Source organism: Argiope bruennichi, chromosome 6 (genome assembly GCF_947563725.1).
Source record: "Argiope bruennichi chromosome 6, qqArgBrue1.1, whole genome shotgun sequence".
In the NCBI taxonomy this organism is placed as follows: domain Eukaryota; kingdom Metazoa; phylum Arthropoda; class Arachnida; order Araneae; family Araneidae; genus Argiope; species Argiope bruennichi.
This window is the reverse complement of record NC_079156.1, coordinates 17,624,961-17,697,049: the sequence shown is the minus strand read 5'-3', so window position 1 is coordinate 17,697,049 and position 72,089 is coordinate 17,624,961. Positions and strand designations below refer to the sequence as shown.

The 72,089-nt window shown below is 41.3% G+C and overlaps 6 protein-coding genes across 6 annotated transcripts; 4 read left to right on the top strand and 2 right to left on the bottom strand.

Moving 5' to 3' along the window:
- Positions 1 to 5,783: 5,783 nt before the first annotated feature.
- Positions 5,784 to 6,962, bottom strand: LOC129971297 (uncharacterized). The gene has a single exon (XM_056084922.1). It carries the CDS (start codon positions 6,960 to 6,962, stop codon positions 5,784 to 5,786), a length of 1,179 nt encoding a protein of 392 aa, XP_055940897.1.
- A 21,624-nt stretch (positions 6,963 to 28,586) lies between these two features.
- LOC129971296 (uncharacterized) lies at positions 28,587 to 29,873 on the bottom strand. Its single transcript, XM_056084921.1, has one exon. The coding sequence runs from the start codon at positions 29,871 to 29,873 to the stop codon at positions 28,587 to 28,589; it is 1,287 nt and encodes a 428-aa protein (XP_055940896.1).
- A 5,935-nt stretch (positions 29,874 to 35,808) lies between these two features.
- LOC129971295 (uncharacterized) lies at positions 35,809 to 36,882 on the top strand. The gene has a single exon (XM_056084920.1). It carries the CDS (start codon positions 35,809 to 35,811, stop codon positions 36,880 to 36,882), a length of 1,074 nt encoding a protein of 357 aa, XP_055940895.1.
- Positions 36,883 to 44,599: 7,717 nt separating this feature from the next.
- LOC129971293 (uncharacterized) lies at positions 44,600 to 45,871 on the top strand. Its single transcript, XM_056084914.1, has one exon. The coding sequence runs from the start codon at positions 44,600 to 44,602 to the stop codon at positions 45,869 to 45,871; it is 1,272 nt and encodes a 423-aa protein (XP_055940889.1).
- A 5,625-nt stretch (positions 45,872 to 51,496) lies between these two features.
- On the top strand, positions 51,497 to 52,567 carry LOC129971292 (uncharacterized). The gene has a single exon (XM_056084913.1). The coding sequence runs from the start codon at positions 51,497 to 51,499 to the stop codon at positions 52,565 to 52,567; it is 1,071 nt and encodes a 356-aa protein (XP_055940888.1).
- Positions 52,568 to 57,743: 5,176 nt separating this feature from the next.
- On the top strand, positions 57,744 to 59,012 carry LOC129971291 (uncharacterized). Its single transcript, XM_056084912.1, has one exon. The coding sequence runs from the start codon at positions 57,744 to 57,746 to the stop codon at positions 59,010 to 59,012; it is 1,269 nt and encodes a 422-aa protein (XP_055940887.1).
- The last annotated feature ends 13,077 nt before the right edge of the window (positions 59,013 to 72,089 follow it).

Sequence of the window (72,089 nt, the reverse complement as noted above, 5' to 3'; positions counted from 1 at the left end):
AACCGTTCCGCGCGATTCTTAATTGCCAGAAAATCAGGGCTGTAAGAATCAGTTGCGGAAACTTGTGCAAACGCTTGGCCAAGAATGTTAGCAACGTCTAATGGGTCCGAATACATCATATTACCGGTTTTTAAAACTGGAATAGAAGTTTCATTATAGATCCCATTAGCAGCCTTTACCTTTTTCCATAAAAGTTTACTGGTAGTAGAGGACGTGATGGATGAAACAAATTTAGTCCATGATTCTCTCTGACTGCGGCGGCGAATGCAACGAGCAAGCGCTTTGGCTTTTTTAAAAGCGACCAAGTTCTCAGTCGTCGGGTACCTTCTAAATAGATTCCATGATTTTTTCTGTTTCTTATGGCTGTCGCGACAGGCTTTATTCCACCACGGTCTACGAAATTTTCTTAAACGTGGGGATGTTTTCGGAATGGTGGCGTTTGCGGCATTTATTATCGTATCAATCACATTTTGTATTGCTTTTGAAATATCTGTATCACTGACCATAGCCTCATTGATAACCGCTAGTTGTGAAAATGTATTCCAGTCTGCCCGCTGGAATAGAAAACGCGGGGGACAAATAGCCGCACTACCGCTATCAGTGTGGGAGATTATTAGGGGAAAGTGATCGCTATTGTGCAGATCCTCTCCAACTGTCAAATTCAACATCGGTAGCAGTTCAGGAGAGCATATGGCCAGGTCAAGACAGTGGAAGCTACGTGTGGGCGCATGGAAGTACGTTTGCTCATCATTATTGAGCAGACAGAGACAGTTATTAGCAATAAACTGTTCAATCTGCTGCCCACGAGAGTTTGTACTAACCGAGCCCCACAAAGTACTATGTCCGTTGAAATCGCCGATTATAATAAAAGGCGAAGGAAGTTGGTCCACTAATGTGTCAAGGTCTTGTTGACGTATTATATCATGTGGCGGAAGATAAATACAGCAGACTGTGACCAAAGATCGTATATGGACCTGCACAGCCACAGCCTGAAGAGATGTATGCAACATAAGAGGAGTGCTCGGATAAAGGTTTGAAGTAAAGATGCAGACACCTCCAGAACCATGAGATTCAGTGCCTGCATCTTTCCGAACACAGTTATATCCGCGTAATTTTAGTGGAATGTTGGGTGTCAAGAAGGTTTCCTGAACACCGAAACAGACAGGATGAAAATTGTTAATAATGGACTTGATATCCTGCAATTTGGACCGGATGCCGCGACAATTCCAAGAAACGAAGGTACCCATTAAGAGAGATGTTTGGCTGGAGAAAGAACAGAGGCATTAGTCTGAGTTGCCGGATCATCGCAACTCATATCAAGCTCATCTTCATCCTCAGAGGGATGTAATTTTATATCAGGGCTATGCAACTTATCCCCAAAGATCGTTGTTAAATCCTTGTGGACATTACCCTGCATCGCCATTCCCAAAGCGACGGAATTTTTGGAGGTTGATTTTTTTAATTTCAGAGGTAAATCTTTTTGAGAAAGACCGCGTTTTGCAAGTTTTAATGTTAGTGAGCTTTGTTTTTTGCGTTTAGACTTTGTTTTTACAACCTTAAGAGTGTCAGAAGTATCATTAATTGATTTTTCAGAAGTATCATTAATTGATTTTTCAGAATCGGAATCTGTAAGTTTTTCAGGTGGTTTGTATTTTTTAGAGTTTTTCACACAATTTGCACAGGAGCAGTTTGAACAATAGGTGTTTTGAAGTACAGAAGCATAACTCTTACCAGGAGTAGGCGTTTGCGCTTGAACCTTACGCCTGGCTTCGGGATACGTAATATCTTCTTTGAACTTAACAGTAGTGATTTGTTTCTCTAGTATCCAGCGCTGGCATGATCGAGAATAAGAAGGGTGGTTTGGTTTGGTTTGGTTATTTAGGGTTTTTGGCACAAAAGCCAAATCTGGCTATGCTGCGCCACTCGAATGGTGAGATAAATAAAATTCATATAAAAAGTAATACTAAGAAATTTATTAATAAAAATTCAAATTTTGTAGGGCAACGTATTAAAATTAGTACTCTAAAAATATGCTTTTCATAATTTTTAATAAAAGCGTCAAACAAATTAAAGACGAAAATTTAACAAATTTAGAAAGCAAAACTAAATAGAATGTAAAAACCCAATGTTATGTAAAAATTTAAAAATGTTAGGGTGATGACTTTCACCCACAATCTCTCGCAACTCGATGGATAGTGAATTAAAAAACTTTAACCGATGAGGATTAAAATTAGGGCACTCTATTAAAACATGTTTGACTGTTAAAATTACATGGCATTTTGGACATGAAGGGCATTGTTCCCCAAATAAAAGATGCTTGTGGCTAAAGCGGGCATGGCCAATGCGCAGTCGAGTTAATTTAACGTCTAATGCACGTACAGGGATAACAGGCCATAAACTTGTCACTGGATCAACCGAGTGTAGTTTATTTGAAGTTTGCTGTTCCCAGGATTGCTGCCATAAAGCGCGAACATGATCAGCAAAATATTTTTTTGCATCGTCATATGGAAGTTCACGCTGCAACAAAGAACTTGCCGTTTTTGCCGCAATATCTGCCATTTCGTTTCCGGGTATTCCGACATGACTCGGGACCCAACAAAATAAAATGTTTGCTCCTTTTTTTTCAAGGTCGCGAAGAAGAATAAGGATTTCCATAGCAACAGGATGCATCCGATTATTGAAATTGGCAAGAGACCTCAAAGCACTGATACTGTCAGTATAAATGCAGAATGTCCGATTAGAAGAAGCTGAAATCAGTTGAAGAGCGCAAGCTATTGCAATCAATTCAGCAGTAAAAACCGAGAAAGACGTGGGTAGGTGATAGTTATAAGTTTCAGAGGGAAATACTACTCCGCTACCAACATGCTGATTGGATTTCGATCCATCAGTAAAAACTTCTGTGTAAGGGTAGTATTGACAACGGTGATAGTGAAAGAGCTGCTGAAAAACAATCGGTGCTGTTGTAGATTTATCGTAACCAGAAAAAGGGTTCAAAAATGAAAATTGTGGAACATCCCAAGGAGGAAAAGAATAGAAATTTATTGGTTGAATTAAAACCTCGGTGAGTCCCGAATCATGAAGAAAAGCTTTAACCCTCTCATTAAATGGAGGAATGTGAGAGGGGCGAGCATCATAAAGTCTCCGAAGACCAACCGGGAGACACAGGTGACTAACAGGATGCTTCGGAGCCGATAGTATTCGAAAATAGTATTGTGCGGCTATCTTCTTACGTCGAAGATTTAAAGGAAGTTGACTGCATATGGCATACAGGCTTTCTACTGGTGACGTGCGAAAAGCACCAGAGCAAATTCTAAGGGCAGAATGGTGTATCGTATCAAGCTTTCGCAGAACGGAAGGGCGAGCAGATCCATACACCATGCACCCGTAATCAATACGGGATAAAATGACGGCCTGATAGATCCGTAAGAGGGATGTACGATCGGCCCCCCAGGAAGTATTAGATAGCACCTTCAGGATGTTAAGAGATTTCTCACACCTCTCCCGCAGATGCAGGACATGCGGAAGGAAAGTGAGCTTCCTATCAAAAATGACTCCTAAAAACCGTATTTCATCGGCAGAGGGAATGACAGTTCCACGAATATTGATCACAGGTTCTGGATGCAGCTGTCGTTTTCGACAAAAATGAACGCAACGACTCTTTTCCGGAGAAAGAGTGTGCCCATTTTTATCACACCACGAAACTAATTTGTTGACTGCGTTCTGCAGTTGCCGTTCAATTAGGTGCATATTAGAACCTTGAGTGGAGATCTGCAGATCGTCAACATAAAGCGTACCTTGAACAGATGGAGGCAGCTGACTAAGAATTTCGCTAAAATAGGTTATGAAAAGAGTGACACTGAGAACACACCCTTGCGGAACACCCTCAGCTTGATTAAAAATATCGGAATAAAAATTACCAAGACGTACTCGAAAAGTTCGTGAGGTTAAAAAGTTTTGAATAAAAATAGGGAGATTTCCTCTAAAATCTAGGTTAAAGAGAGTTCGTAGAATACCATAGCGCCACGCACGGTCATATGCTTTTTCTATATCGAAAAAGATAGAAACAAGGTGGTTTCTTCGTACAAAAGCATTACGAATTTGTGTTTCCAGGAGGACGATGTTATCGTAAGTTGAACGTCCACGGCGGAAACCACTCTGTAGTGGCAAAATGTAATCATGTTTTTCTAATTCAAATACCAGGCGCGCATTGACCATGCGTTCAAAAGTTTTACACATCGAGCTAGTTAAAGCGATTGGCCTATAGTTTAGAGGGTTTGCAGGATCCTTTCCAGGTTTAAGAATTGGGATAACTATAGCTTCACGCCATTGTAATGGAAACTCATGCTCAGTCCATATTCGATTAAATAGCTTTAATAAATTGGAAAGAGAGACCTCGTCCAAATGGCGAAGCATATTGTAAGTTATACCATCAGGACCAGGGCTACTATCATTAGAGAAAGCCAGTGCACTTTTCAACTCGAACAAACTAAATTCACAATTATATGGAAGAGATCTACGGGAAATAAATTGTAATTTACTTCCTTCCGCTCGCTTCTTAGCCACCAGAAATGATGGACTGTATGAATCTACAGCGGAAACTTTTTGAAAAGTATGCCCGAGATTATTGGCAACTTCAAGAAGCGAAGAGTATACCACATTTCCCGATTTTAACACAGGGAAGGAAAAATCGGGATATATTCCATTGGCTGCTTTGACTTTCTTCCACAATTGTTTGCTAGGAGTAGAATAAGTAATAGTAGAAACATATCTAAGCCAGGATTCCCTCTGACTACGCCGACGGATACTGCGAGCGTAAGCTCTAGCTCGTTTAAAAGCAATGAGATTTTCCGTAGTAGGACACCTACGGAATTTGTTCCAAAGTTGCTTTTGCTTTTTGTAACTATCGTGGCAATCTTTATTCCACCACGGTCTACGAAATTTTCTTAGACGTGGGGAACGCTTGGGAATACTATTATTTGCAGCATTAATAATGCTGTCAAGGACTTGTTGTACCGCTGCCGATATATCTGCTGTATAAACCATAGCTTCAGTGATTTTTGCCTGTTTTGTGAATGCAGACCAATCCGCTCGCTGAAATAGAAAATAAGGCGGACCTTGAATCATACCGCCACTGTCAGCATGGGAAATTATTATAGGGAAATGATCACTACTGTAAAGATCATTTTCAACTGTAAAATTCAAAAGCGGAAAGAGAACTGGCGAACATATTGCAAGATCTAGATTGTGAAAGGAGCGTGTTGGTTCGTGAAAATAAGTTTTCTCGTCATTATTGAGCAAACAGAGACAGTTATTAGAAATAAACTGTTCGATCTGCCGCCCACGAGAATTTGTTCTATCTGAACCCCACAAAGTAGAATGGCCATTAAAGTCACCAAGTAGAATAAACGGAGCTGGAAGTTGATCCACTAAACTGTCAAGATCTTGTTGACTAACAGAAGCATTAGGTGGCAAATAGATACAACAGACTGTAATTAATGCTCGTGCATGCACTTGAACAGCCACAGCTTGCAAATCAGTATGGAGCGAAAGATGTGTGCTCGGAAAGGAATTGGAGGTTAGAATGCAGACACCTCCAGAATTATGGGAGCCGTTTTCTGCATCTTTCCGAACGGTATTATAACCACGTAATTTAAGTGGGATGTTTGTCTTCAAGAAAGTTTCTTGAAGGCAGAGACAAGCGGGATGAAATTTGTTAAGCATTGTCCTAATTTCATTTAATTTGGGACGAATGCCGCGACAGTTCCATGAAATACAAAAACCCATTAAGAAGCGTGTGTTTTAAAAGCAGTGGTAGGAACATTAGATGGAGTTGGCGATAACTCGCAACTCATTTGGAGGTCATTATCATCCTCTTCAGATGGATGAAGCGAAATACTATCGGGACTTTTGGGCACGCCTTTAAAAATGGACGATAAATCCTTGTGGACTATGCCCTGACTCGCAAGTCCCAGAGCGACTGAGTTATTCAAAGTTGACTTTTTCATTTTTTGATGAAGATTATTTTGAGGGATGCCGCGTTTCGAAATCTTAAGCTTCAATGCTTTGTTCGGTTTTACTTTGCGTTGATGCTTTTCCGGTTTACTGGGTTCAGAAGCACTGGTTATAGAAATTTCAGAATCTGTATCAGATACTTTTGGTAGAGGTTTAGTTCTGGGCATATTCTGCACACAATTTGCACAGGAGCAATTTGCACAAAATTGTTTTTTGGTAACAGATGCGTAAGTCACGCCTGGTGTTGGCGTCTGAGCAAGTACTTTTCGCCTGGCCTCAGGATATGGAATATCTTCCTTGAATTTAACCGATACAATCTGTTTTTCCAATGTCCAACGGGGGCAAGATCGAGAAAAGGAACTGTGGTTACCATCACAGTTCACGCACTTTTCCGCTGCAGAACACTGTTGGTTGTCATGGCCTTTTTCTCCACAGCGGGCACAGGTGAGAGTCCCGCGGCAGCTGGCTTTAGAATGCCCAAAGCGTTGGCATTGGAAACATCGAAGTGGGTTTGGAATATATGTCCTAACAGGCAATTTCATATAGCCGACTTTCACAGATTCAGGTAATTTAGGATTGTTAAACGTGAGAATGAAGTGCTTAGTAGGAAGGAGTTGTCCATCCCGTCGGATAGTTATACGGCGTACATGAGTTACTCCTTCAGGTTTCAGTTCTGCAGTAATTTTTTCAATGGAATCATTAAACAACTCGCCACACGTTATTACACCTTTTGAAGAATTTAATGTAGCGTGAGCACTTACGCTTACAGATATTGTTCCCAATGTTTTCAGTTTTAGTATTTGTTGTGATTGCTTTCGGGAACTCACTTCCACAAGCAAATCACCAGATCGTAGTTTCCGGGTCGATGATACAGTACCAAGTGTTCCAGTGATGGCCTTTTCAACAAGAAAAGGTGAAACATTATGGAAGGTTTCATTGTTTGTAGACATGCGCTTTATGATGAAAAATTTGTCAAAATGTATTAAGGAAGTTTGATTCTTTTGTTGCCCACTGAAGGGAGCAAAGTTTTTACGGCCCATACGATATTGATGGGGATTCAGGCCCAGCGGCATCGCCCACCACGGAGCCCTACAAGGGATGGTAGTAACTGGCTCTAGATGTTCCTAGCCTCAGCACTTACCATAATGCTAACTGGTACCTATACGCTGGGAGTTACCCCCGGGGACAGTGACCACCCTTAACGCCAAGCCCAAGGAGTAACCCCTTCGCTTGATCCCTAGCAGACTAACCACTCCGGTGGCTAGGTACCAGCCGATTGATACACTGGGGACCACAGTGCACCACCCGTCTAATGGGTTGCCACGCACGGCAAACACGTGGGGGTATTTGCTGTCCATGAGAAGCAGGAAGCAAGCAGAGCGGCGACAGCTTCTCATGGAGAGCTCCCTCGCCTACCCTCGAGGGAAAGAAAAAAAAGAAGACAGCAGAAGGCGCAGAGGAGAGTAAACCTAAAGGGAGTAAAGATCCCTGGGTACCTCGGGATTGGGACACCCGTACTCACCTGTAGTAGGTGAGCCCCTGAGGGGGAATAAGAAGGGTGATTGCCACTGCAGTTCACACACTTTTCCTGTGCGGAACATTGCTGGCTGTCATGCCCTTTACCTGCACAACGGGCACATGTTAATGACCCGCGGCAATTCATTTTAGAATGTCCAAAGCGCTGGCAATGGAAACATCTCAGAGGGTTTGGTATATATGGACGGACTGGTAGTCTGATGTAGCCGGCATAAGCAAATTCTGGCAGTTTAGGTGTATTGAACGTTAAAATGTGATGTTTTGTCTCCAGAAGTTCTCCATCACGCCGAAGAGTGATGCGGCGAACATTCGTGACACCCTGCGGTTTCATTTCTGCAATAATTACCTCCAAGGGAACATTTAGCAATTCCCCGCAGGTAATCACACCTTTAGAGGTGTTCAAAGATTGATGTGGATTAACAGTAACCGGTATTGTAGCTAAATTTTTAATTTTTTGTATCTGCTGGGCTTGCTTCCGAGAATTAACCTCAACAAGCAAGTCCCCAGAGCGCATTTTTTTTATTGATGTTACATCGCCAACTGTTCCAGTTACAGCCTTCTGAACAAGAATCCCCTCAGGGGCTCACCTACTATAGGTGAGTACGGGTGTCCCAATCCCGAGGTACCCAGGGACCTTTACTCATTTTACGTTTATTCTCCCCTACAACTAGTGCTTTCTGCTTGATCCTTCCATCCCTCGACGGCAAGCGAGGGAGCTCTCCATGAGAAGCTGTCGCCGCTCTGTTTGCTTCTTGCTTCTCATGGACAGCCAAAACCCCACGTGTTGACCGTGCGTGGCAACCCATTAGACGGGTGGTGCACTGTTGGTCCCCAGTGTATCAATTCGGTCGGTAGCTAACCACAAGAGTGGTTAGTCTGCTAGGGATCAAGCGAAGGGGTCACCTTCTGGGGCTCTGCGTTAAGGGTGGTAGACGTTCCTGGAAGTGGCCCTTAGCGTATAGGTTCCAGCTAGCATCAGGGTGGATACTGAGGTTGGGAATTCCCAGAGCCAGCAATCGCCTTCCCTTGTAGGGCTCCGTGGTGGGCGGTGCCGTTGGGACCCGAATTTCTATTCTACTTTGTATGGGCTCTTCCTCCAAACCTTCTTCGTTTTTTCCAATTACTTGTGATACTCGTTTCATTATTGTTCACACGCCTAGGACCTTTCATTCTGTTTCTCCTTTTCTTATACAAAGATTAATTGTTTCCGTTATTGGTGAAGTCAAAGATGTTAAAAAACTTCGTTCTGGTGATCTTCTCATTGAAGCTGCCAACAAAACTCAAATTTCAATCATGAAGAAACTTAAAAAGCTGGGCGATTTTCCCGTAGAAACATCTCCACACAAATCATTAAACTACTCTCGTGGTATAATTTCTGAAAAAGACCTTTTAGCAAATACAGAACACGAGCTTGTGCAGGAACTTAGTTGCTATAAAGTTATTGCAGCGCGTCGCATCCACACCAAACGAGACGGTGTCATGGTGCCTACGCAGCATGTAGTGCTCACTTTTTCTACTCCTAACCTCCCAAAAGCAATACGGGCTGGTTATTTACATTGTAGTGTGCGTCCATACATTCCAAACCCTCTGCGCTGTTTTAAATGCCAGAGGTTCGGCCATTCTCAACAAAGTTGTCGAGGTAATGTTAGATGTGGCAAATGCGCTGAAATCGGACATGATTCAAAAGCATGCACTTCAGAAATCCTAAAATGTTGTAACTGCTTGGCTGCACATCCTGCCTTTACTCGAACTTGCCCAAAATGGTTGATTGAAAAACAAATACAGGCGACAAAAGTAAAACAAAATATATCTTATGCAGAAGCTCGCAGATTAGTTGTCGGACAGACACCAAAGCCAGGTCTATCGTATTCTTCTGTTCTCACACAAAAAACAGAAATTGGTATACAGTACGATCTTAATGATATCAGTCCAGTGAATACATTAACTCCCTCTTCAAATGTAAAAAATAAAGCCACATCTGCCAAGGCTTTAAATTCACCGGAGCAACCCCTTTCTAAGGTGCAACAATACATTACAGTTGCCAAAGGACAAAAAAATGCAAAAGGGAAAAGTCGAAAAAAATCGAAATTCCCGTCTCTACAGCATCCTCCACGTCCTCCCGATTCTTCCAAAATGGAAGTCTCTAATGAGATTTTAAAGTTAACAACATCCTCTTCTGATCTATCGGATGTTGAAATGGATCATTCTACTATTATTTCTGATGCAGGTGCTGGTGTCAGTGGCAACTCTGAACTCCATTCTTAAAATTCAAGTGTCTCGGTATTTCCTGGAATTGTCGCGGGTTTCGTTCTAAAATTCCCGATATTAAAATATTAATTAACTCTTATCAGCCTGCTGTTATTGCCCTTCAAGAAACACTTTTGAAATCAACACATCCAGCAAAAATTCGTGGTTACTCAAGTACTAGAAAAGATGTAGATACAGGTGCAGTCCCAACTGGAGGTGTCTGCATATTGACTTCAAATTTGTATCCCAGTACCGTTCTTCCAATACATACCTCATTGCAGGCTATTGCAATACAAATCCATTTTAAAACCCTTATTACAGTTTGTAACATTTACCTCCCACCAAATGAATCTATCAATCAGGAAGAACTAAATTTGTTAATTGATCAGTTGCCCACACCTTTCATTTTGTTTGGAGATTTTAATGGTCATAGTATGTTATGGGGTAGTGATAAAACTAATTCTCGTGGAAGACAGATCGAGAAACTTATATCCGATCATTGTCTCTGTCTACTTAATAGGGATGAAAAAACTTACTTTCATATGGCAACACGCACATTCCATTCATTGGACTTGGCTATTTGTTCCCCTTCACTTATGACCTCACTGAATTTTATTGTTGAAAATGACCTTCATAATAGCGATCACTTCCCGCTTCTAGTCTCCCATGCTGACAATGTTTGTGCGAATTCATTTCCTCGTAAATACCTTTTCCGGCATGCAGATTGGAAAACATTCAAACAACTCGCTGTGATCACTGAGGAAATGGTCAAATCTTCAGACATTAATGACGCAGTTCGATACGTCACTGATGCAATAATTACTGCTGCTGATGCATCAATACCTAAAAGCTCTTCCCAGCCACACAGATTGCGAAAACCATGGTGGAACGATGCATGCCATGATGCTCTTAAGAAACAGAAAAAAATGTGGGGTATCTTCCGTCGATACCCAACCACACAAAACTTTATTGCCTTTAAAAGCGCCAAAGCACATGCTCGTAGAATCCGTCGTCGAAGTGAACGAGAGTCGTATATACGATTCGCTTCGTCAATAACCTCCTCAACATCGAGTTCCCAATTGTGGCGAAAAGTTAGAGCAGCAAACGGTGTTTACAATGATTTCACATTTCCCATCCTGAAACGTGGTAATACTATTTACTCTTCCCCAGAAGATATCGCTAATGTCCTTGGGGAAACCTTTGCTGAGATTTCCAACTCCCATTCTTACTCTATGGTTTTCCAGGAAATTAAGAGACGCTTTGAACAGTACCCTGTCTCTTTTGACAGCGACAAATATGCTCCCTATAACTGTGAGTTTAAAATGTCCGAATTACAGAAGGCTCTATCCCAGTGTCATAATTCATCTCCAGGACCAGATGGAATAGCATACTGCATGCTTCAAAATTTACACGAAAATTCCCTCTTAAACGTTCTTCTGCTATTTAACCGAATCTGGAATGAGCATGTCTATCCAAGACAATGGCAAAATGCTATAGTTATTCCAATATTAAAACCTGGGAAAGATAGCGCTGACCCACTAAGTTACCGACCTATAGCACTTACAAGCTGTCTATCAAAAACACTTGAGAGAATGATCAACTCCAGATTAATTTATGAACTGGAAATGAATAATTTTATACCAATGTATCAGAGCGGATTCCGTAGAGGACGCTCAACATTAGACAATATTGTTTATTTAGAAACTCAGATCCGTAATGCATTTGTCAAAAAATATCATTTAGTTTCTGTTTTCTTCGACGTTGATAAAGCGTATGACCGCACTTGGCGTTACGGTATCCTACGTACTTTATCAGATTATGGATTTTATGGAAATTTACCAATTTTTATAAGAAACTTTTTATCTCATCGTTCTTTTAACGTCCGTGTTGGTGGTATACTTTCAAACTCTTTCATTCAATCTGAGGGCGTCCCTCAGGGAAGCGTTTTGAGTGTAACACTTTTCATCCTTCACATTTCAAAAGTACTTTTACGTTTGCCTCAATCAATTCAAAGCAGTCTCTACGTAGATGACTTGCAGATATCTTGTCAGGGAGTGAACATGAATGAAATCGAGAGAAGACTTCAAACTGCTATCAATAGTGTCCTTTCATGGTGCGAACAAAATGGCCACACCATCTCCTCAAGCAAAAGCTGTATTGTACATTTTTGCAGAAAAAGGAATTTGCATCCTGAACCAGAACTTTATATTCACAATCAACCTATTCCAGTCGTTCAAGAAGTTCGTTTCCTAGGAGTTATTTTAGACAGTAAACTGACTTTTTTATCGCACATTCTCTATTTACGTAAAAAGTGCGAAAGGCTATTGAATATTTTGAAAGTTTTATCAAACACTACTTGGGGCGCGGATCGTGTGTCTCTCCTTAGGATATATCAGGCTGTAATACTTTCTCGCATTGATTATGGCTGTATTGTTTATGGTTCTGCACGCAAATTTGTCTTACGGAAACTTGACACGGTTCATCATTCAGCTTTAAGAATATGCTCTGGAGCTTTCCGGACATCCCCCATTGAGAGCCTTTATGCTGAATGTAACCAAATACCACTAATTTTGAGGCGTCAGAAATTGTCACTTATTTATTATTTTAAAGTAATGTCGAACTCGAACCATCCTTTGAGACAACCGCTTTCCAATTGTTCAATCAGCAGGCTTTATAATGCTCGACCATCATGTATCCGTCCTTTCTTTGACCGCACGAAACTTTTGATTAAAGATCCCCTCAGGGGCTCACCTACTATAGGTGAGTACGGGTGTCCCAATCCCGAGGTACCCAGGGATCTATACTCCCTTTATGTTTCCACTCCCCTACGCCTTCTGCTTTCTGCTGTCTTTCCTTCCCTCGACGGCAAGCGAGGGAGCTCTCCATGAGAAGCTGTCGCCGCTCTGTTTGCTTCTTGCTTCTCATGGACAGCCAAAACCCCACGTGTTGGCCGTGCGTGGCAACCCACTAGAAAGACGGGTGGTGCACTGTGGTCCCCGGTGTATCAATCGGCTGGTACCTAGTCACCTGAGTGGCTAGTCTGCTAGGGATCAAGCAAAGGGGTTACTCCTTGGGCTTGGCGTTAAGGGTGGTCACTGTCCCCGGGGGTAACTCCGAGCGTATAGGTTCCGGCTAGCACCAAGGTAAGCGCCGAGGCTGGGAATGGCCAGAGCCGGTGGCTGCCTTCCCTTGTTGGGCTCCGTGGTGGGCGGTGCCGTCGGGCCCGAAAATTCAACAATGTCATATGGGCTCCTCCAAGAAATCTCCCTTCAGTGGGCATCATTCTAATTACAAATCCTTCACTCACCATTTTGATTCCTTTTTTGTTATCAAGCGAGTATCCGATAAAAACGATACATTTAACTCTGTTTCACCTTTTTTGGTCCAAAAAGCAATATCGGCGACAGTCGGCGAGGTTGCATCAATCCGCAAAATGCGTTCAGGCGATTTGCTGGTTGAAGTATGCTCTAAAAAGCAAGCCCAGCAAATCATTAAACTAAAAGCATTGGCCACAATACCAGTTACAGTCTGTTCACATGCATCGCTAAACTATTCGAAAGGGGTAATAACATGCGGAGAACTGTTTAATGTACCTATAGAAGAGATAACGAAAGAACTATCGTCGCAGGGAGTGACACATGTACGCCAGATAACAATTAGGCGGGATGGACAACTCCTCCCAACAAAGCATTTTATTCTAACATTCCATAGCCATCAGTTACCTGAATATATATGTGCTGGCTATATAAAATTACCTGTACGCCCGTATATCCCCAATCCATTGAGATGCTTTCAATGCCAGCGTTTTGGGCATTCGAAAACTAACTGCCGCGGGACTATCACTTGTGCCCGCTGCGCAGAAAAAGGCCACGATTGTCAGCAGTGCACTGCACCAGAAAAGTGCACAAACTGCAATGGCAACCACACATCATATTCTCGTTTATGCGAACGCTGGCAACTGGAAAAACGAATAGTTGCAACTAAAATAAAAGAAAATATTTCATACCCAGAAGCCAGACGGAAAGTTTTGGCCCAGACTCCTAAACCTGGTCTTAGCTATGCATCTGCGGTCCAAAAGTCCTTCTGTGAAAACTGTTCCTGCCCAAATTGCTCAAAACACACTTCCCATAAAAAACCTCCTGAAAAAGCATCTGATTCAGAAACAGAAAATTCAACTACCAGTGCTCCTGAGCCTGTCAAATCAAAAACTTCCAAACAAAAACCGAAACCTAATAAATCTCGGAAGCTAAAACTTTCTAAACGTGGCCTATCTGAAAAAGACCTTTCTCCAAAATTAAAAAAATCACTTTTCAAAAATTCAGTCGCTCTTGGTCTTGCTAATCGGGGCATAGTCCACAAGGACTTAACCTCAATTTTTGGTGGAACGTCCAAAAGCCCTGAGCTCATATCACTTCATCCATCAGAAGAAGAGGATGACGATTTAAAAATGAGTTGCGAAATCTCGCAACCCCTTAACACTGTTCCAAATTTTTCTGCAACAAGAACCTCTTAATGGGTACCTTCTTATCATGGAATTGTCGCGGCCTCCGGTCCAAACTTTCTGACATCAAGTCCATCTTAAACACATTTCATCCTGCTTGCATTGGTGTCCAAGAAACCTTTTTGACACCAAGCATTCCCATTAAATTGCGTGGTTATAACTGTATTCGGAAAGATGCAGGCACTGGCTCTCACAGTTCTGGTGGTGTCTGTATCTTTACATCAAATTTATATCCGAGCACATCTCTCACTTTGAATACAGCTCTACAGGCTGTGGCTGTACAAGTTCATGTACGATCATTGGTCACAGTCTGTTGTATTTACTTGCCACCTCACGATGTCATTAGCCAACAAGATCTTGATGATTTAGTGGACCAGCTTCCTAAGCCTTTTATTATTTTCGGAGATTTCAACGGACATAGTACCTTGTGGGGTTCGGATAGTACAAACTCTCGTGGGCGGCAGATCGAACAGTTTATAACTAATAACTGTATCTGTCTGCTCAATAATAAAGAGAAGACGTACTTCCACGAACCTACACGTAGCTTTCATACAATTGATCTGGCCATATGTTCTCCTGAACTTCTGCCATTGCTGACCTTTGCAGTGAGCAGAGATCTTTATAATAGTGATCATTTCCCTATTATTGTCTCCCATGCTGATAGAGGTGGTGTGACTCATTGTCCCCCCCGTTTTCTATTCCAGCGGGCAGACTGGGGTGCCTTCATGCGATTGGCAAATGTCACCGAGACTATGGTCAACACTTGCGACATCACGGAAGCAATGCAACATGTCGTTGATAACATAATAAGTGCAGCAAATGCCACCATTCCGAAGACTTCCCCACGTTTAAGAAAATATCGTAAACCGTGGTGGAATGAAGCTTGTCGCGACAGCTATAAAAACCAAAAACGACTTTGGAATATTTTTAGAAGATACCCGACAACAGAAAACCTTGTTGCTTTTAAGCGTGCCAAGGCCCTTGCTCGTCGAATTCGTCGCCGTAGTCAGAGGGAATCTTGGATTAAGTTTGTATCATCTATCACATCCTCCACTACCAGTAAACATTTGTGGAAAAAAGTTAAGGCTGCTAATGGGATATACAGTGAAACCACCATACCTATTTTAAATATAGGAAATGTGGCGCACTCAGCCCCATTAGATGTTGCCAATATTCTCGGTCAAGCATTCGCACAAGTGTCCGCAACGGATTCTTATAGCTCTTCATTTCTGGCAATTAAGAATCGAGCGGAACGGTTGCCTCTGCGCTTTAATGACCGATGTACTTTTCCATATAACTGTGAATTCCGGATGTTTGAACTGGAAACGGCCTTATCTAATGCTCATGATACAAGCCCTGGACCAGATGGGATAACATACAATATGCTCCGCCACTTGAATGCAACTTCCCTTTCAAATCTGTTACTATTATTTAACAGAATTTGGACTGAACAGAAGTATCCCTCACAATGGCGCGAAGCTATTGTGATTCCGATATTAAAACCTGGTAAGGAAGCATCCAACCCTCTGAACTACCGACCAATTGCTCTGACAAACTGTCTCTGCAAAACCTTTGAGAGAATGGTTAATGCACGTCTCATACACGAATTGGAGAAACAAGGATGCATCTCCCCGTTGCAGAGTGGTTTCCGAAGAGGTAGGTCAACTTTTGACAACCTCGTACTATTGGAAACCCAAATACGCAACGCATTCGTCAGGAGGAACCACCTAGTTTCCATATTCTTCGATATCGAGAAGGCCTATGACCGTGCTTGGCGCTTTGGCATACTCTCAACACTTTTTAACTTTGGTTTTAGGGGAAACCTTCCCATATTTTTACAGAACTTCTTATTAAATCGGATTTTTAGAGTTCGTGTTGGAAATGTTTATTCAACTCATTTTAATCAAGCTGAGGGAGTTCCACAGGGTAGTGTCCTCAGTGTCACACTTTTTATCGTCCACCTTAGTCAAATTTTAACTCATTTACCTTCATCTGTTCAGGGATCACTTTATGTAGATGATTTGCAGATCTCATGCGAAGGCAGTAATATGAATTCAATCGAACGACAATTGCAAAATGCCATTAATAAAGTTGTAGATTGGTGCGATAACAATGGGCATACTATCTCTCCTGAGAAGAGCAGATGCGTTCATTTCTGCAGGAAAAGAAACATTCACCAGGATCCAAGTATTTGCATTAAAAATACCCCTATTCCTGTTGTGAATGAAATTCGGTTTTTGGGAGTGTTTCTTGATCGGAAGCTCACCTTCCTTCCGCACATCTTACACCTACGGAAGAAGTGTGAAAAAGCATTGAATATTTTAAAAGTTCTGTCTAAAACATCTTGGGGAGCTGATAGAACCTCCCTACTCCGTATTTATCAAGCAGTCATCCTTTCTCGCATTGATTATGGCTGCATGGTGTATGGCTCCGCACGCTCTACAGTTTTAAGGCGACTGGATACCATTCACCATGCTGCTCTAAGAATCTGTTCCGGAGCGTTTCGCACCTCTCCAGTAGAAAGCCTGTATGTCATTTGCCATCAACTTCCTCTTCATTTAAGGCGTTTGAAGTTATCTATTTCATATTATTACCGTACAAAATCTGTTCCCAATCACCCTATTTGTCAAATGAACCTTCCAGTTAGCCTTCGTAGACTATATGATGCCCGTCCTTCTCACATTCTTCCATTCAGTGAGAGAGCAAAATTGCTCTTGCGTGATTCGGGTCTTTCAAATCTCACCATCATGACAATTGATTCATTTTGCTTTCCGCCTTGGGATGTCCCATACTTCTCCTTTCTGAATCCATTTGCAGGATTCGATAAGTCTTCTACTGCTTCTATTGTTTACCAGCAGATTTTTCTTTATCATCGCTGTCAGTATTCTTCTTTCACACCAATCTTTACAGATGGCTCCAAATCAGATGGGCATGTCGGCTGCGGCATCATAATTCCAGCTGATACTCTGAGCTATCGCCTACATAATTATTCCTCTGTATTCACAGCTGAGTTGGTGGCGATTTTCTGTGCTCTTTGCGAAATCTTGCCTCTTTCTGAGCGTAATTTTATAATTTATACTGACAGTCTGAGTGCTTTAGAAACACTCTCTCATTATCATTATCAGATGCACCCAATTGCCATTCAAATTTTGTGTACATTACGACTCCTAGAAAATAGGGGTTTCAAAATTATTTTTTGTTGGATCCCAGGGCATGCAGGTATATCCGGAAATGAAAAGGCAGACTTTGAAGCCAAATCTGCAACATTATTTCTATCGCAATCGCTTCCATATTGTGATGCTAAGAGGTCTCTTGTATGTCAAATCTTTTCTAAATGGCAGATGGCATGGGATCTGCAGATCAATAATAAATTACATTTCATCAAACCCACAATTGGTTTATGGCCCATTCTTCCACAACGTGAGGCTGATGTCAAAATGACTCGCCTACGTATAGGACACACTCGTCATACCCACCGTCATCTCCTTTTTGGTGAGAGAGCGCCAACGTGTTCCAAATGTCGTACTGAACTTAGCGTTAAACATATTTTGATCGAATGCCCTGAATTTAATGTTCATCGTCGTCACTTCTTCCACTCGTCACTTAACATGCAAGACTTGGTGGGTGAAACATACCATCCAAATATTTTTAAATTTTTAAAATCTATTCGGTTTTTTACTTGTATCTGACATTTTTATCATTCAACTGTCTATTACTGAGCCTTTAACAGAATCATTTTTTTCTCTTTTGGAGTAATTTTGTTGTCTTTACTCAATGTTAAATTTGAATTTGGACAATTTAAAAAAATAATAATTCATTAATTTTTATCAGAACTTTCTATTTTAAATTCTAGAAAAATATCTTGTATCATGAGATGAAACCAAAAACCATACGCTTGGCGCAGTATGGCCAAGAATGGCTCTTGCGCCAATAAAATCGCACAACAACAACAACAAAATTTGATTAAAGATATGAAACTGGAGGAATTGCAAGTCCTGTCGACAGGTGTTTTTCATCAAGCCCCTTGGGAAATGCTGTCAGTGGAACATATAAACCCCTTCATAAATTTTAATAAAACTGAAACCTCTCCGGTCATTTTTCAAAGTATTTTCCACTCCCATCGAAGTCAGTATTCTGATTATATTGCCGTCTTTACAGATGGTTCTAAAACTGAAGGGCACACAGGTTTTGGTGTTATATTTGATAATACCTCATACAGCCATAGTCTTTCTTCTTCATTTTCCGTCTATAGTGCCGAAGCAATGGCAATATTTTATGCCTTGCAACGCATTTCTAGAAGTCAGTTTCGAAAATTCTGTATTTATAGTGATAGCAGGAGTGTTCTAACACAACTGGGACATCTTTCTTTCCACTACCACCCAATTGTTTTGGATATTTTATACAGCTACCATTCCCTCGAAAAGAACGGGTTTGACATAATCTTTTGCTGGATCCCAAGTCACGTTGGAATTGATGGCAACGAGAAGGCAGATAGCATAGCTCGACTGGCCTCAACTCCTTTAAATTATGAAACACCATATGATGATATCCGCCGATGTGTGCAAAGACATATTTATACTCAGTGGCAGGAATCCTGGAGCTGCCAAATAGGCAACAAACTTTACAGCATCAAACCCATTATTAATACATGGCCGACTATACCTTTTCGTCAGGCTGATGTGAGGCTGACTCGCCTTCGAATCGGTCATACTCGTTACACTCATAAGCATTTGTTATTTAGAGACCCGGCACCGTTATGTTCCTCATGCAGAATACCAGACTCGATAGATCATATTTTAACAAAATGTCCTGATTTCAATCCCTTTCGTTTATATTTTTTTGGCACTACTGAGGTAGACCTGAAAGATCTGTTGGGGGAAAGACCCCACCTACAGTTGTTTGCTTTCCTTAAACGTATTGGATTTTTATCAAAAATTTAGAAAATTTTCTTCATATTTTAGCCGTTTTTGTATTTTAGATGTTTATATGAACTTTAGATTTCATTTGAAATTTTAATATTTTGCTATTTTTTATTTCTTCTTCGCTGTTTAACATTTGTTTCATGTTTATCTTGTATCGTAGCGCGTATGTTTAAACATTTTACATACATAGTTTTACGTTTTTAATCAATGTTTGGCGCAGCTTAGCCAGATTTGGCTCTTGTGCCACTAAAATTCAAACTCAAACTCAAACTGAACAAGAAATGGCGATACATTATCGAATGATTCGTTAGCATTAGAGATCCGCTTTACAACAAAAAAACTATCAAAATGGTAAGAATTTACAGAAACTGGTGCTTTATGACGCCCACTGAAGGGACCCTTTTTGGGAGGAGCCATGCGATATGGTGAATGATTCGGGCCCGACGGCACCGCCCACCACGGAGCCCAACAAGGGAAGGCAGCCACCGGCTCTGGCCATTCCCAGCCTCGGCACTTACCTTGGTGCTAGCCGGAACCTATACGCTCGGAGTTACCCCCGGGGACAGTGACCACCCTTAACGCCAAGCCCAAGGAGTAACCCCTTTGCTTGATCCCTAGCAGACTAGCCACTCAGGTGACTAGGTACCAGCCGATTGATACACCGGGGACCACAGTGCACCACCCGTCTTTCAAATGGGTCGCCACGCACGGCCAACACGTGGGACATTGGCTGTCCATGAGAAGCAAGAAGCAAACAGAGCGGCGACAGCTTCTCATGGAGAGCTCCCTCGCTTGCCGTCGAGGGAAGGAAAGACATAGCAGACAGCAGAAGGCGGAGTGGAGAGCGAACTGAAAGGGAGTAAAGATCCCTGGGAACCTCGGGATTGGGACACCCGTACTCACCTATAGTAGGCGAGCCCCTGAGGGGTCCAAAATTCTGTAGCTCTAGAACTTGCAAAGCAGGGCATATCCCACAAAGATTTAATATCTGTTTTCGGTAACCCGCCCAAAACTCCAGATCTCATCACCCTCCATCCATCTGAAGGGGATGAGGATTTTGAAATGAGTTGCGATGTTTCGGCAACTCAAACTATTGTTTCCAAGCATGCTCAACTTGCAAAACTCTCGTAATGGGTACCTTCCTTTCATGGAATTGTCGCGGCATTCGTCCCAAACTCTCAGACATCAAGACAATTTTCAATAAATTTAATCCAGTTTATGTGTTCAAGAGACCTTCTTGAAACCAAAAACCTCGCTTAAATTACGCGGTTATAATTGTGTTCGGAAAGATGCAGACACAGAACCTCGCAGTTCTGGTGGAGTCTGTATCTTCACCTCAAATCTTTATCCGAGCACACCTCTTACTTTACATACATCTCTACAGGCTGTGGCAGTTCAAGTTCACACAAGAGCATTAGTCACGGTCTGCTGTATTTACTTACCGCCTCATGATGTCGTTAGTCAACAACAACTTGATAACCTAGTGGACCAGCTTCCTAAACCATTTATTATTCTAGGCGATTTCAACGGACATAGTACTTTATGGGGATCGGAAGATTCAAATTCTCGTGGACGACAGATCGAGCAATTTATTTCAAATAACTGTCTCTGCCTCCTAAATAATGACGAGAAGACTTATTTCCATCAACCCACTCGCAGCTTCCACAGTATTGATTTGGCTATATGTTCTCCTGAGCTCATGCCACTGCTGACTTTCGTAGTAAGTGAGGATCTTTACAATAGTGATCATTTCCCTATTATAGTCTCCCACGCTGATAGCGGCGGTGCGACATTATGTCCTCCGCGTTTTCTATTCCAGCGGGCAGACTGGGATTCTTTCAAGCATTTGGCAGAAATCACAGAGAATATGGTTAATACTTACAACATCACGGAAGCAGTGCAACATGTCGTTGATAACATAATAAGCGCCGCAAATGCCACCATTCCAAAGAGTTCCCCACATGTAAGAAAATTCCGCAGACCGTGGTGGAATGAAGCTTGCCGCGATAGTTATAAAAATCAGAAAAAACGCTGGAACATATTTAGAAGATACCCTACGACAGAAAATCTTGTCGCTTTTAAAAAAGCCAAAGCCTTAGCTCGACGAATTCGGCGTCATAGTCAAAGAGAATCTTGGATCAAGTTCGTATCCTCGATCACATCCTCAACTTCCACTAAACTTTTGTGGAAAAAGATAAAAGCTGCAAATGGCATTTATAGCGAATCCTCCATTCCCGTTTTAAAAACAGGAAATATGTTGTATTCTGCCCCATTAGACGTAGCTAATATTCTAGGCCAAGCATTCGCACAAGTTTCCGCAGCTGATTCTTATAGTCCTGAGTTTTTGGCAATTAAGAATCCCGCGGAACGGTTGCCTTTGCATTTTAATGATAGTCATACCTTTGCATACAATTGTGAATTTAGGATGTTCGAATTGGAAAGGGCTCTATCTCAAGCCCACGATACAAGCCCCGGACCAGATGGAGTAACTTATAGCATGCTTCGCCATTTAAATGCGACTTCTCTATCTAATTTGTTACTATTGTTTAACAGGATTTGGACTGAGCAGAATTACCCTAAACAATGGAGCGAAGCTACTGTAATTCCAATTCTAAAGCCTGGGAGAGATCCATCAAGCCCTTTACACTACAGACCAATTGCTCTTACCAACTGTCTTTGCCAGACTTTTGAACGCATGGTTAATGCTCGTCTAATCTACGAATTGGAGAAACAAGGCTGCATCTCCCAGTTGCAGAGCGTTTTCCGCAAAGGAAGATCGACTTTTGATAATCTGATTTTGCTGGAAACCCAAATTCGCAATGCATTTGTTAGGAGAAACCACCTTGTGTCCATATTCTTTGATATTGAGAGGGCTTATGACCGTGCGTGGCGCTTTGGCATACTTTCTACACTTTTTAAATTTGGGTTTAGAGGAAACATGCCCATATTTTTACAGAACTTTTTATCGTATAGAATTTTTCGAGTTCGTGTTGGTAATTTTTATTCAAATCATTTTATACAAGCTGAGGGTGTTCCTCAGGGAAGTGTCCTCAGTGTCACCCTCTTTATTGTTCATCTCAGTCTAATTTTAAATCATTTGCCCTCATTCGTACACGCCAGTCTGTATGTTGATGATTTACAGATCTCATGTCAGGGTAGTAACATGAATATAATAGAACAGCAATTGCAAAATGCAGTTAATAAGGTGGTAACCTGGTGCAATAAAAATGGCCACACTATCTCTCCTGAAAAGAGTCGATGTGTTCACTTTTGTAGGAAAAGAAATATGCACTTAGATCCGGTTATAAAGATAAGAGGCACACCAATTCCAGTTGTGACTGAAGTACGGTTTTTGGGAGTGATCTTCGATCGCAAACTCACTTTCCTTCCACATGTCTTAAACTTGCGGAAGAGGTGTGAGAAAAATTTGAACATTTTAAAAGTACTTTCTAAAACATCTTGGGGTGCCGATCGAACCTCCCTACTCCGTATATATCAAGCGATCATTCTTTCACGCATGGATTATGGGTGTATGGTGTATGGGTCAGCCCCCCCTTCTGTTTTGAGACATCTTGATACTATCCATCACTCTGCTCTCAGGATCTGCTCTGGTGCTTTCCGCACCTCTCCAGTTGAGAGTTTATATGTAATTTGTCACCAGTTGCCACTTTGTTTGAGGCGTCAAAAATTATCTACTTTGTTTTATTTTCGGGCACTATCTGTCCCAAACCATCCCATTCATTGCATGGGTTCTCCTGAAAACCTTCAAAGAATTTATAATGCCCGACCTTATCATATTCTACCTTTTTGTCGGAGAGTCAAAAATGCCCTGCATGACTCGGATCTTAATAACATAGCCATTAAATCTCTTGATCCTTATTCTTTTCCTCCTTGCCCCTCAGGGGCTCACCTACTATAGGTGAGTACGGGTGTCCCAATCCCGAGGTACCCAGGGATCTTTACTCCCTTTCAGTTCGCTCTCCTCTACGCCTTCTGCTTTTTGCTGTATTTTTTCTTTCCCTCGACGGCAAGCGAGGGAGCTCTCCATGAGAAGCTGTCGCCGCTCTGTTTGCTTCTAGCTTCTCATGGACAGCCAAAACCCCACGTGTTGGCCGTGCGTGGCGACCCATTTGAAAGACGGGTGGTGTACTGTGGTCCCCTGTGCATCAATCGGCTGGTTACTAACCACCTAAGTGGTTAGTTTGCTAGGGATCAAGCGAAGGGGTTACTCCTTGGGCTTGGCGTTAAGGGTGGTCACTGTCCCCGGGGGTAACTCCCAGCGTATAGGTTCCGGCTAGCACCAAGGTAAGTGCCGAGGCTGGGAATGGCCAGAGCCGGTGGCTGCCTTCCCTTGTTGGGCTCCGTGGTGGGCGGTGCCGTCGGGCCCGAATCACTCTCAATATCGCATGGCTCCTCCCAAGAAGGGTCCCTTTAGTGGGCGTCACAAAGTACCTATTTCTTTCAACAATAATGAACATTTTGATGCTTTTTTCGTAATAAATAGAATTTCTGAAAATAAAGAAACTTTTGAAACAGTCTCCCCTTTCCTTGTACAAAAGGCAATAAATGCTACAGTCGGCGAAGTTGCATCTATTCGAAAAATGAGATCTGGCGACTTGCTTGTGGAGGTTTCTTCTCGTAAGCAAGCACAACAGATACAAAAACTAAAATCCTTGGCAACAATAAGAGTTTCTGTAACCCCTCACCAATCACTTAATAGCTCCAAAGGCGTCATCACCTGCGGCGAAATACTAAATCTTCCCGTAGAGTTAATTGTCTCCGAAATGAAATCTCAAGGTGTTTCACATGTGCGTCGAATTTCCATACGACGTGATGGACAAATACTTGAGACGAAACATCACGTATTAACTTTTAAAACTTCTAAATTACCGGAGTACGTCTATGCAGGCTATATAAAGTTACCGGTTAGGCCATATATCCCTAATCCACTAAGGTGTTTCCAGTGCCAACGCTTTGGCCACTCCAAAATGAATTGCCGCGGGTCTCTCACTTGTGCCCGCTGCGCACAAAAAGGGCATGACAGCCAACAGTGTACCGCAGAAGAAAAGTGCGTAAACTGTGGTGGCGATCATCCCTCATATTCTCGATCTTGTCCTCGCTGGGCACTGGAAAAGCAGGTTACGACAATAAAATTCAAAGAGGATTTATCTTATCCTGAAGCCAGACGCAGGGTTAAGGCACAGACCCCAATCCCTGGTGTCAGTTATGCTTCAGCAGTTAAGAAAACTTTCTGTCAGAATTGCTCTTGTGAAAACTGCTTAAAATATGCCAGGAAAACAACAGATAATGAAAAAACATCAGATTCCGATGCTGAACATACTCTGAAAACTAACACTGATACTCAAAAAACTGTTAGAAGAAAATCAAAATCACAGAACTCTCTGACATTAAACTTAGCAAAACGTGGCCTAACGCAAAAAGATTTGCGAAAGAAACTGAAAAATTCTGCATCGAAAAATTCCGTCGCATTGGGAGTGGAGTGGAATTTGGCGTTTATTGGCGCAAGAGCCATATCTGACTATACTGCGCCAGACACATGGTAAAAAGGTAGTCTTTGACTTTATTTAAAAAATTTTAAAAACTGGATAGAGCACTGATAACACTGAACACTGATAAAATTTCAAAGCAGTACGTCTTAAAATTGTAAACAAGGTAAAAAGAAAAATGTTAAATAGTATGGTAAAATCCAGTTGCTTTTAAAAATTTAAAAAGGTTCTTGTGGGGATGTTCCCCTACAAGCATTTGCATATCCACTGATGAAGCATTAAAAAATCTCAAACGATGATGATTAAAATTAGGACATTCAATTAAAAGGTGAAAAACCGTTAAAAACGCTTGGCATTTTGAGCAGAAAGGAGCCCGTTCGCCGAATAAAAGATGTTTGTGGCTAAAACGTGTGTGGCCAATGCGGAGTCTAGCCAATTTGACATCTAACTCTCGCACTGGTAAACAAGGCCAGGAAGAAATAATCGGTTTTACAGAATGGAGTTTATTATTCGTCTGAGTATTCCATGACTCTTGCCATAATGAGTATACACGACGCGTAAAGGCATTTTTTGCATCGTTGTACGGAATATCTTGCTGCAAAACCAAAGACGCATTTTTTGCTGCACTATCCGCCATCTCATTACCTATTATTCCAACATGGCTAGGAATCCAGCAAAAAAGTATTTGAAAATCCCTGTCTTGTAGAGTCCTTAAGAGTCTCAGGATTTCCAAGGCAACTGGATGAACCTGGTTTTGGAGATTAGAAAGCATTTTCAATGAACTCATGCTGTCAGTATAAATGCAGAATTTGCGTTCAGGAGAGAATGAAATCTTCTGAAGAGCATAAAAAACTGCTAATAATTCAGCAGATAGAACTGAAAGAGAAGTATCAAGACGGTAACTGAATGTATCGGCATCAAAAACAATACCGCAACCAACATGATCATTTGACTTCGAACCATCCGTAAAAATTTTTAAGTGTTTTGCATACTGACAGCAATGAGCATTGAATAAATGCTGATAGACAATAGGAGCAGTACCCTGCTTCCCAAACCCAGAGAAGGGATTTAAAAACGAAATTTGGAGAATATCCCAAGGGGGAAAGGAAAAGAGATCAGTAGTTTGGATTACCCTACCATGGAGTTCAGAATCATGAAGGATAGATTTAGCTCTCTCGCAGAAGGGAAGGATGTGAGACGGTCGAGCATTATGAAGTCTCCGAAGACTATCCGGAAAAGTCATAGAAGACAAGGGGTGCTTCGGAAAAGACAAAACTCGAAAGTAGTACTGTACGGATAATTTTTCGCGTCGTAAACTAAGTGGTAATTGGTGACAGAGAACATACAAACTATTCACTGGTGAGGTGCGAAATGCTCCTGAACAAATTCTCAAAGCAGAATGGTGTATAGTGTCAAGTCTGCGCAAGATGGTAGAACGCGCAGTGCCATACACCATACATCCGTAATCAATACGAGATAAAACAACTGCTTTATAAATTCGGAGCATGGAAGTACAATCTGCTCCCCAGGTGGTTCTAGAAAGTACCTTGAGTATATTTAATGACCTGTCACACTTCTTCCGAAGATGTAAAACGTGTGGAAGGAAAGTGAGCTTATGGTCGAATATTATACCCAGAAATTTAGTTTGATTAACCACAGGGATGGTAGCGTTTCGAATACGGATTATAGGATCCAAATGAATACCCCGCTTTCTACAAAAGTGAACGCAGTGACTTTTCTCTGGGGAAATCGTATGTCCGTTTTTATTGCACCAATCTACGAGTTTATTAACAGTAACTTGCAATTCCCGCTCAATCAAGTGCATATTGCTCCCTTGGCAAGATATTTGAAGATCGTCTACATATAAAGTGCCTTGAATGGGTGGAGATAATACGTTTAGTATCTGACTAAAATGTAGGATAAAAAGGGTAACACTAAGGATACTTCCCTGCGGAACACCCTCAGCTTGGATAAAATTATTAGAATAAACGTTTCCTATGCGAACTTTAAATGTTCGACAAGATAAAAAGTTTTTTAAAAATATAGGTAAATTTCCCCTAAAACCAAGATTGAAAAGTGTTGAAAGTATGCCGTAACGCCATGTGCGGTCGTAAGCTTTTTCTATGTCAAAAAATATAGAAACAAGGTGGTTTCTCCTAACAAATGCGTTGCGGATTTGGGTTTCGAGAAGTATGAGATTGTCAAACGTTGACCGACCTCTACGGAAACCACTCTGCAACGGAGAGATGCATCCTTGTCTCTCTAATTCATACATAAAGCGAGCATTGACCATCCGTTCTAAAGTCTTACAGAGGCAACTCGTCAGAGCTATTGGCCGATAGTTAAGAGGGTTGAATGAGTCTTTATCCGGTTTTAAGATCGGAATCACAATAGCTTCGCGCCATTGTATTGGGTACTTCAGCTCTATCCAGATTCTGTTGAATAACAACAGTAGATTGGAAAGTGAAGTTTTATTCAAATGGCGAAGCATGCTGTACGTGATTCCATCTGGGCCGGGACTGGTATCGTGAGTTTGAGATAAGGCCCTTTCCAATTCAAACATCCTAAACTCGCAATTGTATGGAGAGGAACTTTGGTCATTGAAACACAACGGCAACTGTTCCGCGCGATTCTTAATTGCTAGAAAATCAGAGCTGTAAGAATCAACTGCGGAAACTCGTGCGAACGTTTGTCCGAGTACATTGGCTACGTCTGATGGGGCACTATGCATCAAATTTCCCGATTTCAAAACAGGAATAGAAAATTCGGTATAAATCCCATTTACGGCCTTCACCTTCTTCCATAGATGTTTACTGCAAGTAGAGGATGTAATAGACGATACAAATTTTATCCAGCATTCTCTTTGACTATTACGCCGTATGCGACGGGCTATGGCTTTCGCTCGTTTAAAGGCTACAAGGTTTTCTGTCGTAGGATATCTCCTGAAAATATTCCATCGCTTTTTCTGGTTTTTATAGCTATTTCGACAAGCATCATTCCACCATGGCCTTCGGAATTTTCTTGGACGTGATGAGCTCTTAGGGATACTATTGTTAGCGGCATTCATTATGACATCAATTACATGTTGAACGGCCTCCGAAATGTCTTCGGAACTAACCATTTCCTGAGTGATAACTGCTACTTTCGAGAAATTATCCCAGTTTGCCCGCTGAAATAAGAAACGCGGAGGCTGATGAACCACACCGCCTCTATAAGCATGGGTAACAATAACTGGGAAATGATCACTATCATATAATTCTTCGCAAACTTCGAAGGTTAAGAAAGGCAACAATTCTGGAGAACATATAACAAGATCGAGACTATGGAAGGTGCGTGTGGGTTCGTGGAAGTATGTTGTTTCATCATTATTAAGTAGACAGAGATTGTTATTTGAAATTAACTGTTCAATCTGTCTTCCTCTAGAATTAGCATTCGCCGAACCCCACAAAGTACTGTGCCCGTTAAAGTCACCAAGCATAATAAAAGGCGGAGGAAGTTGGTCTACCAAACTGTCCAGATCATGTTGAAGAATGACATCATGAGGTGGTAGATATATGCAACAGACTGTGACCAATGTTCGTATGTGAATTTGTACAGCCACAGCCTGCAGAGATGTATGTAATGTGACAGTTGTGCTCGGATAAATATTAGATGTGAAGATACAGACTCCTCCAGAACTGCGAGGTCCAGTGTCTGCATCTTTCCGAACGCAGTTATACCCGCGCAATTTGATGGGAATGTTAGGTGACAAGAAAGTTTCCTGAACACCGAAACAAATAGGATGAAACTGATTGAACATGGACTTGATGTCATGAAGTTTTGAACGAATGCCGCGACAATTCCACGAAAGAAAAGTACCCATTAAGAAAGTTTATTTTGGGGAGAGGTATTTGAGACGGTAGTTGGAGAGTGCGTGGCATCGCAACTCATTTGAGGTTCTTCATCATCCTCCTCAGACGGATGTAGCGTTATAAGGTCGGGGCTCTTGGACATGCCACCAAAAACAGACGCAAGGTCTCTATGGACTACACCCTGATTTGCAAGCCCCAGAGCAACAGAATTTTTGATTTTTGATTTCCTTAATTTTGCCTTTAATTTTTCGGAAATCATTTTTTCTGGAATGTTAGATTTCGAAAGTTTCAGTTTAAGTGATCTCTGCGATTTGGATGATGTTTTCCGTTTTGTGGGTTTATCTGTGTCTGGAACACTATTTGAGGATGGTTCAGTTTCTGACTCTGATGTTTTTTCAACAATTTTTGTTTTGGTGGTAAATTTAGTACAATTCATGCAGGAGCAGTTTGTACAAAAATTTCCCGGAACTGGAACTTTTGAAGCTGTAGCATAACTTAGACCTGGCTTAGGTGTTTGAGCGAGAATCTTTCTTTTTGCCTCTACATAGGATATTTGTTCCTTAGTCTTCAATGCAATGATATCTTTCTCCAACTGCCAACGCGGACAAGATCTAGAAAAGGATGTGTGATCGCCGCTGCAGTTAACACATTTTTCTTGAGCCGTACACTGCTGGCTGTCGTGTCCTTTCTCTGCACAACGGGCGCAAGTGGGTGTCCCGCGGCAGGAAATTTTAGAATGTCCAAATCGCTGGCACTGATAACATCGCAGAGGATTAGGAATAAAGGGTCGCACAGCCAATTTCATGTAGCCTGCTTTAACCTTTTCTGGCAAAGTTGGAGATTGGAAAGTGAGAACAAGGTGTTTTGTGGGGAGGAGTTGTCCATCTCGTCGGATAAAGATACGACGCACATGAGTTACTCCCTCAGATTTCAGGTCTTCCGTAATTTCTTCAATCGTAGAATGATACAACTCCCCACAGGTTATAACACCCTTTGAGGAATTAAGGGAAGAATGAGTGCTCACTTCAATAGGAATTGTAGCCAAAGCTTTCATTTTTAAAATTTGATGTGATTGTTTTTGAGTACCAACTTCCACAAGTAGGTCACCAGAACGAAGTTTACGGATGGATGGTACTTCTCCAATTACGCTCACAATAGCTTTCTCAACAAGGAATGGCGAAACCGTGTGAAATGTTTCGGTTGTGTCAGATAAACGCTTGATGACAAAAAAATGATCAAAATAAATTTGTTTAGTTTTTTTAATTTCCGTTCGTTGCTGAAAGTTTTTAGGCCCCATGCGATATGAATATGGTTTCGGGTCCCGACGGCACCGCCCACCACGGAGCCCAACAAGGGAAGGCAGCCACCGGCTCTGGCCATTCCCAGCCTCGGCGCTTACCCTAGCGCTAATCGGTACCTATACGCTCGGAGTTACCCCCGGGGACAGTGACCACCCTTAACGCCAAGCCCAAGGAGTAACCCCTTCGCTTGATCCCTAGCAGACTAGTAACTCAGGTTGCTAGTTACCGGCCGATTGATACACCGGGGACCACAGTGCACCACCCGTCTAATGGGTCGCCACGCACGGCAAACACGTGGGGGTATTTGCTGTCCATGAGAAGCAGGAAGCAAACAGAGCGGCGACAGCTTCTCATGGAGAGCTCCCTCGCCTACCCTCGAGGGAAAGAAGAAAAAAAGGAGACAGCAGAAGGCGCAGTGGAGAGTAAACATAAAGGAAGTATAGATCCCTGGGTACCTCGGGATTGGGACACCCGTACTCACCTATAGTAGGTGAGCCCCTGAGGGGTCCGTCGCATTGGGGTTAGCGACGCAAGGTGTTGTCCATAAGGACTTACAGTCCATCTTTGGTGACACGCTTAATAGCCCCGATATTAAACTGCATCCGTCTGAGGATGAATATGAACTTGGTATGAGTTGCGATGATCATGCAACTCCAACAACTGCTTCTTCTCTCTCTCCTTCCAAATCACTCTCTTAATGGGTACCTTCCTTTCTTGGAATTGTCGCGGCATTCGGCCCAAACTTCATGACATCAAGTCTATTATTAACAGATTTCATCCTGTTTGTTTTGGTTTTCAAGAGACTTTCTTGAAGCCAAATATATCAATCAAATTACGCGGTTACAATTGTATTCGGAAAGATGCAGACAATGGAGCTCATAGTTCTGGAGGGGTCTGCATCTTCACTTCCAATTTATATCCGAGCACTCCTCTCACCCTACACACCTCTCTACAGGCTGTGGCTGTACAAGTTCATATAAAATTTTTGGTCACTGTCTGCTGTATTTACTTACCGCCTCATGATGTCATTCGTCAACAAGATCTTGACCAGTTAGTGGACCAGCTTCCTTCGCCTTTTATCCTGCTTGGCGATTTCAATGGCCATAGTACGTTGTGGGGTTCAAATAGTACAAATTCTCGTGGGCAGCAAATAGAACAGTTCATTTCTAATAACTGTCTATGTTTGCTCAACAATGATGAGAAGACGTACTTTCACGAGCCTACACGTACCTTCCACAGTCTTGATTTGGCCATATGTTCTCCCGAACTTCTGCCGTTGCTAACTTTTGCTGTTAGCAACGATTTATATAATAGCGATCACTATCCTATTATCGTTTCCCATGCTGATGGAAGCGGTGCGACTTATTGTCCTCCGCGTTTCTTATTCCAGCGGGCAGATTGGACTACTTTCTCTCAACTGGCAGATATCACAGAGACAATGGTAAATACATCAGACATCTCGGAAGCAGTTCAAAATGTCGTTGACAGTATAATATGTGCCGCAACTTCCACTATTCCAAAGAGTTCACCACGTCTAAGAAAATTTCGCAGACCGTGGTGGAATGAAGCCTGTACCAACAGTCACAAGCAGCAGAAAAAGTTTTGGAACACCTTTCGAAGGTACCCTACAACAGAGAATCTTATAGCTTTTAAAAAAGCCAAAGCACTAGCTCGCCGCATACGACGTCGTAGTCAGAGGGAATCCTGGATTCAATTCATATCCTCTATCACATCCTCAACATCCAGCAAAGTTCTATGGAAAAAGGTAAAGGCTGCTAATGGAATATATCATGAATCCTCCATTCCTGTTTTAAATAGAGGGAATGTGAAGTATTCTGCCCCATTAGACGTTGCCAACATTCTCGGTCAAACATTTGCACAGGTTTCCGCTACTGATTCTTATAACCCTGACTTTCTTACAATTAAGAATCGTGCGGAACGGTTGCCTTTGCGCTTTAACGAACGAAATACCTTTCCATACAATTGCGAGTTTAGAATGTTTGAGCTAGAAACAGCATTATCTCATGCCCATGATTCCTGTCCCGGGCCTGATGGGATTACATACAATATGCTCCGCCATTTGAATACCACTTCCCTTTCCAATCTGTTAATGCTTTTCAACAGAATATGGACTGAGCAGAAGTACCCTTCACAATGGCGAGAAGCGATTGTGATCCCCATTATAAAACCTGCCAAGGAATCTTCTAATCCTCTGAACTACCGACCAATTGCTTTAACAAGCTGTCTTTGCAAGACTTTTGAGAGAATGGTCAATGCTCGGCTCATATACGAATTGGAGAAACAAGGATGCATCTCTCCGTTGCAGAGTGGTTTCCGTCGAGGTCGGTCTACTTTTGACAACCTCGTATTACTGGAAACTGAAATTCGCAACGCATTTGTAAGGAGGAACCACCTTGTCTCCATATTTTTCGATATTGAGAAGGCGTATGACCGTACATGGCGCTACGGCATACACTGTACGCTTTTTAACTTTGGTTTTAGGGGAAACCTGCCCATATTCTTATTGAACTTTTTATCACATCGGACTTTCAAAGTTCGTGTTGGGAACTTTTATTCTAATAGTTTTATTCAGGCTGAGGGAGTTCCGCAGGGAAGTGTCCTCAGTGTCACCCTTTTTATTATTCATCTGAGCCAGATTTTAACTCATTTGCCTTCATTTGTACAAGCAAGTCTTTATGTGGATGATCTTCAGATCTCATGCCAAGGAAGCAGTATGAACCTTATTGAGAGACAATTGCAGAATGCTGTGAATAAATTAGTAGCTTGGTGCAAAAACAACGGACACAATATCTCACCGGAGAAGAGCCGTTGTGTGCACTTTTGCCGAAAGAGAAACATTCACTTGGATCCAAATATTAACATTGGTAATATATCGATTCCTGTCGTAAATGAAATACGGTTTTTGGGAATAATCTTCGATCGCAAGTTGACTTTCCTTCCGCACATCTTGCACCTGCGGAAGAAGTGTGAGAAATCCTTAAATGTTCTGAAGGTACTCTGCAGAACATCTTGGGGTGCCGATCGAACCTCCCTACTCCGCATTTATGAAGCAGTAATTCTATCCCGAATCGATTATGGCTGTATGGTGTATGGTTCTGCCAGCGCTTCCATCTTGCGGCGATTGGATACTGTTCACCACTTTGCCTTACGAATTTGTTCCGGTGCATTTCGGACCTCTCCCGTTGAGAGCCTGCATGTTATCTGTCACCAAATGCTCCTAAATTTAAGGCGTAACAAATTGTCCACTTCGTATTACTTCCGAATCATGTCAGTGTCAAAGCACCCTTTACGTCAAATTAAATTTCCGCCTGTTCTTCGCAGATTGTATAATGCCCGTCCATTTCATATCCTTCCATTCAATGAGAGAATTAAAAATATCCTTCATGACTCGGGCCTTGAAAATATTACTATTAAATCCGCTGATCTGTTTTGTTTTCCACCTTGGGATATACCACAATTTTCTTTTCTAAACCCCTTCTCAGGATTTGAAAAATCCTCAACTGCACCGATTATATTTCAACAGATGTTTCTATATCATCGCTATCGGTTTTCTTCCTTTACACCAATTTTCACGGATGGCTCGAAATCAGATGGTCATGTTGGCTGTGGAATCATACTACCATCTGATACACTGAGCCACCGTTTACACAATTGCTGCTCAGTTTTTACTGCTGAGTTGGTGGCCATTTTCTGCGCTCTTCAGAAAATCTCCCCTTCTACTCAGCGTAAATTTATTATTTACACTGATAGCATGACTGCTTTGGAGACACTAACTCACTATCACAATCGGATGCACCCGATTGCTGTTAGAATTTTATTTATCTTGCGCCTGTTACAAAATGAAGGCTTTCAAATTATTTTCTGTTGGGTGCCGAGTCATGTTGGCATTGCTGGAAACGAAATGGCGGATTTAACGGCAAAATCAGCAGCGAATGCTTTGTCTCAGGGACTTCCTTATTGCGATATTAAGAAGTCCTTGGCTAAACACATTTTTTCTTCTTGGCAATTGACGTGGGATCAGCGAACCGAAAATAAATTACATTCCATTAAACCAACTATTGGATTGTGATCTGTTCTCCCTATACGTGAGGTTGACGTCAAAATGACTCGCCTGCGTATAGGACATACTCGCTTCACACACAAACATCTTCTTTTCGGTGAAGCGGCACCAAAGTGCCCCACATGCCGTGTGGATTTTACTATTAAACATATTTTAATTGAATGTACTGATTTTAACTTCCAACGTATTCGCTTTTTTCATTTAACTTCGTTGAACTTGCAGGACCTGGTGGGTGAAAATCCCCACCCAAATATTTTTAAATTTTTAAAAGCTGTAAGATTTTATACTTGTATTTAGTATGTACAATATCTGTCGTATCACTGTGATCAATAGAATCCAGACATTAATTCCTTCCTTGATTAGTCTATCATTTTTTTAACTAAATTTGCTATTTAAATCTACTTTTTACCTCACTTTTATATTTTACCATTGGATTGGCGCAGCATGGCCAAATATGGCTCTTGCGCCAATAAACAGCACAAACCAAACCAAACCATCTTTTCCTCCTTGGGATATTCCAAATTTGTCTTTTCTGAACCCTTTTCTTGGCTTTGATAAACTTTCAACTAGTTCTGTTATTTTTCAACAGATTTTCCATGACCACCGCTGTCAGTATTCCTCTTTTACCCCAGTGTTTACAGATGGCTCAAAATCAGATGGACATGTTGGTTGTGCCATTATAACTCCATCTGATACACTCAGCTACCGTCTTAACCACGTTTGTTCTGTTTTTACTGCTGAGTTGATTGCAATTTTTTACGCACTAAAGGAAATTTCCCCTTCTACTGAGCGTAATTTTATCATATATACGGACAGTATGAGTGCTTTGGAAACCCTTGCTCATTTCCAAAACCACATGCATCCAATCGCTTTAGAAATTTTGTTTAACCTGCGGTTACTACAAAACAGGGGTTTTAATATAATTCTCTGCTGGGTTCCGGCTCACGTGGGTATTGCGGGCAATGAAAGGGCTGATGTTGCAGCTAAATCTTCATCAACATTTCAGTCTCAGGCCCTCCCATATTGTGACATCAAAAAGTCACTTGTTTATAAACTCTGTACAACTTAGCAAGATTCATGGGACCTACAGATCCAGAACAAACTACATTTAATAAAACCTACAATTGGTTTGTGGCCTGTTCTACCTATACGAGAGGCTGATGTTAAATTGACTCGCCTCCGTATAGGTCATCCCCTCAGGGGCTCACCTACTATAGGTGAGTACGGGTGTCCCAATCCCGAGGTACCCAGGGATCTATACTCCCTTTATGTTTCCACTCCCCTACGCCTTCTGCTTTCTGCTGTGTTTTTCCTTCCCTCGATGGCAAGCGAGGGAGCTCTCCATGAGAAGCTGTCGCCGCTCTGTTTGCTTCTTGCTTCTCATGGACAGCCAAAATCCCCACGTGTATGCCGTGCGTGGCGACCCATTAGACGGGTGGTACATTTCGGTCCCCGGTGTATCAATCGGCTGGTATCCCAGCCATTTGGCTGGTCTGCTCAAGGGGATCAAGCGAAGGGGTCACCTTCTGGGGCTCTGCGTTAAGGGTGGTAGACGTTCCTGGAAGTGGCCCTTAGCGTATAGGTACCGGCTAGCGCCAGGGTGGATACTGAGGCTGGGAATGCCCAGAGCCAGCAATTGCCTTCCCTAGTTGGGCTCCGTGGTGGGCGGTGCCGTCGGTTCCCGAATTTGAATCCCTCTTTGTATGGGCTTTTTCACAAACGTCACCGAAGCAACATCAAATTCTCGTTATTTTATTATGCATACTGATGAAACTTTTCATGCGCTTTCTCCATTCCTTGTACATAAATTGATTCTATCTACCATTGGTGAAGTATCAGATATTAAGAAAATGCGTTCTGGCGATCTCCTTATTCAAACGAAATCAAAAAAGCAAGCAGATACTCTGAGTAAACTTACTACCTTAGGTTCATGGCCAATAAAAGTATCTCTTCACAAGACATTGAATTTCTCACGGGCGGTTGTCTCGGAACAATCTCTTGTACAACACTCTGACACAGAATTAGTGGAAGAATTACGATCCCAGGGGGTCTGCGCCGCTCGTCGCATTCATGTTCGACGTGACGGACGTTTAATTCCCACAAAGCATGTTGTTCTTACATTTGAAACGCCTGTTCTACCAAAATTCATACGTGCTGGATATTTGCGGTGTAACATTCGTCCATACATACCTAATCCTCTGAGATGTTACCAGTGTCAGAGGTATGGTCACTCTCGGCAATCATGTCGTGGTAAAATGGTATGTGGTAAATGTTCTTCATTGGATCATGAAACTAACACATGCGATTCAGAAATATTGAAATGCCCTAACTGTGCATGCGCTCATGCAGCATCTTCTAAATTTTGCCCTAAATGGCAAATGGAAAAAGAAATCCTAGCCATTAAAATAAAAAACAACATAACCTTTAAAGAAGCCCGCCAAATAGTCAATGATAGAATGCCTAAGTCTGGTGTATCGTATTCCTCTCTTTTGAAATCAAAACCAGAAAACACTAATGTCGGTTCAACTCAAACTGAAGAATTATTAACGAAAATAGTTTGCCCTCCTCTCAAAAAATTACAACCTTTAAAAGCAAATGTAACACAGACGAAAAAACTTCCAACTAAAACTGACTATTATGCATCTAAGCTTGCAACTCCTGTAGATACTAGTTCCAGTTGTACTTCACCTGTTGCAGCTGTTGCTCTACATACAGACCCTGAAGTATGCAGTAATAACAAACCGACGAAAGAACTCCGAAAAAAATTAAAATCTTCTGGTATTACCAATCAACTTCCGCCTGATGAACTTTTATCTATTAATCCATCCTCTTCAGACCTCTCTGAAATGGATATGGAACCTTCTACGCAGCTCGATGATGTTACTGCAGGCAAAGTTAAGAAAAAATCTCAACGTAAACGCTGATTTTATGGCCACACTTATTTCATGGAACTGTCGTGGCTTTCGCAATAAATTGCACCAAATCAAGGACTTTATTAACAATTTTCACCCTGTCTGCATGGCATTTCAAGAGACATACTTAAAATCAAGCGACCCAGCAAAAATTAAACGCTATAGTTTGATTCGAAGAGATGGTAACTCTGATAGAGCATCGGGAGGTGTTGCTCTCCTCGTCTCGCATGACCACCCCACATCTATAATCCCACTTCACACACAACTGCAAGCGGTTGCGATTCGTACTGCGATTCCGCGCTTAATTACAGTTTGTTCTCTTTACTTGCCTCCTAATTCCGCCATTGATAAACATGAACTTGATAGATTAGTTACTGAATTGCCAGCACCGTTCATAATAATAGGTGATTTTAACGCTCATAGTCCTGTTTGGGGTAGTAATAGCACGAATCCTCGTGGAAGACAAATTGAGGAATTTATTTCTGATCACTCTCTTTGTCTTTTGAATAATGGTGACTATACCCACTTTCATTTGGGTAGTAAAACTTTCCATTGTTTAGATCTTGCTCTCTGTTCAGCCCCTATTGCTCCGTTTTTCACTTTTCGAGTGGGGAATGACTTATGTGAAAGTGATCATTTCCCAATTTTCCTCACTCAAGTTAATATACCTGTCATGGTACCACAACGACCTAAACGTTATATTTTTGATAAAGCTGATTGGACGAGTTTCACTAGCAGGGCCAAAATATCAAGGGATATGGTGGAACATCCAGACCTTGATGTTGTTGTCAATAATGTGACCTCTTCAATACTCAGAGCAGCAGATGAAACAATTCCGAAATCGGGCACTGCTTTCCCTAAATTTCGGAAACCTTGGTGGAATAGTCAGTGCACAGAAACGCGCAGGAATCAACAAATTGCATGGAATAAGTTCCGAAGACGGCCATCTACGGAAAATTTTATTTTATTTCAAAAAGCTAAAGCTATAGCTAGACATACTCGGCGCCAAGCCCAACGGAATTCCTGGATTAAACTTACATCCAATATTAATTCTTCTGTATCAGTGACAGAAATGTGGAATCTAGTAAAAAAGGCGTGTGGAATTTATTCTGAATATCCTGTATCCTATTTAAAAGTGAAGGATCGGGAAATTTGTGACTTACAGGAAATGACTAATATTTTAGCAGAATCATTTGCATCTGTATGCGCAGCACAAAACTATACAGAACCATTTCTGTCATATAAGAACACAACAGAAAAAATTCCCCTTCGATTTCGCACAAAAAAGATTCTCACATATAACGTCGATCTGACCATAGAAGAATTACGTGAATCATTGTCCACAACTAAGCAAACTTCACCAGGTCCTGATGGCATCACTTATTCTATGATCTCGCATCTGTCAGATGACTCTCTTGATAATATTCTATACATGTTTAATAGAATATGGAAAGAGCATTATTTTCCATCAAAATGGAAATATGCCACCGTCATTCCCATATTGAAGCCTAATAAAGATCCTTTAGATTCTCTCAATTACCGTCCAATTGCATTGACCAGCTGCATGTGCAAACTTCTTGAAAAGATTGTAAATGCGCGTTTAACCTATATTTTGGAAAAAAAAGGATGTATTTCACCATTTCAGAGCGGTTTCCGTAAAGGCCGCTGTACAACAGATAATCTGATTTTATTAGAAAGTGCCATTCGTACAGCCTTTCTCAGACACCACCATCTGGTCTCAATTTTTTTCGACATAGAGAAGGCTTATGATAGAGCATGGCGATATGGGATTTTGAAAGACCTATTTGAGCTGGATTTTCGTGGACATTTGCCTATGTTTATACAAAACTTTTTACAACACCGTTATTTTAGAGTTAGACTGGGAAATACTTATTCTGATGTTTATTGCCAAGAAGAGGGCGTTCCTCAGGGCTCAGTTTTAAGTGTAACCCTATTTATTTTAAAAATTAATAATATTTTATCAGTTTTACCTTCCTGCATACAAAGATCACTTTATGTGGACGATCTTCAGATATCTTGTTCTGGTAGAGATATGAGATTTATTGAAAGACAGCTGCAAACAGCAATCAATAATATGATAGCTTGGACAAATAAAAACGGTTTCACGTTTTCTGCTCAAAAAACCTTTGGTGTTCATTTCTGTAGAAGATTGTTACATCCAGATCCGGAATTATTTATTCAAGACACACCTTTAATTATGCAGAATGAATGCAAATTTCTTGGGGTAATTTTTGACAAAAAATTGACTTTTCTTCCCCATATCACATATTTGAGGAAGACATGTCTCAAGTCTCTAAATATTTTAAGAGTTCTTTCAAACACTGCTTGGGGCGCTGATCGCACTTGCTTACTACGTGTATATAGAAGCGTCATACGTTCAAAACTGGATTATGGATGCATCGTTTACGGATCCACGCGACTTTCATACCTTTCACGGCTGAATTATATTCACCATCAGGCTTTAAGACTATGCTCAGGCTCTTTCCGCACCTCTCCAGTAATGAGTTTGTATGTGGAAAATTTTGAGCCATCTTTGACTCGCAGAACACACATGCTATCCTTTTGTTATTACTTTCGAGTTTTATCAAATGAAAATAACCCTTTGAGGAAAATCTTTTTGGATCACAGCACAGACAGGCTATTCAATAAACGGTCTTCATGTATACCTCCTTTGGGACTACGAATTCGCCAATTACTTCCAGATGAATTTCAGACTCTTGATGTCAGCAATAGTGATTCATTTGTAAACCCCCCTTGGATCTGCAATAACATCACCTACCTGAATCCTTTTAAGAATCTATACAAAGCAGAGATATGTAGCTCTATTTTCAAATCTATTTTCTTTTCCCACAGACAATTATTTTATGATTATCTACCCATTTATACAGATGGCTCTAAATCTGATACAAATACTGGTTGCGCTTTTGTTTGTGAGAATGACATTATAAGTTATAAACTTCACGATTTCACCTCTGTTTTTACCTCTGAATTGACAGCATTGTATATATCATTAAAATATCTTTCTGAAAAAAGTCCAGTAAAAGCCATTATTTACTCTGACTCTTTGAGTGCTTTGGAATCCTTGAATAGTGGTAGGAATTCTCATAGTCTTACATGGGAAATCAAGCGTTTGCAATCCCATCTGCATAGGAGAGGTTTTACAATTTTATTTTCATGGATACCAGCGCATGTCGGCATAACAGGAAATGAACAGGCAGATACTGCAGCTAAATTTGCTACTACATATCGCCCTCAACCTCTTCATTACACTGATATAAAGAACACAATACGTAAGTGGATGCTGAAGACTTGGCAAAATGACTGGAATCAAGAAGTAAATAACAAACTCCACGAAGTGAAACCGTATATTATGACATGGACTTCAACTTTCAACAGAAAATTTGATGTAATTTTAACTAGACTGCGTATTGGACATTCACGTATCACACACAGACATTTACTATTCGGTGAATCTCCACCTGTGTGCGGTTCGTGCAATGTTCCACTGACTACACGTCATATTTTAATTGAATGTTCGGATTTTTATAGAGAGCGCATGAACTTTTTTAACTCCTCTGATTTTAACTTGTCTTTCCTTATAGGAGAAAGACCCCATAAAAATTTATTTCCGTTCCTAAAGAAAATTGGAATTTTTAATGAAATTTAAAGTTACTATTATAGTACTTTTACCTACTGTTTTACCAGTTTTTTACGTTGGATCTTAAGGAACTAAATAGAAACTCGACAAATGAACTGTGTTTTCGGTGCAGCATATCCTAGAAAAGGATCTTGCGCCAGAGAATTATCACATCCATCCATCCATCCATCCGTATAGGTCATACGCGTTTCACTCACCGTCATCTAATTTTTGGTGATAGAGCGCCAATTTGCCCCACGTGTCATGTGAATTTTAGTGTAAAGCACATCTTTGTTGAATGTCCTTCTTTTAATCATCAGCGTCATTGCCTTTTTAAGTCAACTTCTCTTAACTTAAAAGACTTGATTGGTGAGAAACACCATCCAAATGTTTTTAAATTTTTAAAATCAATTGGGTTTTTTATGAGTATTTAACATTTTTCAATTTTCTTGATAATCATTTTTGCGTATCATATGTGTCTTGTTTTTTTAAAAACTGTATCGCTTTTAATTCAAATGGTTTCTAGAATTCAACTTTAATTCAACAAAAGTCTGGCGCAGTTTAGCCAAGAATGGCTCTTGTGCCAAAAAAACACAAAAAACCAAACCAAACTCAAAAAATTACAACCTTTAAAAGCCAATGTAACACAGCCGAAAAAACTTCCAACTAAAACTGACTATTATGCATCTAAACTTGCAACCCCTGTACATACTAGTTCCAGTTGTACTTCACCTGTTGCAGCTGTTGCTCTACATACAGACCCTGAAGTATGCAGTAATAACAAACCGACGAAAGAACTCCGAAAAAAATTAAAATCTTCTGGTATTACCAATCAACCTCCGCCTGATGAACTTTTATCTATTAATCCATCCTCTTCAGACCTCTCTGAAATGGATATGGAACCTTCTACGCAGCTCGATGATGTTACTGCAGGCAAAGTTAAGAAAAAATCTCAACGTAAACGCTGATTTTATGGCCACACTTATTTCATGGAACTGTCGTGGCTTTCGCAATAAATTGCACCAAATCAAGGACTTTATTAACAATTTTCACCCTGTCTGCATGGCATTTCAAGAGACATACTTAAAATCAAGCGACCCAGCAAAAATTAAACGTTATAGTTTGATTCGAAGAGATGGTAACTCTGATAGAGCATCGGGAGGTGTTGCTCTCCTCGTCTCGCATGACCACCCCACATCTATAATCCCACTTCACACACAACTGCAAGCGGTTGCGATTCGTACTGCGATTCCGCGCTTAATTACAGTTTGTTCTCTTTACTTGCCTCCTAATTCCGCCATTGATAAACATGAACTTGATAGATTAGTTTCTGAATTGCCAGCACCGTTCATAATAATAGGTGATTTTAACGCTCATAGTCCTGTTTGGGGTAGTAATAGCACGAATCCTCGTGGAAGACAAATTGAGGAATTTATTTCTGATCACTCTCTTTGTCTTTTGAATAATGGTGACTATACCCACTTTCATTTGGGTAGTAAAACTTTCCATTGTTTAGATCTTGCTCTCTGTTCAGCCCCTATTGCTCCGTTTTTCACTTTTCGAGTGGGGAATGACTTATGTGAAAGTGATCATTTCCCAATTTTCCTCACTCAAGTTAATATACCTGTCATGGTACCGCAACGACCTAAACGTTATATTTATGATAAAGCTGATTGGACGAGTTTCACAGCAGGGCCAAAATATCAAGGGATATGGTGGAACATCCAGACCTTGATGTTGTTGTCAATAATGTGACCTCTTCAATACTCAGAGCAGCAGATGAAACAATTCCAAAATCTGGCACTGCTTTCCCTAAATTTCGGAAACCTTGGTGGAATAGTCGGTGCACAGAAACGCGCAGGAATCAACAAATTGCATGGAATAAGTTCCGAAGACGGCCATCTACGGAAAATTTTATTTTATTTCAAAAAGCTAAAGCTATAGCTAGACGTACTCGGCGCCAAGCCCAACGGAATTCCTGGATTAAACTTACATCCAATATTAATTCTTCTGTATCAGTGACAGAAATGTGGAATCTAGTAAAAAAGGCGTGTGGAATTTATTCTGAATATCCTGTATCATATTTAAAAGTGAAGGATCGGGAAATTTGTGACTTACAGGAAATGACTAATATTTTAGCAGAAACATTTGAATCTGTATGCGCAGCACAAAACTATACAGAACCATTTCTGTCCTATAAGTACACAACAGGAAAAAATTCCCCTTCGATTTCGCACAAAAAAGATTCTCACATATAACGTCGATCTGACCATAGAAGAATTACGTGAATCATTGTCCACAACTAAGCAAACTTCACCAGGTCCTGATGGCATCACTTATTCTATGATCTCGCATCTGTCAGATGACTCTCTTGATAATATTCTATACATGTTTAATAGAATATGGAAAGAGCATTATTTTCCATAAAAATGGAAATATGCCACCATCATTCCCATATTGAAGCCTAATAAAGATCCTTTAGATCCTCTCAATTACCGTCCAATTGCATTGACCAGCTGCATGTGCAAACTTCTTGAAAAGATTGTAAATGCGCGTTTAACCTATATTTTGGGAAAAAAAGGATGTATTTCGCCATTTCAGAGCGGTTTCCGTAAAGGCCGCTGTACAACAGATAATCTGATTTTATTAGAAAGTGCCATTCGTACAGCCTTTCTCAGACGCCACCATCTGGTCTCAATTTTTTTCGACATAGAGAAGGCTTATGATAGAGCATGGCGATATGGGATTTTGAAAGACCTATTTGAGCTGGATTTTCGTGGACATTTGCCTATGTTTATACAAAACTTTTTACAACACCGTTATTTTAGAATTAGACTGGGAAATACTTATTCTGATGTTTATTGCCAAGAAGAGGGCGTTCCTCAGGGCTCCGTTTTAAGTGTAACCCTATTTATTTTAAAAATTAATAATATTTTATCAGTTTTACCTTCCTGCATACAAAGATCACTTTATGTGGACGATCTTCAGATATCTTGTTCTGGTAGAGATATGAGATTTATTGAAAGACAGCTGCAAACAGCAATCAATAATATGATAGCTTGGACAAATAAAAACGGTTTCACGTTTTCTGCTCAAAAAACCTTTGGTGTTCATTTCTGTAGAAGATTGTTACATCCAGATCCGGAATTATTTATTCAAGACACACCTTTAATTATGCAGAATGAATGCAAATTTCTTGGGGTAATTTTTGACAAAAAATTGACTTTCCTTCCCCATATCACATATTTGAGGTAGACATGTCTCAAGTCTCTAAATATTTTAAGAGTTCTCTCAAACACTGCTTGGGGCGCTGATCGCACTTGCTTACTACGTGTATATAGAAGCGTCATACGTTCAAAACTGGATTATGGGTGCATCGTTTACGGATTCACGCGACTTTCATACCTTTCACGGCTTAATTATATTCACCATCAGGCTTTAAGACTATGCTCAGGCTCTTTCCACACCTCTCCAGTAATGAGTTTGTATGTGGAAAATTTTGAGCCATCTTTGACTCGCAGAACACACATGCTATCCTTTTGTTATTACTTTCGAGTTTTATCACCCCTCAGGGGCTCACCTAGTATAGGTGAGTACGGGTGTCCCAATCCCGAGGTTCCCAGGGATCTTTACTCCCTTTATGTTTACTCTCCACTGCGCCTTCTGCTGTCTCCTTTCTTTTCTTTCCCTCGAGGGTAGGCGAGGGAGCTCTCCATGAGAAGCTGTCGCCGCTCTGTTTGCTTCCTGCTTCTCATGGACAGCAAATACCCCCACGTGTTTGCCGTGCGTGGCGACCCATTAGACGGGCGGTGCACTGTGGTCCCCGGTGTATCAATCGGCCGGTAACTAGCAACTTGAGTTACTAGTCTGCTAGGGATCAAGCGAAGGGGTTACTCCTTGGGCTTGGCGTTAAGGGTGGTCACTGTCCCCGGGGGTAACTCCGAGCGTATAGGTACCGATTAGCGCTAGGGTAAGCGCCGAGGCTGGGAATGGCCAGAGCCGGTGGCTGCCTTCCCTTGTTGGGCTCCGTGGTGGGCGGTGCCGTCGGACCCGAATCACTTATCATATCGTATGGGGCCTAAAAACTTAAATCAACAAACGACACGAAAAAATACAGAAAAATATTACGATCATTTTTTTGTTATCAAAAGACTTTCTGAAGATAAGGAGACATTTCACACGGTCTCTCCGTTCCTTGTAGAAAAAGCCGTTTCTGGAACACTTGGGGAAGTTTCTGCCATTCGCAAACTTCGTTCGGGAGATTTGTTGGTGGAAGTTAATTCTCGAAAACAATCTAATCAAATTCTCAAACTGAAAGCATTGGCTACAATTCCCATTTCTGTAAGCGCGCATACATCTCTTAATTCTTCTAAAGGTGTTATTACATGTGGGGAGTTATTTCATACATCAATTGAAGAAATTACAAATGACCTAAAACCTGAAGGAGTGATACATGTACGCCGTATCTCAATTCGGCGGGATGGACAACTCCTCCCTACAAAGCACCTCGTTCTTACGTTCCAAATGCCTACTTTGCCAGAAGTAGTTAAAATAGGATATATGAGATTGAAAGTGCGTCCTTTTATACCTAACCCTCTGAGATGCTTTCAATGCCAACGTTTTGGGCACCCTAAGATCGCCTGCCGCGGGACACTTACTTGCGCCCGTTGTGCAGAGAAAGGACATGATAGCCAGCAGTGCACCTCATCTGAAAAGTGCGTCAACTGTGATGGCGAACATACTTCCTTTTCCAGATCATGTCCACGTTGGAGGTTGGAAAAAGAAATTATAACTTTGAAAACAAAAGAACAAATTTCTTATCCAGAAGCGAAAAGAAGAATCGAGGCACAGACACCTTCCCCTGGGGTCAGCTATGCATCAGCTGTTAAAAAATCATATTGTAAAAACTGTTCATGTAAAAATTGTGTGCAGATTGTTGCTGAAAAAGTTCCTCCCGCAAAAACATCCGAATCTGATACAGAACCTTCCACAAACAGTGCTCCTGAATCTCACGATCCACCGAAACGTAAACCAAAACCAAAGCCTCCACGTGCTCTTAAATTAAAGCTTTCGAAACACGGCCTTTCACAAGAAATGATTTCGGAAAAATTTAAATCAAAATTTAAAAAATCCAATATTCGAAATTCGGTTGCTCTGGGACTTGCAACTACGGGGACAGTCCAAAAGGATTTACCTACTATTTTTGGAGGATTGTCCAAAAGTCCTGATTCAATTGCTCTCCATCCATCCGACGAAGAGGAGGATGACCTTGAAATGAGTTGCGAAATAACGCCAACTCAAACTAACGCTCTTTATAATTCCCAAGCTAAAAAACTCTCTTAATGGGTACCTTTCTCTCGTGGAATTGTCGCGGCATTCGGACAAAGCTAACTGACATCAAAGCTCTCATTAATAAATCAAATCCTGTTTGCGTAGCTCTTCAAGAGACATTTTTGAAACAAAATATTCACTTCAAATTAAGAGGTTATAATTGTGCAAGGAAGGATAACGAAACTGGTGCATCATTCTCTGGTGGAGTGTGCATTTTAACCTCCAACTTTTATCCCAGTACTATCCTTAATCTACGCACTAACTTGCAAGCTGTGGCTGTGCAGATTCATGTCAAATCCTTAGTCACGGTCTGTTGCCTTTACTTGCCTCCAAATGAAGTTATTTTGCAGGACGATTTGAATACTTTGGTTGATCAGCTTCCAACTCCTTTCATTTTGCTTGGTGATTTTAACGGGCATAGTACTTTGTGGGGTTCGGATAGCACTAACTCCCGTGGGCGACAGATAGAACAATTCATTTCTGATAACTGTCTCTGTCTGCTCAATAACAACGAAAAGACATACTTTCATGAACCCACTCGTACTTTCCATTCCCTTGACCTCGCTATTTGCTCTCCGGCAATTTTCCCATTATTGAATTTGGCAGTTGAAAGCGATTTACATAATAGTGATCATTTTCCTCTTGTCATCTCTCATGATAATAGTAATTTGATGCAAAGCCAACCAACATACATTTTCCAAAAAGCAGATTGGGCTACATTTACTAAGCTTGCATTGATTACAGAGGAAATGATTTCATCTGCCGATATTAGTGAGGCTGTACAAAATGTCACTGATTGCATTATTAAGGCCGCTGATGCTTCAATTCCAAAGCGTACCCCTCTTCCACGCAAATTTCGCAAACCATGGTGGAATGATGAATGTCGTAAGGCTTATAAGGAACAAAGAAAATGTTGGGGTATTTTCCGCAGGTATCCTACCACGGAAAATCTTGTTGCATTTAAAAGAGCAAGAGCAAATGCTCGTCGAATTCGGCGCCGCAGTCAAAAAGAATCTTGGCAAAGTTTTATATCTACCATCACTTCCAATACATCTAGTGCACAGTTGTGGAAGAAAGTTAAAGCGGCAAACGGAATTTATAAAGAATTCGCTTTCCCCATCTTAAATACAGAAACGGCTTCATACTCCTCGCCACTTGATATTGCAAATGTTATTGGAGAAACCTTCGCTGATGTTTCAAGCTCTGTTCCTAATAATCCGACTTTTCGTGCGATTAAGAGACAAGCTGAACAAGTGCCTTTGAAGTTTAGAACCCGCATGGTCCTCTCTTATAACAATAACTTTAAGATAGTGGAATTAAGGAACGCTCCATCTCGTACCCGAGATACTAGCCCAGGTGTCGACGGGATTACCTACAGTATGCTTCGACATTTAGACGAAACCTCTCTTTTGCACCTCCTGCACTTGTTTATGGGCGGTGCCGTCGGGCCCGAATCAATCACCATATCGCATGGCTCCTCCCAAAAAGGGTCCCTTCAGTGGGCATCGTAAAGCACATATTTCTCTTAACCAACATGAACATTTTGATCATTTTTTCGTTATTAAACGTGTTTCCGAACAAAAAGAGACTTTTGAAACTGTATCTCCCTTCTTGGTCCAGAAAGCTATACAAGCAACAGTCGGAGAAATCTCATCCATTCGAAAGATGAGATCTGGCGACTTGCTGGTAGAGGTCTCATCTCGAAAGCAAGCTAACCAAATACAGAAACTTAAGGCCTTGGCAACGATATCGGTCATAGTAACCCCTCACCAATCTTTAAATACTTCAAAAGGCGTCATTACCTGCGGAGAGTTATTAAATGTCCCCATAGAGGAAATAACTTCTGAAATGAAATCGCAAGGAGTTACACACGTTCGTCGAATTGCTATACGGCGTGACGGAGAACTCCTTGAAACTAAGCACCATATTCTTACCTTTCAGACTCCAAAATTACCTGAATTCGTATATGCAGGCTACATTAAGTTGCCGGTGAGGCCCTATATTCCCAACCCATTAAGGTGTTTCCAGTGCCAGCGTTTCGGCCATTCGAAAGCAAATTGCCGCGGGTCTGTCACATGTGCCCGCTGTGCACAAAAAGGTCATGACAGTCAGCAGTGTTCTGCACAAGAAATGTGCGTGAACTGCAAAGGCAAACACCCCTCTTATTCTCGATCCTGCCCTCGCTGGACACTGGAAAAACAAGTTACTACCATTAAAGTGAAAGAAAATTTAAGCTACCCCGAAGCTAGAAAAAAGGTTCAGGCTCAAACTCCCATACCTGGTGTCAGCTATGCTTCAGTTGTTAAGAAGCCGTTTTGTGAAAATTGCTCATGTGAAAACTGTATAAAATATGTCAAAAATTCCAACACTCCTGGAAAAACATCAGACTCTGACACAGAGCTTTCTACAAATGCTTCACTTGACAACCCTAAACCTGTTAAGCAGAAATCAAAATCAAAGTCAAAATCACACACATCACTGACCTTAAATTTAGCAAAACGTGGCCTTACACATAAAGACTTGCAAAAGAAAATGAGAAAATCAACCTCAAAAAATTCCGTTGCTTTGGGACTAGCAACTAAGGGCCCCTCAGGGGCTCACCTTCTTTAGGTGAGTACGGGTGTCCCAATCCCGAAGTATCCAGGGATCTTTACTCCCTTTCAGTTCGCTCTCCTCTACGCCTTCTGCTTTTTGCTGTATTTTTTCTTTCCCTCGAGGGTAGGCGAGGGAGCTCTCCATGAGAAGCTGTCGCCGCTCTGTTTGCTTCTAGCTTCTCATGGACAGCCAAAACCCCACGTGTTTGCCGTGCGTGGCGACCCATTTGAAAGACGGGTGGTGTACTGTGGTCCCCTGTGCATCAATCGGCTGGTTACTAACCACCTAAGTGGTTAGTTTGCTAGGGATCAAGCGAAGGGGTTACTCCTTGGGCTTGGCGTTAAGGGTGGTCACTGTCCCCGGGGGTAACTCCCAGCGTATAGGTTCCGGCTAGCACCAAGGTAAGTGCCGAGGCTGGAAATGGCCAGAGCTGGTTGGTTGGTTGGTTGGTTTGATTTTATTGGCGCAAGAGCCATATTTGGCTATACTGCGCCAAACATATGGTAGATATACAAGATCAAGGTGCTATAACGTATGGTGGTATAGTAGTAGCAGGGATTAAAATCTAAAATCACTTTGAAATTTCTCAAACTGAAGTCTAAAAGTCAAAATATAGCTTGTTAAAGCCAATTAAATCTATTAAAAATAAGTGCAAGTTGTAAAATATTAAGATGCCAAAAAATGTATAAAATCTCAAGTTTGAAGAATAATAAATAAAACAAATATGCAAGCCATGCAGATAAAATGCTAAAACACAAAATTATAACTAGAAAAATTTGAATTTTCAGTATACATATGTTCAATTAAGATTAACAGTTAAAAAATGAAACCTGTCGGGAAAAAAAGGAGCGATAAAGCTATATATTTTTGTGTTTTGTGGGAATAATGTATTTCCTCTTTTCGTGTTTTTTAGAGAGTGGGGGAGGCGAGCCCTCCAAATCCTCGGACATATTATACTCAATTATATCCTCTTCAGACGCAGAGGTGGAGCTCATATCAGCATCGGCATCAGATTCTTGAAACTGCACATTCTTTATTTCATCCGAAGGGAAAACAGTTGTAAAATTAGAAGTACAAGGTAAAGGAGTTTTAACAGGACAAACATTAGTAGAAACCTTCATGGTTGAAGCTGCATTTTTAATTACCACAGAATTGGGTATTAAACGAGGGGAGGTGGTGTAAAATTTAGTAATTTTTTCTACATTAGAAGTAATGTTTTCTTTAACTGGAGAATCTTTTTTAAGTTTTTTCCGATTTGTAACAGTTTGAAAACCTCTTAAATCAGGTAAAGTGGGAGCATCTTCGCAGATTACTGCAGGAGATTCAGCGGAAGAATTCTTAACATTAGTTGATGGAGATGGTTTCGAAGCAGAAGTGCATAGAAGTGTATTTGTGCTAGAAGTTATATCAGCTGGATCCCACTGAGTGGATATGGTTGCGGATAATTTTTGGACGACAGAAGCGTAACTATTTCCAACTTTAGGGAGTTTAGACTTAATAAGTTTACGGGCTTCCTGATAAGATATTTGATTTTTTATCTTTGTTGAAATTATTTCCTTTTCTTGTTTCCAAGAAAAGCAGTTTCGGGAAAAAGAAGCATGATCTTCCTTGCAGTTAACACATTTCTCTGCTTTAGTACAGTTAGTGCTGTCATGGCCGACTTCTGCGCAACGGGCGCATGTCAGTGTCCCGCGGCAAGAAGATTTTGAATGTCCAAAACGTTGGCAATTGAAGCATCTCAAAGGGTTTGGTATATAAGTTCTTACAGAAAGACGCATATATCCAACTTTAATATAATCTGGTAAATTAGAAGAATTGAACGTTAAAACAAGATGCTTTGTGTTTAAGAGTTTGCCATCCCTCCTTACAGTAATACGTCTTACATTGGTCACTCCCTGATCTTTTAGTTTTTCAATAATCTCTTCAATCGAAACATTACACAATTCACCGCATGATATAACTCCTTTGCATGAGTTTAATGATGGGTGAGGATTAACTTCTACGGAAATAGTTGACAAAGACTTAATGTTTAAAATTTGTTTGGCTTGTTTGGCATATCCAACTTCAACCAAAAGATCGCCAGATCTAAGTTTCTTAATAGATTTCACTTCACCTAGGTTTCCAGTCATACCCTTTTCAACAAGAAAAGGAGACACACCGTGGAATGTTTCTTTAGAGTCTGAAATTCGATGAACAATAAAGAATCGTGGAAAATTGTTTTGAAAAGTTGATGCATTGTTTGAACGTTTAGATTTACCCATATGACATTGTTAAATATTCAGGCCCGACGGCACCGCCCACCACGGAGCCCAACAAGGGAAGGCAGCCACCGGTTCTGGCCATTCCCAGCCTCGGCGCTTACCTTGGTGCTAGCCGGAACCTATACGCTCGGAGTTACCCCCGGGGACAGTGACCACCCTTAACGCCAAGCCCAAGGAGTAACCCCTTCGCTTGATCCCTAGCAGACTAGCCACTAAGGTGACTAGCTACCAGCCGATTGATGCACAGGGGACCACAGTGCACCACCCGTCTTTCTAATGGGTCGCCACGCACGGCCAACACGTGGGGTTTTGGCTGTCCATGAGAAGCAAGAAGCAGACAGAGTGGCGACAGCTTCTCATGGAGAGCTCCCTCGCTTGCCGTCGAGGGAAAGAAAAACACAGCAAAAAGCAGAAGGCGTAGGGTAGAATAAGCATAAAGGGAGTAAAGATCCCTGGGTACCTCGGGATTGGGACACCCGTACTCACCTATAGTAGGTGAGCCCCTGAGGGGGAGCCGGTGGCTGCCTTCCCTTGTTGGGCTCCGTGGTGGGCGGTGCCGTCGGGCCCGAATCAATCTCAATATCGCATGGCTCCTCCCAAGAAGGGTCCCTTTAGTGGGCGTCACAAAGTACCAATTTCTTTTAACAATAATGAACATTTTGATGCTTTTTTTGTAATAAAAAGAATTTCTGAAAATCAAGAAACTTTTGAAACAGTCTCCCCTTTCCTTGTACAAAAGGCTATAAATGCAACAGTCGGCGAAGTTGCATCGATTAGAAAAATGAGATCTGGTGACTTGCTTGTGGAGGTTTCTTCTCGTAAGCAAGCACAACAGATACAAAAACTTAAATCCTTGGCAACAATAAGAGTTTCTGTAACCCCTCACCAATCACTTAATAGCTCCAAAGGCGTCATCACCTGCGGCGAAATACTAAATCTTCCCGTAGAGTTAATTGTCTCCGAAATGAAATCTCAAGGTGTTTCACATGTGCGTCGAATTTCCATACGACGTGATGGACAACTACTTGAGACGAAACATCACGTATTAACTTTTAAATCTTCTAAATTACCGGAGTACATCTATGCAGGCTATATAAAGTTACCGGTTAGGCCATATATCCCTAATCCACTAAGGTGTTTTCAGTGCCAACGCTTTGGCCACTCCAAAATGAATTGCCGCGGGTCTCTCACTTGTGCCCGCTGCGCACAAAAAGGGCATGATAGCCAACAGTGTACCGCAGAAGAAAAGTGCGTAAACTGTGGTGGCGATCATCCCTCATATTCTCGATCTTGTCCTCGCTGGGCACTGGAAAAGCCGGTTACGACAATAAAATTCAAAGAAGATTTATCTTATCCTGAAGCCAGACGCAGGGTTAAGGCACAGACCCCAATTCCTGGCGTCAGTTATGCTTCAGCAGTTAAGAAAACTTTCTGTCAGAATTGTTCTTGTGAAAACTGCTTAAAATATGCCAGGAAAACAACAGATAATGAAAAAACATCAGACTCCGATGCTGAACATACTCTGAAAACTAACACTGATACTCAAAAAACTGTTAGAAGAAAATCAAAATCACAGAATTCTCTGACATTAAACTTAGCAAAACGTGGCCTTACGCAAAAAGATTTGCGAAAGAAACTGAAAAATTCTGCATCGAAAAATTCCGTCTCATTGGGGTTAGCGACGCAAGGTGTTGTCCATAAGGACTTACAGTCCATCTTTGGTGACACGCTTAATAGCTCCGATATTAAACTGCATCCGTCTGAGGATGAATATGAACTTGGTATGAGTTGCGATGATCATGCAACTCCAACAACTGCTTCTTCTCTCCCTCCTTCCAAATCACTCTCTTAATGGGTACCTTCCTTTCTTGGAATTGTCGCGGCATTCGGCCCAAACTTCATGACATCAAGTCTATTATTAACAGATTTCATCCTGTTTGTTTTGGTTTTCAAGAGACTTTCTTGAAGCCAAATATATCAATCAAATTACGCGGTTACAATTGTATTCGGAAAGATGCAGACAGTGGAGCTCATAGTTCTGGAGGGGTCTGCATCTTCACTTCCAATTTATATCCGAGCACTCCTCTCACCCTACACACCTCTCTACAGGCTGTGGCTGTACAAGTTCATATAAAAACTTTGGTCACAGTCTGCTGTATTTACTTACCGCCTCATGATGTCATTCGTCAACAAGATCTTGACCAGTTAGTGGACCAGCTTCCTTCGCCTTTTATCCTGCTTTGCGATTTCAATGGCCATAGTACGTTGTGGGGTTCAAATAGTACAAATTCTCGTGGGCAGCAAATAGAACAGTTCATTTCTAATAACTGTCTATGTTTGCTCAACAATGATGAAAAGACGTACTTTCACGAGCCTACACGTACCTTCCACAGTCTTGATTTGGCCATATGTTCTCCCGAACTTCTGCCGTTGCTAACTTTTGCTGTTAGCAACGATTTATATAGTAGCGATCACTATCCTATTATCGTCTCCCATGCTGATGGAAGCGGTGCGACTTATTGTCCTCCGCGTTTCTTATTCCAGCGGGCAGATTGGACTACTTTCTCTCAACTGGCAGATATCACAGAGACAATGGTAAATACATCAGACATCTCGGAAGCAATTCAAAATGTCGTTGACAGTATAATATGTGCCGCAACTTCCACTATTCCAAAGAGTTCACCACGTCTAAGAAAATTTCGCAGACCGTGGTGGAATGAAGCCTGTACCAACAGTCACAAGCAGCAGAAAAAGTTTTGGAACACCTTTCGAAGGTACCCTACAACAGAGAATCTTATAGCTTTTAAAAAAGCCAAAGCACTAGCTCGCCGCATACGACGTCGTAGTCAGAGGGAATCCTGGATTTAATTCATATCATCTATCACATCCTCAACATCCAGCAAAGTTCTATGGAAAAAGGTAAAGGCTGCTAATGGAATATATCATGAATCCTCCATTCCTGTTTTAAATAGAGGGAATGTGAAGTATTCTGCCCCATTAGACGTTGCCAACATTCTCGGACAAACATTTGCACAGGTTTCCGCTACTGATTCTTATAACCCTGACTTTCTTACAATTAAGAATCGTGCGGAACGGTTGCCTTTGCGCTTTAACGAACGAAATACCTTTCCATACAACTGCGAGTTTAGAATGTTTGAGCTAGAAACAGCATTATCTCATGCCCATGATTCCTGTCCCGGGCCTGATGGGATTACATACAATATGCTCCGCCATTTGAATACCACTTCACTTTCTAATCTGTTAATGCTTTTCAACAGAATATGGACTGAGCAGAAGTACCCTTCACAATGGCGAGAAGCGATTGTGATCCCCATTCTAAAACCTGCCAAGGAATCTTCTAATCCTCTGAACTACCGACCAATTGCTTTAACAAGCTGTCTTTGCAAGACTTTTGAGAGAATGGTCAATGCTCGGCTCATATACGAATTGGAGAAACAAGGATGCATCTCTCCGTTGCAGAGTGGTTTCCGTCGAGGTCGGTCTACTTTTGACAACCTCGTATTACTGGAAACTGAAATTCGCAACGCATTTGTAAGGAGGAACCACCTTGTCTCCATATTTTTCGATATTGAGAAGGCGTATGACCGTACATGGCGCTACGGCATACTCTCTACGCTTTTTAACTTTGGTTTTAGGGGAAACCTGCCCATATTCTTATTGAACTTTTTATCACATCGGACTTTTAAAGTTCGTGTTATGAACTTTTATTCTAATAGTTTTATTCAGGCTGAGGGAGTTCCGCAGGGAAGTGTCCTCAGTGTCACCCTTTTTGTTATTCATCTGAGCCAGATTTTAACTCATTTGCCTTCATTTGTACAAGCAAGTCTTTATGTGGATGATCTTCAGATCTCATGCCAAGGAAGCAGTATGAACCTTATTGAGAGACAATTACAGAATGCTGAGAATAAATTAGTAGCTTGGTGCAAAAACAACGGACACAATATCTCACCGGAGAAGAGCCGTTGTGTGCACTTTTGCCGAAAGAGAAACATTCACTTGGATCCAAATATTAACATTGGTAATATATCGATTCCTGTCGTAAATGAAATACGGTTTTTGGGAATAATCTTCGATCGCAAGTTGACTTTCCTTCCGCACATCTTGCACCTGCGGAAGAAGTGTGAGAAATCCTTAAATGTTCTGAAGGTACTCTGCAGAACATCTTGGGGTGCCGATCGAACCTCCCTACTCCGCATTTATGAAGCAGTAATTCTATCCCGAATCGATTATGGCTGTATGGTGTATGGTTCTGCCAGCGCTTCCATCTTGCGGCGATTGGATACTGTTCACCACTTTGCCTTACGAATTTGTTCCGGTGCATTTCGGACCTCTCCCGTTGAGAGCCTGCATGTTATCTGTCACCAAATGCTCCTAAATTTAAGGCGTAACAAATTGTCCACTTCGTATTACTTCCGAATCATGTCAGTGTCAAAGCACCCTTTACGTCAAATTAAATTTCCGCCTGTTCTTCGCAGATTGTATAATGCCCGTCCATTTCATATCCTTCCATTCAATGAGAGAATTAAAAATATCCTTCATGACTCGGGCCTTGAAAATATTACTATTAAATCCGCTGATCTGTTTTGTTTTCCACCTTGGGATATACCGCAATTTTCTTTTCTAAACCCCTTCTCAGGATTTGAAAAATCCTCAACTGCACCGATTATTTTCCAACAGATGTTTCTATATCATCGCTATCGGTTTTCTTCCTTTACACCAATTTTCACGGATGGCTCGAAATCAGATGGTCATGTTGGCTGTGGAATCATACTACCATCTGATACACTGAGCCACCGTTTACACAATTGCTGCTCAGTTTTTACTGCTGAGTTGGTGGCCATTTTCTGCGCTCTTCAGAAAATCTCCCCTTCTACTCAGCGTAAATTTATTATTTACACTGATAGCATGAGTGCTTTGGAGACACTAACTCACTATCACAATCGGATGCACCCGATTGCTGTTAGAATTTTATTTATCTTGCGCCTGTTACAAAATGAAGGCTTTCAAATTATTTTCTGTTGGGTGCCGAGTCATGTTGGCATTGCTGGAAACGAAATGGCGGATTTAACGGCAAAATCAGCAGCGAATGCTTTGTCTCAGGGACTTCCTTATTGCGATATTAAGAAGTCCTTGGCTAAACACATTTTTTCTTCTTGGCAATTGACGTGGGATCAGCGAACCGAAAATAAATTACATTCCATTAAACCAACTATTGGATTGTGGTCTGTTCTCCCTATACGTGAGGTTGACGTCAAAATGACTCGCCTGCGTATAGGACATACTCGCTTCACGCACAAACATCTTCTTTTCGGTGAAGCGGCACCAAAGTGCCCCACATGCCGTGCCCCTCAGGGGCTCACCTACTATAGGTGAGTACGGGTGTCCCAATCCCGAGGTTCCCAGGGATCTTTACTCCCTTTCAGTTCGCTCTCCTCTACGCCTTCTGCTTTTTGCTGTATTTTTTCTTTCCCTCGCCTGCCGTCGAGGGAGCTCTCCATGAGAAGCTGTCGCCGCTCTGTTTGCTTCTTGCTTCTCATGGACAGCCAATGTCCCACGTGTTGGCCGTGCGTGGCGACCCATTTGAAAGACGGGTGGTGCATTGTGGTCCCCTGTGCATCAATCGGCTGGTAGTTAGTCACCTGAGTGGCTAGTCTGCTAGGGATCAAGCGAAGGGGTTACTCCTTGGGCTTGGCGTTAAGGGTGGTCACTGTCCCCGGGGGTAACTCCGAGCGTATAGGTTCCGGCTAGCACTAAGGTGTATGCCGAGGCTGGGAAAGACCAGAGCCGGTAATTGCCTTCCCTTGTTGGGCTCCGTGGTGGGCGGTGCCGTCGGGCCGGAAATTTTAACAATGTCATATGGGCTCCTCCAAGAAATCTCCCTTCAGTGGGCATCATCGTGATTTTAAGCTATCAAAAACTGAACCAAATTTCGACACTTATTTTACAATTAGAAGAGTATCTGATAATAAAGAAAGCTTTCATTCAGTTTCCCCTTTTTTGGTGCAAAAGGCCATCTCAGCAACCGTAGGTAACGTCAATGGAATACGGAAAATGCGCTCTGGTGACTTGCTGGTAGAAGTGAATTCTAAAAAGCAAGCCCAGCAGATAATAAAATTAAAAGCCTTGGCTACAATACCAATTACCGTTAGTGCTCATTCAGGCTTAAATTATTCAAAGGGCGTGATAACCTGTGGGGAACTTTTTAATATCCTCATTGAGGAAATAACCCATGAATTGCGAAGCCAAGGAATCACACACGTACGCCGCATTACCATCAGACGAGATGGACAGCTCGTTGATACAAAACACCTGATACTTACTTTTCATTCCCCAAAATTACCAGATTCCGTCTTTGTGGGTTATATGAAACTACCAGTAAGAGCATATATTCCAAATCCACTCCGTTGTTTTCAATGTCAGCGTTTTGGGCATTCGAAGGCCAATTGCCGCGGGACACTCACTTGCGCCCGCTGTGCTGAAAAAGGCCATGAAAGTCAGCCCCTCAGGGGCTCACCTACTATAGGTGAGTACGGGTGTCCCAATCCCGAGGTACCCAGGGATCTATACTCCCTTTATGTTTCCACTCCCCTACGCCTTCTGCTTTCTGCTGTCTTTCCTTCCCTCGACGGCAAGCGAGGGAGCTCTCCATGAGAAGCTGTCGCCGCTCTGTTTGCTTCTTGCTTCTCATGGACAGCCAAAACCCCACGTGTTGGCCGTGCGTGGCAACCCACTAGAAAGACGGGTGGTGCACTGTGGTCCCCGGTGTATCAATCGGCTGGTACCTAGTCACCTGAGTGGCTAGTCTGCTAGGGATCAAGCAAAGGGGTTACTCCTTGGGCTTGGCGTTAAGGGTGGTCACTGTCCCCGGGGGTAACTCCGAGCGTATAGGTTCCGGCTAGCACCAAGGTAAGCGCCGAGGCTGGGAATGGCCAGAGCCGGTGGCTGCCTTCCCTTGTTGGGCTCCGTGGTGGGCGGTGCCGTCGGGCCCGAAAATTCAACAATGTCATATGGGCTCCTCCAAGAAATCTCCCTTCAGTGGGCATCATTCTAATTACAAATCCTTCACTCACCATTTTGATTCCTTTTTTGTTATCAAGCGAGTATCCGATAAAAACGATACATTTAACTCTGTTTCACCTTTTTTGGTCCAAAAAGCAATATCGGCGACAGTCGGCGAGGTTGCATCAATCCGCAAAATGCGTTCAGGCGATTTGCTGGTTGAAGTATGCTCTAAAAAGCAAGCCCAGCAAATCATTAAACTAAAAGCATTGGCCACAATACCAGTTACAGTCTGTTCACATGCATCGCTAAACTATTCGAAAGGGGTAATAACATGCGGAGAACTGTTTAATGTACCTATAGAAGAGATAACGAAAGAACTATCGTCGCAGGGAGTGACACATGTACGCCAGATAACAATTAGGCGGGATGGACAACTCCTCCCAACAAAGCATTTTATTCTAACATTCCATAGCCATCAGTTACCTGAATATATATGTGCTGGCTATATAAAATTACCTGTACGCCCGTATATCCCCAATCCATTGAGATGCTTTCAATGCCAGCGTTTTGGGCATTCGAAAACTAACTGCCGCGGGACTATCACTTGTGCCCGCTGCGCAGAAAAAGGCCACGATTGTCAGCAGTGCACTGCACCAGAAAAGTGCACAAACTGCAATGGCAACCACACATCATATTCTCGTTTATGCGAACGCTGGCAACTGGAAAAACGAATAGTTGCAACTAAAATAAAAGAAAATATTTCATACCCAGAAGCCAGACGGAAAGTTTTGGCCCAGACTCCTAAACCTGGTCTTAGCTATGCATCTGCGGTCCAAAAGTCCTTCTGTGAAAACTGTTCCTGCCCAAATTGCTCAAAACACACTTCCCATAAAAAACCTCCTGAAAAAGCATCTGATTCAGAAACAGAAAATTCAACTACCAGTGCTCCTGAGCCTGTCAAATCAAAAACTTCCAAACAAAAACCGAAACCTAATAAATCTCGGAAGCTAAAACTTTCTAAACGTGGCCTATCTGAAAAAGACCTTTCTCCAAAATTAAAAAAATCACTTTTCAAAAATTCAGTCGCTCTTGGTCTTGCTAATCGGGGCATAGTCCACAAGGACTTAACCTCAATTTTTGGTGGAACGTCCAAAAGCCCTGAGCTCATATCACTTCATCCATCAGAAGAAGAGGATGACGATTTAAAAATGAGTTGCGAAATCTCGCAACCCCTTAACACTGTTCCAAATTTTTCTGCAACAAGAACCTCTTAATGGGTACCTTCTTATCATGGAATTGTCGCGGCCTCCGGTCCAAACTTTCTGACATCAAGTCCATCTTAAACACATTTCATCCTGCTTGCATTGGTGTCCAAGAAACCTTTTTGACACCAAGCATTCCCATTAAATTGCGTGGTTATAACTGTATTCGGAAAGATGCAGGCACTGGCTCTCACAGTTCTGGTGGTGTCTGTATCTTTACATCAAATTTATATCCGAGCACATCTCTCACTTTGAATACAGCTCTACAGGCTGTGGCTGTACAAGTTCATGTACGATCATTGGTCACAGTCTGTTGTATTTACTTGCCACCTCACGATGTCATTAGCCAACAAGATCTTGATGATTTAGTGGACCAGCTTCCTAAGCCTTTTATTATTTTCGGAGATTTCAACGGACATAGTACCTTGTGGGGTTCGGATAGTACAAACTCTCGTGGGCGGCAGATCGAACAGTTTATAACTAATAACTGTATCTGTCTGCTCAATAATAAAGAGAAGACGTACTTCCACGAACCTACACGTAGCTTTCATACAATTGATCTGGCCATATGTTCTCCTGAACTTCTGCCATTGCTGACCTTTGCAGTGAGCAGAGATCTTTATAATAGTGATCATTTCCCTATTATTGTCTCCCATGCTGATAGAGGTGGTGTGACTCATTGTCCCCCCCGTTTTCTATTCCAGCGGGCAGACTGGGGTGCCTTCATGCGATTGGCAAATGTCACCGAGACTATGGTCAACACTTGCGACATCACGGAAGCAATGCAACATGTCGTTGATAACATAATAAGTGCAGCAAATGCCACCATTCCGAAGACTTCCCCACGTTTAAGAAAATATCGTAAACCGTGGTGGAATGAAGCTTGTCGCGACAGCTATAAAAACCAAAAACGACTTTGGAATATTTTTAGAAGATACCCGACAACAGAAAACCTTGTTGCTTTTAAGCGTGCCAAGGCCCTTGCTCGTCGAATTCGTCGCCGTAGTCAGAGGGAATCTTGGATTAAGTTTGTATCATCTATCACATCCTCCACTACCAGTAAACATTTGTGGAAAAAAGTTAAGGCTGCTAATGGGATATACAGTGAAACCACCATACCTATTTTAAATATAGGAAATGTGGCGCACTCAGCCCCATTAGATGTTGCCAATATTCTCGGTCAAGCATTCGCACAAGTGTCCGCAACGGATTCTTATAGCTCTTCATTTCTGGCAATTAAGAATCGAGCGGAACGGTTGCCTCTGCGCTTTAATGACCGATGTACTTTTCCATATAACTGTGAATTCCGGATGTTTGAACTGGAAACGGCCTTATCTAATGCTCATGATACAAGCCCTGGACCAGATGGGATAACATACAATATGCTCCGCCACTTGAATGCAACTTCCCTTTCAAATCTGTTACTATTATTTAACAGAATTTGGACTGAACAGAAGTATCCCTCACAATGGCGCGAAGCTATTGTGATTCCGATATTAAAACCTGGTAAGGAAGCATCCAACCCTCTGAACTACCGACCAATTGCTCTGACAAACTGTCTCTGCAAAACCTTTGAGAGAATGGTTAATGCACGTCTCATACACGAATTGGAGAAACAAGGATGCATCTCCCCGTTGCAGAGTGGTTTCCGAAGAGGTAGGTCAACTTTTGACAACCTCGTACTATTGGAAACCCAAATACGCAACGCATTCGTCAGGAGGAACCACCTAGTTTCCATATTCTTCGATATCGAGAAGGCCTATGACCGTGCTTGGCGCTTTGGCATACTCTCAACACTTTTTAACTTTGGTTTTAGGGGAAACCTTCCCATATTTTTACAGAACTTCTTATTAAATCGGATTTTTAGAGTTCGTGTTGGAAATGTTTATTCAACTCATTTTAATCAAGCTGAGGGAGTTCCACAGGGTAGTGTCCTCAGTGTCACACTTTTTATCGTCCACCTTAGTCAAATTTTAACTCATTTACCTTCATCTGTTCAGGGATCACTTTATGTAGATGATTTGCAGATCTCATGCGAAGGCAGTAATATGAATTCAATCGAACGACAATTGCAAAATGCCATTAATAAAGTTGTAGATTGGTGCGATAACAATGGGCATACTATCTCTCCTGAGAAGAGCAGATGCGTTCATTTCTGCAGGAAAAGAAACATTCACCAGGATCCAAGTATTTGCATTAAAAATACCCCTATTCCTGTTGTGAATGAAATTCGGTTTTTGGGAGTGTTTCTTGATCGGAAGCTCACCTTCCTTCCGCACATCTTACACCTACGGAAGAAGTGTGAAAAAGCATTGAATATTTTAAAAGTTCTGTCTAAAACATCTTGGGGAGCTGATAGAACCTCCCTACTCCGTATTTATCAAGCAGTCATCCTTTCTCGCATTGATTATGGCTGCATGGTGTATGGCTCCGCACGCTCTACAGTTTTAAGGCGACTGGATACCATTCACCATGCTGCTCTAAGAATCTGTTCCGGAGCGTTTCGCACCTCTCCAGTAGAAAGCCTGTATGTCATTTGCCATCAACTTCCTCTTCATTTAAGGCGTTTGAAGTTATCTATTTCATATTATTACCGTACAAAATCTGTTCCCAATCACCCTATTTGTCAAATGAACCTTCCAGTTAGCCTTCGTAGACTATATGATGCCCGTCCTTCTCACATTCTTCCATTCAGTGAGAGAGCAAAATTGCTCTTGCGTGATTCGGGTCTTTCAAATCTCACCATCATGACAATTGATTCATTTTGCTTTCCGCCTTGGGATGTCCCATACTTCTCCTTTCTGAATCCATTTGCAGGATTCGATAAGTCTTCTACTGCTTCTATTGTTTACCAGCAGATTTTTCTTTATCATCGCTGTCAGTATTCTTCTTTCACACCAATCTTTACAGATGGCTCCAAATCAGATGGGCATGTCGGCTGCGGCATCATAATTCCAGCTGATACTCTGAGCTATCGCCTACATAATTATTCCTCTGTATTCACAGCTGAGTTGGTGGCGATTTTCTGTGCTCTTTGCGAAATCTTGCCTCTTTCTGAGCGTAATTTTATAATTTATACTGACAGTCTGAGTGCTTTAGAAACACTCTCTCATTATCATTATCAGATGCACCCAATTGCCATTCAAATTTTGTGTACATTACGACTCCTAGAAAATAGGGGTTTCAAAATTATTTTTTGTTGGATCCCAGGGCATGCAGGTATATCCGGAAATGAAAAGGCAGACTTTGAAGCCAAATCTGCAACATTATTTCTATCGCAATCGCTTCCATATTGTGATGCTAAGAGGTCTCTTGTATGTCAAATCTTTTCTAAATGGCAGATGGCATGGGATCTGCAGATCAATAATAAATTACATTTCATCAAACCCACAATTGGTTTATGGCCCATTCTTCCACAACGTGAGGCTGATGTCAAAATGACTCGCCTACGTATAGGACACACTCGTCATACCCACCGTCATCTCCTTTTTGGTGAGAGAGCGCCAACGTGTTCCAAATGTCGTACTGAACTTAGCGTTAAACATATTTTGATCGAATGCCCTGAATTTAATGTTCATCGTCGTCACTTCTTCCACTCGTCACTTAACATGCAAGACTTGGTGGGTGAAACATACCATCCAAATATTTTTAAATTTTTAAAATCTATTCGGTTTTTTACTTGTATCTGACATTTTTATCATTCAACTGTCTATTACTGAGCCTTTAACAGAATCATTTTTTTCTCTTTTGGAGTAATTTTGTTGTCTTTACTCAATGTTAAATTTGAATTTGGACAATTTAAAAAAATAATAATTCATTAATTTTTATCAGAACTTTCTATTTTAAATTCTAGAAAAATATCTTGTATCATGAGATGAAACCAAAAACCATACGCTTGGCGCAGTATGGCCAAGAATGGCTCTTGCGCCAATAAAATCGCACAACAACAACAGCCATGAAAGTCAGGAATGTACCGCACGCGAAAAATGCGTCAATTGCGGTGGCGACCATGCATCTTTTTCTCGATTATGCGAACGCTGGGCACTTGAAAAGAAAATTACTACAATCAAAATTCAAGAAGGAATTCCATATCCAGAAGCTAGACGAAAAGTTCTAGCCCTAACCCCAACACCTGGCCAAAGTTACGCATCTGTTGTTCAAAAACAATTATGTGTCAACTGTTCTTGTCCAAATTGTGCAAAACATAGCCAAGTACCAAAATCCATAGAAAAGGCCTCTGATACTGATACTGAAACTTCGTTAACCAGCACCCCTGAAAATAGTAAAAAGAAACCGCATATACTAAAACAAAAATCAAATAAATCTTTGAAATTAAAATTATCTAAACGTGGTCTTTCTGGGAAAGATATTGCACCTAAATTGAAAAAATCAGCTTTACGTAACTCTGTTGCTTTGGGACTTGCAAGCCATGGTATTGTCCAAAAGGATTTAACTACCATATTCGGTGGCAAACCCAAAAGTCCTGATCACATCTCATTGCATCCATCTGATGAGGATGATGATGACTTTGCAATGAATTGCGAAGTCACGCCTACACAGATCACTGATCCAAATTTATCTAAAATCAAAAAACTTTCTTAATGGGTACCTTCCTTTCATGGAATTGTCGCGGCATAAGGTCCAAACTTCATGATATCAAGTCCATTTTTAATAAATTTCATCCCGTCGTTTTTGGTGTTCAAGAAACTTTCTTGACACCTAGCATTCCCATAAAATTGCGTGGCTTTAACTGTGTTAGAAAAGATGCAGACAATGGGCATCACGTTTCGGGAGGCGTCTGCATCTTTACTTCGAATTTGCATCCAAGCACACCACTAACGTTACACACTTCACTACAGGCTGTGGCTGTGCAAGTGCACACTAGAAAATTGATCACAGTCTGCTGTATTTATTTGCCACCTAATGATATCATACGGCAACAAGATCTTGACAACTTAGTGGACCAGCTTCCTAAGCCATTTATCATACTCGGCGACTTCAATGGACATAGTACTTTGTGGGGTTCGGATAATACAAACTCTCGTGGGAGACAGATCGAGCAATTTATTGCCAATAACTGTCTCTGTTTACTGAACAACGAAGAGAAAACATACTTTCACGAGCCCACACGTAGCTTCCATACTCTTGATTTGGCCATATGCTCACCTGAACTCTTGCCATTACTGACATTTGCAGTTAGCAAAGATTTGTGTAACAGTGATCACTTTCCTATTATTGTCTCCCATACTGATAGCGGCGGTGCGACTTACTGTCCTCCGCGTTTCCTATTCCAGCGGGCAGACTGGAAAGGTTTTTCACAGTTAGCAGATATCACTCAGGATATGGTCAATACATCAAACATCTCGGATGCAGTACAAAATGTCGTTAATACCATAATGAACGCCGCTAACAACACCATTCCAAAATCATTTCCACGTCTACGAAAATTTCGAAGGCCGTGGTGGAACGGAGCCTGTCGTGACAGTTATAAACAACAGAAAAAACTGTGGAATAAATTTAGGAGGTACCCGACAACTGAAAATCTTATTGCTTTCAAAAGAGCCAAAGCACTAGCTAGACGCATTCGTCGTCAAAGTCAGAGGAATTCATGGATATCATTTGTTTCATCTATAACATCACATATTTCCAGTCGTACCCTATGGAGAAAGGTAAAGGCTGCTAATGGGATCTATAGTGAGTCATCCCTCCCTGTTTTAAAAACGGGAACTGTGGTTCATTCCGACCCATAGATTCCTATAATCCTGATTTCCTGGAAATTAGGAATCGCGCGGAAAGGTTGCATTTGCATTTTAATACTAAAAGAAACTTTCCATATAATTGTGAATTCAAGATGTCGGAACTGGAATTGGCTTTGTGTCAAGCCCATGATACCAGCCCAGGGCCAGATGGAATCACCTATAATATGCTTCGCCATTTGAACATCACTTCTCTTTCCAATCTGTTACTTTTATTCAACAGAATTTGGAATGAGCAGAAATATCCTTCACAATGGCAGGAAGCAATTGTGATTCCAATCTTAAAACCCGATAAAGATCCATCGAACCCTCTGAGCTATCGACCAATCGCTCTTACGAGCTGCCTGTGCAAAACATTAGAACGTATGGTGAATGCTCGTTTCATTTATGAACTGGAGAAACAGGGTTGCATCTCCCCTATGCAAAGCGGTTTCCGCAGAGGCAGATCGACCTTTGATAACCTCATTTTACTTGAAACAGAAATACGCAATGCCTTTGTTAGGAGGAATCACCTAGTCTCCATATTCTTTGACATTGAGAAAGCCTACGACCGTGCTTGGCGCTATGGTATATTATCCACACTTTTTGAATTTGGTTTTAGAGGAAACATGCCCGTATTTTTACAAAACTTTTTATCACTTCGTACGTTTCGTGTTAGATTCGGTAATTTTTATTCAAATCATTTTATACAAACTGAGGGTGTTCCTCAGGGTAGTGTCCTTAGTGTAACACTTTTTATAGTTCATCTCAGTAAAGTTTTATCTGTTTTACCTTCATCTGTTCATGGAACACTTTATGTTGATGATCTGCAGATCTCATGCCAAGGTAGCAACATGAATTTAATTGAGAGACAACTGCAAAATGCAGTTAATAAAGTGGTGAATTGGTGTGATAACAATGGCCATACTATCTCTCCCGAGAAGAGTAGATGCATTCATTTCTGTAGGAAGAGAAATATCCATTCAGATCCTGTTATCTTAATACGAAATACAGCAATCCCAGTTGTGGCTGAAATACGCTTTTTGGGTGTAGTTTTCGATCGTAAACTCACTTTCCTTCCTCATATCTTACAACTGAGGAAGAGGTGTGAGAAAAACTTGAATATCTTAAAAGTACTCTCTAAAACATCTTGGGGTGCCGATCGAACCTCCCTTCTCCGTGTCTACAAAGCCGTCATTCTTTCACGCATAGACTATGGCTGTATGGTATATGGTTCTGCACGCCCTTCTGTTTTGCGGCGACTTGATACTGTACACCATTCTGCTCTCAGGATCTGCTCGGGAGCTTTTCGCACTTCCCCGGTTGAGAGCTTATATGTTATTTGCCACCAATTGCCGCTTTATTTGCGATGTAAAAAATTGTCTACTTTATATTATTTTCGTGCTAAGTCCGTCTCGAACCATCCCATATGCAGCACGGTTATACCTGTTAGTCTAAGAAGAATTTATAATTCCCGACCCTCAAATATTCTTCCTTTTTTAGAGAGAATTAAAATTTCCCCGAGTGACTCGAATCTTTATAATGTTACCATTAAATCTCTTGATTTTTATTTATTTCCCCCTTGGGATATTCCCCATTTTTCTTTTCTGAATCCATTCTTGGGATTTGATAAATTTTCGACTAGTCCTATTATTTTTCAACAGATTTTTCATGAGCACCGCTGTCAGTATTCTTCTTTTATCCCAGTATATACAGATGGCTCAAAATCAAATGAACATGTTGGTTGCGCCATTGTGACTCCATCTGATACACTCAGCTATCGTCTAAACAATTGTTGTTCTGTTTTTACTGCTGAGTTGGTGGCAATTTTTTGCGCTCTACAGGAATTTCCACCTTCAGCTCAGCGAAATTTTATCATATACACCGACAGTATGAGTGCTTTGGAGGCACTTGCTCATTTTCATAACCAGATGCATCCAGTGGCTATCCAAATTTTATCTATCTGGCAGCTATTACGAAACAGGGGCTTTAATATTCTTTTCTTCTGGGTTCCGGGTCATGCAGGTATTCCGGGCAATGAAAGGGCAGATTTTGCAGCCAAATCTGCATCAACATTTCTGTCTCAGGCCCTCCCATATTGTGATGCTAAAAGGTCATTTGTATGCCGAATTTTTGCTACTTGGCAAGAATCTTGGGATCTGCAGATCCACAACAAATTGCATTCAATAAACCCCAGGACTGATTTGTGGCCTGTTCCCCCTATACGAGAGGTTGATGTCAAATTGACACGCCTCCGTATAGGACATACACGCTATACGCATAGACACCTCATTTTTGGCGAGGCGGCACCTAAATGTCCCACATGTCGTGTGGATTTCACCATTAATCATATTTTAATCGAATGCCCATCTTTTAATTCCTCTCGTTTATACTTTTTTAAGTCATCGTCATTAACTTTACAAGACCTGGTGGGTGAGAAATTCCACCCGAACACTTTTAAATTTTTAAAATCCATTGGCTTTTACACCTGTATTTAATACTTTTAACTTTTGTTCACGCTTAACTTCTTCAACGCTTTATTGTAATGCGTTTTTTGCACCACTGTTTCATTTAGATTTTAACCGTGTACGTACTGGAACATTTATTTTTGAATTTGAATGTAGATAACTTTTTCTTTTATACTTTATCATGTCTGGTTTTATAGTTTGGTATATGATTTTACCATTTGCTTGGCGCAGCATGATCAAGTATGGTTCTTGCGCCAAAAAACCCTAACGAACCAACCAACCAGCCCCACATGCCGTGTGGATTTTACTGTTAAACATATTTTAATTGAATGTACTGATTTTAACTTCCAACGTATTCGCTTTTTTCATTTAACTTCGTTGAACTTGCAGGACCTGGTGGGTGAAAAATTCCACCCAAACATTTTTAAATTTTTAAAAACCATTGGTTTTTATAGTTGTATTTAGCATTTTTTTAACTTCTGTTCACATTCGACAATTCATTGTAACGTTCGTTTTTCGAACCAGTATTTCATATATAAATGCATTAACCTTATATATTTCTGCACTTTCATTTTTTCCATTTTTTGATTCATTTGGCTTTTATATCTTAACATGTATGTTTATATAAATTATTTTTGTTTTTTTTTACCATCTGCTTGGCGCAGCATAGCCAAACATGGCTCTTGCGCCAAAAAACCCGAACAACCAACCAACCAACCAACCAACCAACCAGCAACTAAGGGTGTGGTGCATAAGGATTTACAATCCATCTTTGGCGACACACTTTACAGTCCCGACTTTAAATTACATCCGTCTGAGGATGAAGACGAACTTGAAATGAGTTGCGAAGACCAGGCAACTCCAACAACTGCTCCTTCTACTTCCAAGCGACTCTCTTGATGGGTACCTTCCTCTCTTGGAATTGTCGCGGCATGCGGTCCAAACTTCATGACATCAAGACCATAATTAACAATTTTCATCCTGTTTGTTTTGGTGTACAAGAGACCTTCTTGACACCAAACATCCCATTAAAACTTCGTGGATACAATTGTGTTCGAAAAGATGCAGGCACAGGAGTGCACAATTCTGGAGGTGTCTGCATCTTGACATCAAACCTTTTCCCGAGCACACCGTTAAATTTACATACACCTCTACAGGCTGTGGCTGTACAAGTTCATATTAGAACACTGGTTACAGTCTGTAGTATCTACTTGCCACCTCATGATGTCATTAACCAACAGACACTTAATAACTTGGTGGACCAGCTTCCAACACCCTTTTTGATCATTGGTGATTTCAATGCACATAGTTCCTTGTGGGGTTCGGGAAGTACAAACACTCGTGGGCGACAGATTGAACAGTTTTTAACTGACAACTGTCTCTGTCTGCTCAATAAGGATGATAAAACGTACTTTCATGAACCCACTCGTACCTTCCATAATCTCGATTTGGCCATATGTTCTCCAGAGTTATTACCATTTTTGAATTTGAAAGTTGGAAATGATCTCCATAATAGTGATCATTTTCCTCTAATTGTCTCTCATGCTGATAGAGGCTGTGGAACCTGTCTGCCACAGCGTTATCTATTCCAGCGAGCGGATTGGGATGCTTTCAGACAATTGGCAAATATTACAAAGTCCATGGTCAATACTACATGCATCACGGAAGCAGTACGAAACGTCGTTAAATGTTTAATTAGTGCCGCTGAAAAAACAATTCCTAAAACTTCACCACGCCTACGGAAATTCCGAAAACCCTGGTGGAATGAAGCCTGTCGTGACAGCCATAAACAACAGAAAAAGCTGTGGAATATCTTCCGAAGGTACCCCGCCCCAGAAAATCTCGTCGCATTCAAACGTGCTAAAGCCATTGCTCGTCGCACTCGTCGTCGAAGTCAGAGGGATTCTTGGATAAAATATGTATCTTCGATCACACCTGGTACTACAAGTAAACAATTGTGGAAGAAAGTGAAGTCAGCAAATGGAGTCTAACAGGAATTTACTTTTCCTGTTCTTAAAACTGGAAGTACGACTCACTCTGCTCCATTGGATATTGTTAACATTTTTGGGCAGACATTTGCACAAAATTCCGCTATTGATTGCTATAGTTCTTCGTTCATAGCAGTTAAAAATCGCGCGGAAAAACATTCTTTGAATTTTCATGCTCGAACACCTCTTCCGTACAATTGCGAGTTCAAGATTATCGAATTAATTTCAGCTTTATCTCAAACTCATGATACCAGCCCTGGCCCAGACGGAATCACATATAATATGCTTCGCCATTTAGATGAGGAATCGCTCTCTAGTCTCTTATATTTGTTTAACAGAGTCTGGAGTGAGCAAAATTTCCCATACCAGTGGCAAGAAGCTTTTGTGATTCCCATTCTGAAACCGGGCAAAGATCCTGCTAACCCTCTGAACTACAGACCGATTGCTCTAACTAGTGTCCTTTGTAAGACTCTTGAGCGTATGGTCAATGCCCGACTTGTCTTTGAATTGGAGAAGAAAGCTTGCATTCCGCCCCAACAAAGTGGTTTTCGTAAAGGACGTTCAACTATCGACAATATTGTTCAATTAGAAACCCAAATTCGTAACGCGTTTGTCCGTAGAAATCACCTTGTCTCCATTTTCTTTGACATAGAAAAGGCATATGACCGTACTTGGCGTTATGGAATTTTAAAAAAACTTTTTGACTTGGGTTTTAAAGGAAACCTCCCAATTTTTATTGAACGTTTCTTGTCGACTCGTACGTTTCGAGTACGCCTGGGTAATTTTTATTCTGATGCTTTTATTCAGGCTGAGGGTGTTCCGCAAGGAAGTGTCCTCAGCGTAACACTTTTTATCCTACATTTTAGTGAAATTTTAAATATTTTGCCACCATCTGTCAACGGAACGTTATATGTCGATGATTTGCAGATCTCTTGTCAAGGGTTTGGTTGGTTTGGTTTTGTGTGTTTTACTGGCGCAAGAGCCATATTTGGCTATACTGCGCCAATCAAATGGTAAAAGTATAAAATTTGTTAAAAAAAACACCCATTTATTTAGTTAACACAGACATATAAAGAAAATTTCACCCAAAAAAATGGTGTGAAAATAGTTTTAACATCTTAAAATTTAAAAACTATGATTCATGAGATTTTGTTACAGTGATGGAACGTACAAATACACAAAACGGAATGTTCAACGCAAAAAAGAATGATTAAAAAGTCTAAATACAAGTTAAAAAGCCAGTAGCTCGTAAGAATTTAAAAATATTTGGGTGGTATCTTTCACCCACTAAGTCCTGCAATGTTAAAGACAAGGTAAAAAAACGAGCACGGTATGAATTAAAGACGGGACATTCAATTAAGATATGCCGAATAGTAAAATTAACTTTACATCTATTGCACATAGGCGCATTTTCCCCAAATATGAGATGTTTGTGAGTAAAGCGCGTATGCCCTATACGGAGACGTGTCAATTTAACATCCATCTCACGTATAGGATGAACAGGCCAAGGAACAATATCCGATTTAATAAAATGTAATTTATTTTCGGTCTGCCGATCCCATGACTTTTGCCAGGTAGAAGAGAAGTGATGGGCAATGGACCTTTTAATATCATAAAAGGGGAGGTCTATGCTCAAAGAAGCCAATGCAGATTTTGCAGCCAAGTCTGCCTTCTCATTTCCCAAGATGCCGACATGACTCGGAACCCAACAGAAAATGACTTGAAATCCATCTTTCTGAAGCAGTCGCAAAGTGAACAAAATTTTAATGGCAATCGGATGTATCCGATTGTGGTAATGCGACAGTGTCTCCAGTGCGCTCATGCTATCAGTGTAAATAATGAATTTACGCTGAGTTAAGAATGAAATTTTCTCAAGTGCGCAGAAAATTGCCACCAACTCAGCAGTAAAAACTGAGCAACAATTATGCAAACGGTGGCTGAGTGCATCAGATGGAAGTATGATGCCGCAACCAGCATAACCAACCGATTTTGAGCCATCCGTGAAAATTGGAACAAAGGAGGAATACCGAGAGCGATGATACAAAAAGAGCTGTTGGAAAACAACTGGAGCAGTTAATGATTTATCGAATCCAGTGAAAGGGTTCAAAAACGAAAATTGCGGTATATCCCAAGGTGAAAAACTAAATGTGTCAACAACTTTAACATGAACAGCGTTAAGGTCCGAGTCATTCAGAAGTAATTTAGCTCTCTCACAAAATGGGAGGATGTGAGAGGGACGCGCGCTATAAAGTCGACTAAGACTAACTGGTAATGACATTTGGTTCAAGGGATGGCTCAAAATAGATTTGGTTCGAAAATAAAATAGGGCAGACAATTTTTTTCGCCTTAAACAAAGGGGTAGCTGATGGCAAATTACATAAAGGCTTTCAACCGGAGAAGTACGAAATGCTCCAGAACAGATGCGCAATGCAGAGTGGTGAATAGTATCCAGTCGCCGCAGAACTGATGGGCAGGCGGAACCATACACCATACATCCATAATCGATCTGAGAAAGAATTACAGCTTGATAAATACGGAGTAAGGAGGTTCGATCGGCACCCCAGGATGTTCTGGAAAGCACCTTCAAAATATTCAAAGACTTCTCACACTTCTTCCGCAAATAAAAGATGTGTGGAAGGAAGGTGAGCTTCCGATCGAGAATCACTCCCAAAAACCGTATTTCGTTCACCACAGGAATTGGAATATTCCGAATATGTATATTTGGATCAAGGTGAAGCTTTCTTTTCCGACAGAAATGGACACAACGGCTCTTCTCCGGAGAGATAGTGTGCCCATTGTTATCGCACCAAGCCAACAGTTTATTTACGGCGGTTTGCAATTGCTGTTCAATCAGATTAATATCACTTCCTTGGCATGATATCTGCAGATCGTCAACGT

Excerpts from the sequence above, each read along its gene's own strand:
- LOC129971297 (XM_056084922.1), bottom strand. The coding sequence starts at position 6,962 with ATGTCTACAAACAATGAAACCTTCCATAATGTTTCACCTTTTCTTGTT.
- LOC129971296 (XM_056084921.1), bottom strand. The coding sequence starts at position 29,873 with ATGGGGCCTAAAAACTTTCAGCAACGAACGGAAATTAAAAAAACTAAA.
- LOC129971295 (XM_056084920.1), top strand. The coding sequence starts at position 35,809 with ATGCGTTCTGGCGATCTCCTTATTCAAACGAAATCAAAAAAGCAAGCA.
- LOC129971293 (XM_056084914.1), top strand. The coding sequence starts at position 44,600 with ATGGGGCCTAAAAACTTAAATCAACAAACGACACGAAAAAATACAGAA.
- LOC129971292 (XM_056084913.1), top strand. The coding sequence starts at position 51,497 with ATGAGATCTGGTGACTTGCTTGTGGAGGTTTCTTCTCGTAAGCAAGCA.
- LOC129971291 (XM_056084912.1), top strand. The coding sequence starts at position 57,744 with ATGGGCTCCTCCAAGAAATCTCCCTTCAGTGGGCATCATTCTAATTAC.